The sequence below is a fragment of the Silene latifolia genome, chromosome 6 (genome assembly GCF_048544455.1).
Source record: "Silene latifolia isolate original U9 population chromosome 6, ASM4854445v1, whole genome shotgun sequence".
Classification (NCBI taxonomy): domain Eukaryota; kingdom Viridiplantae; phylum Streptophyta; class Magnoliopsida; order Caryophyllales; family Caryophyllaceae; genus Silene; species Silene latifolia.
The window spans coordinates 28,306,092-28,378,180 of NC_133531.1; the positions used below are offsets into that span (position 1 = coordinate 28,306,092).

General features: G+C 37.9%; 2 protein-coding genes and 1 pseudogene across 2 annotated transcripts; 1 reads left to right on the forward strand and 2 right to left on the reverse strand.

Moving 5' to 3' along the window:
* Positions 1–25,038: 25,038 nt before the first annotated feature.
* On the reverse strand, positions 25,039–28,426 carry LOC141587921 (uncharacterized; annotated as a pseudogene).
* A 27,379-nt stretch (positions 28,427–55,805) lies between these two features.
* LOC141586611 (uncharacterized) lies at positions 55,806–64,709 on the forward strand. The gene is made up of 7 exons (XM_074407901.1): positions 55,806–56,411; positions 60,712–60,762; positions 61,292–61,414; positions 62,323–62,564; positions 62,880–62,916; positions 63,749–63,806; positions 64,108–64,709. Exons 1-7 carry the CDS (start codon positions 56,268–56,270, stop codon positions 64,185–64,187), a joined length of 735 nt encoding a protein of 244 aa, XP_074264002.1. The 5' UTR covers positions 55,806–56,267; the 3' UTR covers positions 64,188–64,709.
* A 2,024-nt stretch (positions 64,710–66,733) lies between these two features.
* LOC141586612 (putative xyloglucan glycosyltransferase 12) lies at positions 66,734–71,275 on the reverse strand. The gene is made up of 5 exons (XM_074407902.1): positions 69,843–71,275; positions 69,060–69,368; positions 68,415–68,705; positions 68,122–68,235; positions 66,734–67,977 (listed from the first exon to the last, which is right to left on the reverse strand). The coding sequence occupies exons 1-5, from the start codon at positions 70,497–70,499 to the stop codon at positions 67,372–67,374; spliced, it is 1,977 nt and encodes a 658-aa protein (XP_074264003.1). The 5' UTR covers positions 70,500–71,275; the 3' UTR covers positions 66,734–67,371.
* Between the last annotated feature and the right edge of the window lie 814 nt (positions 71,276–72,089).

Below are 72,089 nucleotides of genomic sequence, written 5' to 3' on the forward strand. Positions count from 1 at the left end.
GAAGCTTCTCAATACCGTGTACCATTGGCGACACCACGATAAACAAGGCTTTGTGTGATCTAGGAGCAAGCGTGAGTGTTATGCCGTATTCGGTTAGTAAAAGGCTAGGGATGGGAGAGCTTAAATATACCAACATCACACTCCAAATGGCCGATAGATCGACAAAGACACCGTTAGGGATATGGGAAGATGTTCCCGTGAGAGTTGGGAAATTTTTCATCCCGGTGGACTTTGTCATCGTTGACATGGAAGAAGACTCCAATATTCCGATTATTCTCGGTAGACCTTTCTTGCACACCGCGGGTGCGGTGATAGATGTGAAGCACGGAGAGCTTACTCTAGAAGTGGGAGACGAGAGCATAACTTTCAATCTTGACAAGACCATGAGAGCTCCCCGTTTGCATGAACCATGCTTTATGGTTGATCACTATAGCCGGAAGGATGATAGGAACAAGTCGGAATTTTAATGGAAAAATAAAGTTGATGAAGCACCATTCAATGAGGAAGGAAATAACAACAAAGAAAGCTTGAAAAGCTCACCCATGACAAGTGAAGAGGATGGCCTCATTTGCCAAAACAAGAAAGAAGGAGAGTTGTCTCTATCAACTCAAGAAATTTTTAATGATCAAGTAGACGAAGTTTGCGGTCTTTGGGATGATGAGTTCGAAGGGATATTCAGTCCCTATATTGGTAATGTTATGAACCAAGACCGTCATGGAGAACAACAAGTGCAAAGACCTATTGAGGATCTTTATCATGATAATGAACAAGCTTTTGACTACTTCTTCAAGGTGTTGAGTAACATCAACAACACCTTGAACATGCCCCCTTGACATCTCACATTGGATGAGAGTTTGGTGGAGTCCTCCCTAAACCACCATTTGTAAATATTCTAACTCCCTAACTTGCATTTCAATTTTTACATTCCATTTTGTCATTCTTGGATTTATATTTTTGTGCCTTGATCAAGATATTCATCATTTTTTAGAGAAGCGGGGGAGGGACTTATGATTTTATTGATGTGTAGTGCTTTGACTTAGTGTGGGGATAGCAATTGCCTAGGCTATTCATGCCTTTGTAGTGCCCCCACAATGAAGAACACGAGAATTGAAGAATGAAAATGATATGGGTTATGCAGTACCCACGGATGGACCTGAATCCGTGTGGACAGGGAGGAATCCGAGCGTCTCATAAGGGAATCCGCTCGTCTAGTAGATTCCGAGCATCCTATGTTAGAATCCGCTCGTCTGGCAGAGCTGTGAAATTCAAAAAAATGGTCTGTCACAGATTCCGAGCGTCCCACTGAAGAATCTGCTCGTCTGATATAAGACGCTCGTCTTTCAGAGAAGACGGTCGTCTTTCTGCTGTTGGATTTTAAAGAATCACCCTGTAACAGAATCCGAGCGTCTTTCAAGGAATCCGCTCGTCCCACATTGAGGAATTAGCTCGTCTTTGCATAAAGACGCTCGTCCTGTAGCGTCATTTCCTGAAGCAAATCATGCAGAATTCGAGCGTCCCTGTCCTGAATCCGCTCATCCCTGCTGCTATTTCAAAATTAACGGGTCTCTCTAAACCCTCTTTCCCTCATTCATTTTCATCTCCTCTACATTCAAACACTACCCAAAACCCAAAAACCCCATAAAACCCTCATCCTCTACATCAACAAAACCAAATTTCCTCAACCAAACTCAACAAAATCAAATCCAAACTTCCTCATAAGAAGAATTAATCAGTCCTTTTGCAACAACAATTGATTCAAACACCAAAATCTTCAACCTTTGAGTCGATTTTTAAGATACAAAGCAACATTCTTTCATCTTAAATCGATTTGGGCATAACTAAAAATTGGAGATTTCAATCTCTCTTTGGTGTAATCAACAATGGCAAGAACTAAAGGAGGTAACAAGGCACCCCCAAAGAAGACACTTTCAAAAAGGCAACAACTTCTTCAAGAAAAACAATTGTCAAAGGCATTGGTAGTCCATGAGGCAAGGTTAGAGGTTCAACAAGGTCCCCCTATGGAAGCTACAACATCAACAACTCCGGTCATTGAGCAATTATCTAATTATCCGGAGGTAATTTTCACTTCCGACTCTCATAGGGATAAATTTGTTCTCTTTTCTAAGAAGACCATTATGCCTACAAAATTTATTTGTGAAGATGCCTTGACAAAGTTGGGTGTTCTTGAGCAAACCAAAACCTTCTTTGAGGCTATGGGATTGGGTAAATTGTTTACCATGAAAGAATTGACATACCCCTCCCTCACATTGTAATTTTTGAGTTCCTTGAAAGTTACAAGGGTGGAAACTAGAACCCACATCGAGTTTCGTCTTGCAAATGTGAATAGACGCATCACTTTTGGTGGATTGAGTAAGATCTTAGGCCTTAGTGATACCCCGTACTATGAAAAGATCCCCGAAAAGTATGACCCCACTCCTTTTTAGGAGGCAATTTCCGGATAGAAATTTGTGCGTTTTCATGATTGTCTTGCTCTATTTGTCCACCATCCGGGCATTAGAGTGTGGCATAAGGTCATAGGGAATACTTTGATAGCAAGAAATGGCACTAATCATCTTACCAAGCTCGATTTTGTTCTTCTTGAGTCGGCCTTGAATATAGGAAGGGAATACACTAAGCCATATAATGCTCTAAGACTTTTGGTTGAAAGATGGCTTAATGTCGATTGTGGTAAAGAGGGCACCGCTTTTATTGTAAATGGAGGACTAGTTACCTATTTGGCCAAGCACTTTGACCCAAACTTCAACAAAGACAACACTTATGTGGCGGTCAAAGGAGGTCATCTCATTGATATGGACACCATGATTCACAAGTTTACATGGGTCAAGCATGATTCTCTTGACACCAAATATGGGTGGTTAACCAAAGAAGCTAGATCTTTCACTTCGCCTTCAAATATTTGCCGATTGAGTGTTCACCGGCCAAACTACCTTCTTCCACTCTCCGAGGAGACCGAGTACATTATTCAACAACAAAGAGGCGAGATTGATGAGCCCTCCTCCTCCATTGTCACACCACCCTACCCATTTGAATATCAAGAGTTCAAACCCAAGGATGTCGAGGTAGGAAATGATTACATAACTCTACTCATGAGGGAAATGCACAAGCAAGATTACAATGATAGAGTGGATGCTTACAAGGCCCAATATACGCCCCTCCTACATCTAGCTAGGCAAGGACTTCTTGATCCATCATGTCCTTTGCCTAGTTGGGCGGATAGGGAAGTTTTCTTTCCTAGCACCTCTAGTGGTGGAATACCGGGTGGAGAGGAGATTGTTGATGAGGGTGTTGATGAAGAAGGTGAAGAACAAGAGGTTCAAGAAGAGGTTCAAGAAGAGGTTCAAGAAGAAGAAGCTCAAGATGAGGAAGAAGAAAGTGAGGAAGAGCAAGGAAGCGAAAGTGGGAGTGGAGATGATTCCACTTATATGGAGGAAGATGATGATAATGATGATATGATGGAGGATTAGAAAACCTTGGAGGCTCCTACACTCTTTCACCCCTCTTATGGTTTATCTACTTCTTTTGTTTTCTTTACTTTATTTTGATCATTTGTTGTGGAGTCCTAGCAACATGGAGGACTAGCATCTTGACTTCATTAAGGTGCTCTTTTTATTGTTCCCATTTGTAAAATCCAAAATGACAATTTGTAGTTTCATGCATTGCATTCCGTTTGCATGAACTACCCCGAAATTCAAGACGTTAGAAATAATGTCTATTTTGGTTTGGGGAAGTCCATGCATATGCATCGGGAGGTAATCTAAATTACGCTCTCCGCCATAACAAAAACCCACGCATCATGTAGTGTAGCTTAGTATAGTTTGCATTTAGTTTAGAAACCATGCATCATGCTTGCATAATTTCCTATCGTATTGGCCATTGAGGACAATGCCCATACTAGTGTGGGGATGGGAAATTCTAACTTGACTTTTATTCAAAAATCCAAAAAAATCCGAAAATTTCGAAAAAATCCATAAAAATTGAAAAATCAAAAAATCAAAAACATGTTCATTTCCTTTTTAGTGTAGTCTTGTATATATTGCTTGTATATATTGTGTTTGTTCATCCTTGTTCACATTGATTGACTACGCCACATCTGAGACATGAGGATATTGAAGACCGCATGGTATGATCTTTCCAATCTCCTTTTTCCTCTTTATGTTAATGACTATGTGGCTTTATTTTGATTGATGCGGTATAAACAATGTGAATTTAGGATTGCATTTAGATTATTTGGCATATTAGTTGGTAGAAGCATATGCATTAGGATGTATAAATGTTAGTTGCATCATGGCATGTAGTTTGCATGTTAGATAAATTTTGTGAAACCGTCTACTTGGGAAGCTTGACAAGCGTATATAGGCCCTAGTAGATGCTTTTTCTTCTTAAGACTTTGCTTGTTAGAATACTTGTAAAACACCCTAGGATGTGTCATGCTAGTATCCTTTGACCCATGGATTAAGGCCTAGTCAAGAGTACCTTGTGGTCTGATAACTCCTTGGCTACCGTTTATTCCAAGGTGACCCTTGAAACCATGCAACCATCATTCATCCATGTTCTACCATACATTTTTGCCATCAAAGGGAATGGGCACAAAAAGAAATTATTCAAATTTGAGTTCAAGAAATGAAAACAAAAGAAAAAGTTTGCAAATTGCATCAAAAAGAAAAGAGGAGTAACAAAAATAAACTCCTATGCTTCAAATATAAGGCACCCTCACTACATATGGGGTGACTTTGAAAATGTTCAAAAGAAAATGCAAAAAGTTGTCAAGTATTGAAATGCCAAAAATCAAAAGAAATGGCAAGAAATTTTTCTCAAATGTTATATGCCACAAGAAATTGGGGGGAAAAACAACAACAAAGCAAACTCCTAGAGTGAAACTCAAATACTATCGATCCCTTTATCCATCGTATCCACTTTTGTGCATGGTAGAGAGAGGACGACCCTTCTTCTTGTCTAGGCAAGAGGGGGAATTCCGCGATCCTCCAGTGTTTCTAACACCATAGGGAGTCTATTCTTGACAAAAGCATTTAACGATTGAGGACAAAGGTACCCTAGCTTGACACAACTTGGAGGTGATTTATTGGTATCCTTCTAGGCTTAGTAGTTTGAAGAAATTGCATCTATGAAGGAGTGTGTACCCTTGAATTGCTTCCCTTGTAGATAATTTCCGCCAGTTAGATGAGGAAAGTGGCTATTCTTTTGTAGATGCATCCATTACTTGATTTTGTGTGGTTTAATGTTTGGATGTGTCGCCATTTTGGCAAGACCCACCTTGCCTTGCAAGAAGGCATCCTACCTCATGGTTGTCTTGTTGTGAGTTGAATTGGCGGAGTGAGACCCGCTAATTGTCTCATATCGGCTATGCTATTAGGTTAGTTTGAATAACGGTCATAGTTTTTGTCACCTCTTTACTCGGGACGAGCAAAGGTTCGGTTTGGGAATATTTGATGTGACCATTATTTGAGCATATTTAGTCCCCGAATTAGCCTCGTTCCCATGCTTTTTAGTGCATAATTGGGTCATTTACTATCTTTAGTCATTTATTTTGCATATTCTTTGAGGTTTTGTTTCCTTGGTAGGAGAGGAGTGCAAACCTTGCATTTTCATGGCAAAATAGATCTAAATTGATCGAATCTAATGACCAAGCATCAAAGAGAAGACAAGACTAGAAGGCCTTTGTACATATTACAGTAGATGGGCAATGATGAAGAAATCCTTGCATCCCCGACTAAATCCCGGAGGATTATTGGAAGAAGAAAAGAAGAAAAGAAAGCTGTGACACAATCCGCCCGTCCAACTAGGCAAGACGCCCGTCCAACATGTGAGGAATCCGAGCGTCTTTGCCAGAGGGACGCCCGTCCAACAACGCCACAATCCGCCCGTCCAGCCTATCAATCCGCTCGTCCAGCCACCATGAAATCCGCCCGTCCCGACACCTTGGATGCTCGGATTCTCTTACAGGCCCACACGACATGTTCTTCTCTCCATGAAAGATGCGCATATTTATGAAAGACCGGTAAAAAGGAGACCGGCATCTCTTTTGAGAGGAGCGATTCCTGAAGGACTTAATCGTCATTTAAGCCCTTAGTAAACCCTAATTTGTGTACCTAATCCCCACTATAAATACCCCATTAGTCTAATTAGATAATCATGTTCTTCTTATCAATCTTTAGTGTAGTTTATATCATTCTAATCTCTTCTTAATCTTGTAATCAACTTCTAATCAAGTATTAATACAAATCTCATTTCCTTAATTTCTCTTTTGTTCATCTTTTATTTTGGGTAATTGAAGATCATTTGGGTTATTATTGGGAGATTGACAACCTTCCAATCAATCATCAAGTACTTCTATTATTCTTTGCTTTATTTTGGAATCATTAGTAGGTATAATTCTCTTAATCCCTTTTTAATTATTGTTAATCATCTTCATTTATTCATCATGTTTTGCTTTGTTAATGTGATTGACAACCTTGTTAACATGTCAAACTTGATAATGAGTGAGTAGTTTCCTTAACTAGGGTTAATGGGTAATTAGGGGAAACCAATATGGGGGATGATTCATGCTTAATCTAATATGTTTTCATAGTTTATTTGCTTGCTTGTTGGGATCTCAACTTATGCACATGTTATGTTTGATGAAATGCGAGCCTATAAATCCTTGCATTTTTTTTACCCATCACTTACCTTTTCAATGAGACTTGTAAGACATAAACCAACTCGAGTCTCATTAGACCATGCATATAGTTGAGTAGGGAGGATTAAGTCGACTTGTAGGTGTTGTACAATCTAATCGAGCCCCGAGAGTTTCTCAATTTCATGTACCGTTGGTGACCAAAAGGTGGATAGTGCTTTGTGTGACTTAGGGGCAAATGTGAGCGTCATACCACTTGCCCTTTTGAAGAGGTTAAATGTTATAAGCCTAACCCGCACTTCCATTACAATCAAACTCGTCGACGGGACAATCAAATCTCCGATTGGGATTCTCAAGGATATCATGGTACAAATTGGCAAGCTTTCAATTCCTACCGATTTTGTTGTGTTGGACATCCCTATAGGAAGACGGTCTCGTGTCATTCTTGGTAGGCCATTCTTGACCACGGGAGAAGCTAGCATAGATGTCAAAGAAGGACGATTGTCATTCAAAGTCTGGAAGGAAAAAGTTGAATTCAAGCTACCACATGCTTCAAAGAAAACCGTGATTCAAAACATGTTTGCCATGGAAACATTAGAACTCCATGAGAATGAAGATGAGGACATGGAACTCTTAATTGCTTGTGAGGCGAAAGTTGATAATGAGTCCCCGGCTAAGTTCCTTGAAGAAGAAGTGAATGCTAAAGATAAGTGTAGGGAAGAGAGCAAGACTTGGGAAATGGAAGTCGATGAATTTGAACTTGCCATACTTGGCGAGTTGAGGAGCAGTGAGAAAAACTATGATGTTCATGGTTTTGACACAAGCTTGGAAGAAATCGAAAATCTTCTCTTGGGAAATGGTTCTATCCATATGGAGGATCAAGAAAAGAAGGACAAAAATGACAACATCATGAACCTTAACGTTGAGATGCTTGATGACCTCCTAGCCCAAGAGACTCCAAAGAAGATTGATGCAATGATGATGATTGATGATGACAAAAGTGAGAGGGAGTTGGACCTCGGGGTTGGAGATACTCACCCCGACATCCTCCCTCCCGGGCTTGGTCCATGCACCGATTCTTCTCCAAAGAAAGTGCCCGAACCCGACAAGAAGAAACAAAAAAGATGGAGGAAGAGATCGAAAGTAAGGAGGGTATGTGACCCTAGTGTTGACAAAGACAAGAAGAAGCTTGAGGAAGAGGTGGACCGAAAATGGCAAGAGGTTCAACATGTCATGTGTAGGTTACATGATGTGATGACAAGGGTGAAAGGCTCTTGTTTTGTTGGTAGTGAAGATGATGTAAGGTTGGTGGATCTCGGGATGTTGATCCCGGTTGATTAAAGCCTTCTTGATGAAGAGGTTTGGTGGAGTTACTTAAGAACCACCGCATTGTATATATTCTCCTTCTCTTTAATTAAGTCTTTACCGCATTTTGCATTTAGTGACATGATCTGAATAGGAGTTAATCTAAATTAGCTCTCTTTGCATTCATATAGTATAGTTGCATCATATTTCAATTCCGCATATAGAATAGATCATGCATTACATACCTATTTGAAAATCACAAAAAACTGAAAAAATTGAAAAATTTCAAAAATATGTATTTACTTTTCGAATATCCTTCACATTTATCTCCATCAAGAATAATGTAAATAAATAAGTGTGGGGAGGACATTCTCATATTTTAAAAAATACAAAAACATGTTATTTATTTTCAAATATTTTAAAATCCAAAAATATGTTCTTTTAATTTCCTATTCTCTTCCTATACTTTGTTCCATTGAGGACAATGTAAATTTGAAGTATGAGGAGAGAAATATCCACCTTGTGAATATTTGTTTATATTTGTATATATTTACTTGTTAATTTGATGAAAAATATATAAAAAATGCCTAAAAATTGAAAAATTCCAAAAAAATCCAAAACTATTGCATTGTTTATATTATATATATATTGCATTTGTTCTAACCTTTTTGATAGACAACACATGTGAGCATCGGAGAAGTCGCTTGGTTAAATTCTTCCAATTCTTTCTCCTTTATCCTTCCTTTTCTTTTTGTATATATTAGCATGGAGGAGGACGGGATTTTTGATGTGGGTGTTCCTTTTGGGAACCGTTTTGGATAGGCTTGTGTTGTTGGTGTGTTGTTAGGGATAGAACTTGTATGCATTTATATTATACATGTATCTATGTGTTCACTCTTGCATTCACATAGCTTATTCATATGATTAGTTGCATTTCATACACGTTGCATCTTGTTTGTAAATAGTTGCATGGAGGGTTAAAATGTGGAGGGTATATGTCGTTAATGATGATAATTGTTTTGCCCGTGTCACTTCCCTCTTGATAGCTCGTGCCACTTGATGACACATGGTTAGGGTTTTTGCTTGCAAAAACCCGGAAGTCTATGATAAGTAATAAATTAGGGTCGTTTTACCCATGCTTATATCTTATATTTGACTCGATTTTGTGCGATTTAATTGTCTAATAGCTCATTTTAGTATCTAATTAGCTTAATTAGAATAATTAATAATAATTGTCATATTTCGAGAATAGGTACTTGTTTTGTTATATTACATTTTGTAGGAAAACAAAGTCAAGTTGGGACGCAATAAAAGAAAATGAAGTCATGTGAATCGGGTCAAGACAATTCAAGTAGCCGAGTTCAATTCAAAGCCAAGTCAAAAGAATCAGATCAATGAAGACTCCTCCATCTCCAGTTCTAATCCCCTACTGCTGCATCGTCATTCGAGCACCATCACTATTCCTTACATCTCCTTCATCAAACTGTGAACCCAGTTCACCATTGTTGAGCCCCGGATACGCGTGCTCCCAGTTCGAACTACCTGCTACACTCACGTGACCTCAACCCCTATACTTCATTCTCCATTTTATCTTTTATATCTACTTAGACTAGACCCCTCCTACTTGGGTGACCCCGACACCCTAGTCTTTTTTTCTCATTGTATTTACCTTGCTTGTTTACTTACTTGTTCATTTACTTCATGTTCTTAGCTTAGACTTTTAGCATAGATAATCATTTCAATCTTATTGACCGACTAGACTTAAATAAAGACCGAGACTTATAAACCATTTCTAACACATCATCGTTGTGGATCGACCTCCTTACCCTACTACATTCATTAGTTTGGTATTGATATTATAAATATTGTTTGCATATCGAGGAGTACGACAAACTTCGGTATCAAAAATGGCGCCGTTGCCGGGGATGGTGCATAGTTAGATATAAGTCTTAGTCTAAGTTTTGGGCCTAGTCATTTTATTGCTTTTCAAAACACAAAAAAAAAAAAAAAAAAAAAAAACATGTTGTTTATTCATTACTTGCATCTTTAGTTGGTAGTTATTAGTTACTTGCATTTATAGTATTTCATTTCATTTAATAATGTCTTCATACATGATTTTTGGCGATTATAATAGACCCGATCCTATGATTTCTTATTCTCCCATTAACATTGGAGTTTTTAATGGCCATGATTTTGATATTGATCCGGAGTTTATTATGTCAATTAGTCGGGAAGCTTTTCATGGACTTGAGAGTGAGGATGTGGTTGGACATCTTAGCACTTTTGATCATTTATGTGGTCTTGTGAGAAGGGAGGGAGTGCCCAATGAAATCATAAAGCTTCTTCTTTTTCCATTTTGCCTTAAGGATGAAGCTAGAAAATGGTTGTACTCGCACCCTTTAAATACCTTCTTTTCTTGGAATGATTTAGATCAAGCCTTTCTTTACAAATATTTCCCACCTTCTAAGACCTTCAAGTTTAGGCATGACATTCTTACATTTCAACAAGGTGAGTTTGAGGGTTTTAGTGAGTCTTGGGAGAGGTTCAAAGAGCTTTTGAGTGCTTGTCCCCATCATGGAATCCCTTCTTGGCTAACCACCTTGACCTTCTTTCAAAACTTGCTTCCTTATAATAGAGAGTTGATCATTATAGCTTCTAGACGAAAATTTGATGATTTGAATGTTAAAGAAGCTTATGACTTGATTGAAAGAATGGCTAGAGCCGATGAGGATTGGGGATTTGATAGAGCGATACCTAGGAGTGGTCCACAAGCTAGAGGCAACCCGAATATACATTCTTTACATGATGATTTGACTAAGAACGTTGACTTGTTGCTTCTTGATGATGTGCTTATTGTTCAATCCCAACATGTTCCCTTCGTTCCTATGAATATGTGTAGTGTGGATGATTTTTTATCAACTTGTGGATCATGTGGTGGAGTAGGACATACTCTTCAAGTTTGCCCTTCATATGCTTATTCCCCGCCCTCTTTTAATTGGAATGTAATGAATGATGTCAATGTTATGTCACCATCTAATGAACACTTGTCATATTATCCTTCTTCTCCAATCTCACCTCTTAAAAACCAACTCACACCTCAAAATGTGACTTTTAAGATATCAAGTAATGGTTGTGAGTTGGATTTTATAAGGTTTGATGTTGATTGTGGTTTGCATGACTCGAGTTGTTCTCTTGTTGAGAGCGGTTTGAATGACATTTATTTGATTGAGTTAGAGCATGTGATGTTTGATGAAAATCTTGAGAATGTGACTTGTGTTGATGATAGTGTCATGGGAAAGAGCTCTCATGAGGAATATGAGGTTATTGACGAACCTTATGATGAGGAGTGTCTAAGTATAACTTGAAATTCTCATGAGGTGAATTGGAATGAGAATTGTGTTCTTGAGGAAATTGAATTACGCACCCCTTGCCTTGATGATGTTTGTATTCCTAACTTGGACATTATTGTTGATAACCTTGATGAAGAATGGGATGTTGTTAATGATTTTGAAGAGCCAATTTTTGAGAAATTTGAGGTTTTCCATTATGTTGAGGATGAACCACTTACCTCCATTGATTGTGTTGACCTTATTTCTCTTACCCCTTCATTTGAACTCGTGGTTATTGATGAGGATTGTGATAATCCTAGTGTAGAGGTTGCCTTGACTTTTGGTTTGTCACTTGATAGTGGTTTGATGGAGAGTCTTATGGGTGGAGACATGGACATCACCCTTAAGGAAAGTTTAAAAGGGAAGAGTGATGTTTTGAGTGGTTTTAGGAGTTTTAATCCTCTTTTTGTGAATTTGTAATCAAGTGACAAATCTTTGTGTGATAATGAGATATTTATTGTTCACTTCTTACCTCACAAGCCTCTCACTAGTCGGATTCTTATCTCTTGGTTTTATGAATGGTCTTGTTCGGTTGTTAAGATGCATTATGACCACTTTTTAAAGATTGGTCTAGTACATTTGACAAGTTAATGAGATCTTTGATGGGATTTTTAAATGATTCACTTACTTGATATGTTTTGAGTGTATATTCCTATGCCTTGTTTGTGTGTTTGCCTTGTTGTTTCAAGTGTGTAGGTACTACATTTGTGAACTCCAAGAAACCAACAAGAAGGTGATGAGTTGAAGTAGAAGAATCAAAGATCACGTCCTTTTGTAATGATCAAAGATCGAGCTTGAAACGGTGATATTCTTCACTCTCACTTTCTCTTTTTGCCTTCTCTTGTGTCTAGACATTGAGGACAGTGTCAAATTTAAGTGTGGGGAGGATTATTTATTCTTGTTGATGGATGGAGTTGTTGTTGGATTGTGGATTGATATTGGTGGTGTTGGTCTCTTGTGGACATTTATTGTGTAGTTGGAGTGTTGGTAGCTTTATTTGGTGGTGTCCTGTTATTTTGGGATATGTGTTGTTGTGTATATATTACATATCTTATCTTAGCATTATCATGTTAACATTAATCTTGTTTTATGTTACCTACATATATATTTGAAAATGCCTAAAAATTAGAATATTTGAAAATTTTGAAAAACCTTTGAATAATACCTAATTTGGAGACTTGACAAGCATGTATAGGCCGTTGTAGTCATGTAGATACTCTTTTTGCTAAGCACTTTGCCTATTAAGATACACTCGAGACACCCTTTGTTGTGTAATTTTAGTGTTGTTTCGGTCCGTTTCCTAAGGCCTAGTCGAGGGCGTGCATTTGACCACTTTGTTCACCCCCGTGATGTGACAATTCCTTGGTGATCGGGTTCCTAGGTGACCTTTAAGACTATGCAACCGTCCTACTATACTTGTGTGCCATCTACATCATCTTACCAAAGGGAATGGGCGAATACAATTGTGAAAGTTGAGTTCAAAGTGCCAATGAAAGCCAAAAGTTTGCAATTTTGTCAAGTTATCCAAATTTTTGGCTTAGGAGTGCAAATGAGACTTCTATACTCTTCTAGAGTACCCTCATTACATACGGGGTCATTCTCAATGTCGCTTCGGCGAGGATTTGTATATTGTCGGTTCTGCCGTATTCCTTTTCCAAAGACCAAATCCGTGCCTAATGTCAAATGTTATCAAATGGGGGGAAAATAACCTAAGCAAACCAATGAAATGAGAACTCCAAACCTATATGTTTCCTATCCTACACCGGTGGTTTATCCTTTTGTTGCATGGTTGAGGAGGGACAACCCTTCCTTTCACTTAGGTGGAAGGCGGAATTCCAAGCCTATAGTGTCTTCTAACATCACGGGGTTCCACTCTCCATCCCGCCTTATCACCCATGACAAAGCAACTTAGTAGATGTTGAACTAAACACACTAATTTTACACAACTAGGAGGTGACTCGTTTCTATAGTCCTAGATTTAGTTCTTTGTAAAACTAGTGACTACATCGGAATTCATGTGCTTAGATTGTTTTCTTGTTATTGATTTCTCGCCTTGATGAGGGAGGTGACGTATTTTGATTAGAAGTGACCATTTGCTTGTTATCGTGCTTAATGTATGGTTATTTCGAAATTTTGTAGCAAGAACTCACTTGCCTTGCAATAGGACACTCTACCTCATGAGTGTCAAATTGCGAGTTGAAAGGGCTACGGGTGTAGCTAAACCCGACTCGGATTTTACAATAAAGCATTTTCATTATTTGCTTATTTTTACATTAAGGGTCTTAGATTTAGTGTAATGAGCTTACTCGAGGACGAGTAAGATTTAAGTGTGGGGAGGTTTGATAAGTAATAAGTTAGGGTCATTTTACCCATGCTTATATCTTATATTTGACTCGATTTTGTGCGATTTAATTGTCTAATAGTCATTTTAGTATCTAATTAGCTTAATTAGAATAATTAATAATAATTGTCATATTTCGAGAATAGGTACTTGTTTTGATATATTACATTTTGTAGGAAAACAAAGTCAAGTCGGGACGCAATAAAAGAAAATGAAGTCATGTGAATCGGGTCAAGACAATTCAAGTAGCCGAGTTCAATTCAAAGCCAAGTCAAAAGAATCAGATCCATGAAGACTCCTCCATCTCCAGTTCTAATCCCTTGCTCCTGCATCGTCATTCGAGCACCATCACTATTCCTTACATCTTCTTCATCAAACTGTGAACCCAGTTCACCATTGTTGAGCCCCGGATTCGCGTGCTCCCAGTTCGAACTACCTGCTACACTCACGTGACCTCAACCCCTAGACTTCATTCTCCATTTTATCTTTTATATCTACTTAGACTAGACCCCGACACCCTAATCTTTTTTTCTCATTGTGTTTACCTTGCTTGTTTACTTACTTATTCATTTACTTCAAGTTCTTAGCTTAAACTTTTAACATAGATAATCATTTCAATCTTATTGACCGACTAGACTAAAATAAAGACCGAGACTTATAAACCATTTCTAACACACCATCTCTGTGGATCGACCTCCTTATCCTACTACATTCATTAGTTTGGTATTGAGATTATAAATATTGTTTGCATATCGAGGAGTACGACAAACTTCGGTATCAGTCTAGCTTAACAACCAAGTTGCGACCACCTTGTGAGACCGTGTTAGATCTGATACTTCACCTAAGACCGACATAGCTACTCAAATGTGAGGTTAGAGCCTCCTTATGGCCGGTCCATCAAACCGGTCCCGTTAGGTATTTGTGAGTAGTTCTCCTTGTGTGGTATGTCATGTCAAAACGCATAAGTATGGTGCTCATTCCTTACCGTAGAAGTGTCGATGTGCATGTTGAGACAATTTTGTTCAAATAAAGTAGCCTCTCATAGCCAAATAAGCTTATTTTTCACCCATTTGATCATCTTTCCCTTTTGTTTACCCAATTTGTGCCTAAACCTTGTCATTTCATTTGCCAATAAAATAACTACATTCTATAAACATCTCACCTTTGTTGAGTATTTCGTCTTTATAGTTGTTTTGAGGAGTATAATTGGGTAGGAAATTTGATTTTTATTCAGGTAAACAGTCCGAAATATCACAAAAGTGAAATGAAGCTTGATGATTGACCAATTTTTGCATATTTAAGAGGTTTACAAAAAAAAGAAGAAAAGAAAAAAAATGAAGAAGAAAAACAAATAGAAAAAGAGAAAAATGAAATGAAAAACAAAAAGAAAAGAATGTATATTTTGTGTCAAATAAAGGGTTGGTAATTTGCAAATCGAGTCTTGCTTTGTAAAGGATTAAATAAATTTTGGAAATGGCAATCTTTGCCATATTTTGTGAAAGAATTCATTTGTGGGTAGAGTTTAGTGGATTTGTTAGATGTGACGACTACTTAACTGATAGCCTCACATGTCTTAAAACGGTGCTTGCACCAACCCCTTTTCACCGAACCTAAACCCCGTTACAACCCGGTTGTCTCTCTTATATGTGCATCATTTTGGCATCTCTCTTGCGGATATTGGATGGAATACCATATTAGAATGCGGGCATGCTTCGCAAGTCGAGTTAGGAGAGTGATTTTGGTTACTTTTTGTCACAAAAATCACCCGGTTCTTCAATGAGCGTCTAGTGAAACCGTGAAAGTCGGTCTTGTGTCTCCTTTAGTCAAGGGTTTGATATGGAGTCGAATCTTGTGCTTGTCGTGTCATTCTTGGGAGTATAGCGACGTACTTCCCCTTTCCCGCCTAGAATTTGTTTTTTAGGCACCCCATGTTGTCAATATAGGCTACTTGAGCTAAAGCTAGGGGACCGGCACCTTGGTAAGACCTTGAGACGACATCCTCCACTAATGACTTTCTTTATTCGATTTTTGAAAGAAAAACGACCGCTTAGATGAGGAAAGCGGTTTGACTTTTTGTGATGCATCTTATATGTTGGATTCATGCTTAAATGTTGGATGTGTCAAAAAATTTCGCAAGCCCCCACTTGCCTTTCAACGGAGCACATACCTCATTGTGTTTCATTGTGAGTTGAAGGGACGGAGAAGGCCCGTTAATTGTCTTTCATCGGATTTTAGTAGTTTATCTAGTCCTTTTATATTAAGGGTCTTAATTTAGTTTAATGAGCTTACTCGAGGACGAGTAAGGTTTAAGTGTGGGGATATTTTATGAGTAGTATTTTAGTCAATTTTTACCCCTAATTTATACCTTACTAGTTTTCTTGTCCGTGCGTTGCACGGATATTAAAATAATGTTTGATAAATTTCACAATAAAATGGAATATAGACATATAGTACATCGTTCATGTCTAAGATTTTATTTATGCCGCATGACCAACAAATAATTCCCGTTAACATAATATTGACATAAGAATAAAAGAGTGTTTTTTTTAGGAAAATAAAACCAATATGAAGTTTATATATATGATACTTGGACTGATAGTTTTTAGACTTTGTTCATTAACACCTGTTTGTTTTTCAATTGGTCAAGGAAAACAATAAATATCTACTCTGCATAATCAACTCAATGATGCAACAAATCTCCTTCTTTCTAATAACAACCATAATTTAATCATTGCTGGATCAAATTATAATTATGTAAAAACATTTAGAAATAGTTAGAATGTTATGTCTCCCGGTCAAACTATAGAAGTACGTTTGAATATGAACCAAATCCCGACACAATACTACATGGCTAGGGCTGCTTATGACCCCCCACCCTTTCTCTCTCTCTCTCTCTCTCTCTCTCTCTCTCTCTCTCTCTCTCTCTCTCTCTCTCTCTCTCTCTCTCTCTCTATAGTAATAGTCTTGGCCCCCATCTTCTCATTTGAAACAAAATCTTTCACGCAGGCCCCTATTTTTCTTCCCTATTCACACACATGATCTAAAACAATCTCATGCCTTGAAAGATTGATCTTTGTCTCCGAAACTTATCTCAAATTTATCCAACCAAGTGAAAAACTAAACCCCTACTTCTAGAAAAATCCACCATACAATGGAAACTAACCCTTGCTCTCGACAATGTTACTTTTTTAGGAAAATAAAACCAATATGAAGTTTATATATATGATACTTGGGACTGAGGGTTTTTAGATTTTGTTCATTAATACCTGTTTGTTTTTCAATTGGTCAAGGAAAACAATAATATCTACTTTGCATAATCAACTCAATGATGCAACAAATCTCCTTCTTTCGAATAGCAACCATAATTTAATCATTGTTGGATCAAATTATAATTATGTAATAACATTTAGAGGTAGTTAGAATGTTATGTATCCCGATCAAACTATAAAAGTACGTTTGAATGTGAACCAAATTCCGACACAATACTACATGACTAGGGCTGCTTATGACCTCTCTCTCTCTCTCTCTCTCTCTCTCTCTCTCTCTCTCTCTCTCTCTCTCTCTCTCTCTCTCTCTCTCTCTATATATATATATATATATATATATATATATATATATATATATATATATATATATATATATATATATATATATATATATATATATATATATATATATATAGAGAGAGAGAGAGAGAGAGAGAGAGAGAGAGAGAGAGAGAGCAAAGTTCTTCTAAGTCCCTTTTTTTTTGAGTCCATAAGTCCCTCCCACAACCCTTGGATCATGCATGGTGGAAGGTTGAGATTGAAAGCAAAAAACACACTTAACACTAATGAATTCACTTCTCTCTCTAGTTTTAATAATACATTCACTAATTCATTATCATACACAATTAACACCATATTTTGTCTTATACTTCAAAGTTTATGAAAATTTTGTTAACATTTTTCCTGTTTCGGTTTTTTTCGTGAAATTTTTTTTCGAGACAAGTTTTCGACTGTTTCGTTTTTTTCGTTTTTTTTTTTCGAGACAAGTGTAATTTTACGAGTGTAATTCTAACAGCAAAAAGTGTAATTTTAAGAAATATTTTCGAGAATTTAGCGTTTTACAAGTTTAACTTCAATCTTTTCCGAGTGATTTTAACGAATAATATTTTGAATTTTTGTCATTTTATCACAAGTTATTGTAATTTAGCATTTTACGAGTGTTATTTTAATGACAAAAAGTGTTATTTTAGTCCAGGTAAGGGTAATTTCAGTCCAATGAGATTGTTATTTTTAGTCAAGGAGAATGTAATTTTAGTCCAGAAAAGTGTAATTTTAGTCCAGAAAAGTATAATTTCAGTCCACAGTCCATAGTCCATTGAGAGTGTAACATTAGTCCAATGAGAATATGAGAATATGACCAAGTCCATTAAGAGTGTAATATTAGTCCAATAGAGGTAAATGTAATTCTAACAGAAAAAAGTGTAATTCTAACAACAAAAAGTGTAATTCTAACAGAAAAAAGTGTAATTTTAATGAAGAAAAGTGTAATTCTAACAGAAAAAAGTGTAATTCTAACAACAAAAAGTGTAATCTTAACAGAAAAAAGTGTAATTTTAATGAAGAAAAGTGTAATTCTAACAGAAAAAAGTGTAATTTTAATGAAAAAAAGTGTAATTCTAACAACAACAAAAAGTGTAATTTTTGCAGAAAAAGTGTAATTTTAGCCGAAAAAAGTGTTATTCTAGCAGAAAAAAGTATAATTTTAATAGAAAAAAGTGTAATTTTAACAGAAAAAAGTGTAATTTTAATGAAGAAAAGTGTAATTTTAACAGAAAAAAGTGTAATTCTAACAACAAAAAGTATAATTTTAGGAGAAAAAGTGTAATTTTAACCGAAAAATGTATAATTTTAAGCTAAAAAAGTGTAGTTCTAACAACAAAAAGTGTAATTTTAATGGAGGAAATGTAACTTTAATAGAGAAAATAAAGGAAAAAGTATAATTTTAATATAGAAAAGTGTAATTTTAATAGATCTCATATCAACCACTATTCTCACAACGTAAATCTGAAAAAAAACATAAGATAAACAACATAATTTTAAATACCAAATCTGAAAAAAAAACCAACAATAACTCCGACTATTTTTTAACCAAAAAAAGAGATAACAAGACGATTTAAAAAAAAAAATAACAAAAACGGAACTAGATATGAATCAAAAAAACACCCACAACAATGAAAAGGGTAACTTTCATAAAAAAAACTTTACTAGAAGTTAAAAATCCACAAACAAGACGTATATAACATTAAAATCAACAAATTATATGATAGATCTAAGACTAGAATAAAAAGATATCATAAAATATAAACAAGATCTACAAAAATATAAACAAGATCTAAAAAAAATTCAAAAAAAAAAAAAAGAAAAAAAGAAAAATGACGAAAAGCATAACTGAAACCAAGACTCATTGTCGACACGTTTTTTTTATTTAGAAACACCAACAGCCGCTTTTTTTATTTAGAAACACCAAGACTCATTGTGGAATCGTTTTTTTTATTTAGAAAAGAAAAATATAAACAAGATCTAGTCCCTCCTCCCTCATCCTCGCGCGTCACCACCGTCTATTAGTAGATCTAGGCTAATTTTTTTTTTTTAAAATTGGAAAAGCCGGCGGCTGGTGTTCGTTGTTGGTGTTCGTTGTTGTTGGTGGTGGCGACATTGGAGGAGGCTATTGGCGGTGGTGGGAGGAGCAGATGTGGTGGCGAAGGCGTTGTTGTTGTTGGTGGTTGTGGTCTTTGGTGAGCGTGAGGGTGAGAGATGTGGTGGCGAAGGGATGTCGCCGTGGTGGGTGAATGGGGGTGGTGGCTGTCGGAGGTAGATTTTTGGGGATTTTTGTTTGTTTTTTTGGGATTGAGTCGGGCTCAGTGGTGGATCTGGTGGGTGTGGGTGGTGGTGGGTCGTTGGGTTGTGAGTATGTGGTGTCGGTGGGGGATGATGGTTGTAACAACAAATTTTGTATAGCTATAACTGAAATACAAAACAAGGAAACAAAATGAGTTTTTATTAATATCAGAAAAGTTCGTGTACAAATCTCTAATAATCCTTTGATTCTAAACAAATAGGGTACACGTGTAGAGGGTGTATGCACTCTACGCGCGACGTTGACTTGTATTCTTGAGAGGGTCGAACGACTTGAGTCTCTCTTGAATGTTTGAATGTTTGAACATTCGAGCTTGAATGTTTGAATATTCGAGTTTGAATGTTTGAGTTTTCTCACAGCGCACGAATTTGTTGTGCTTGTTGACTGCTTACGTTGAATTTCACGAGATTTCCAGAGAGAATTCCAGAGCTTTTCTTTTCTTCAAGTTTTTCTATCCCTTTGAAATGAATAAACTTGGGGTATTTATAGAGAAAAAGCTGGGCTTTTCCTCGGGTTTGGTCACAGGCCCATTTCTCGGCCCATTCGCAATTTTAGCCCAATTTGACTTCTGTTTGGACCCGAATAACTCAGAATGACCCAAATTTGATTTAAAAGGGACAAAAATAATAATTAAATTGAGTAATATATTTATTATTAACCCAAATTAATTAACTTCTGTATTTTCGACATTTAAATAAAATTTTAATGCCTACAAATTGCCCCCTCGAGACTTTGTCATGCCCACTTTTGAAGTGTTTTAGCGTGGCGGGGTCTCGACACATTCTTTTGGTTTGACTTGGAAGTCGACGGCTATCCATCATGTTGCATCGATAGCATTTTTTTTTTTTTTCAGCCATCCTGTCATTATCTGACTTGGCGGATAGCATTTGAATTTTTCGTCACCTTGGTCATTTTGTAACCTTGACGAATTGCACTTAAATTTATGTCACCCTGGTCATTTTGTAACCTTGACGGATGATACTTTTTATGTCACACTACTAATTAAATAGTCAATACTTCATGGGTAAGCAATTTTGATCAAGTATATAATTATTTTTTTTTTTTACCGAATTGAGCAAGTTGTAAATTCTTGAAGACAACAATTGTTTTTTTTTTTTGGGCTCTTGGAAAAGGTGAGGCAACAATTGTTTTTTTTTTTTTTTATTCATAAATCTCTTTGTTGGGCAAGCATTTTCATATCACATTTCACTGGCTCTTGGCAAAGGTCAGGCGGTATAGATCTTCTTGTTGGGCAAGCACTTCTTTTTTTTTTTTTTTTTTTTTTTGAACACAGGAAATCATCAATTCACTGATGAGTGCACAACACAATGGACTTTATAGCACAAAAAGTTTAAAGTTTACATAGTGGAGCCGAAAGTATCATGTCTGCCCAACTTTCTCATTTCTTTTGCAGCACCTTTTCATCATTTTTTTAATGTTACCCTCTCATTATGACTTGACATTGATGCTTTTTAGCTGTAAGCCAATTGTCGTACTCTGCTTTCTATTTTATTGGTTCCTTTTAGCAATAAGTCTTGCTTGTGACGGGTCGGATCTTGCGACGGGTATTTTATGAGTGGAAATGGGTAGAGGGAACAAGGTAGGCACCCACCCCATGTGCTCCTTCTCTCACCCCCTATGTTTTTTTGTGAGACAATATGATACCCGTCTCTTGTTTGTGACGGATACCCTCCGTCACAAATAAGAATTTGTGTCCTTTTAGAGGTGGAGACCGCGTGATTTCCTTGTGGGGCCAGCATTTCAAATTTTTTTTTAAAATCTTAAATGTTACCAAGGGGAAGGCGTGCTTTCCTTGTCGGTAGGCATTTCATTATTTTTTAATCATAAACTCTATTTATATATACTCCTCAAGCCATGCATATTCGATAGTATTCTCAGATGCCTTCTTTGAAGCTAAACAAAGATGATCATATTTCTCTTCAAGCTCTTAGGCTTTTTTGTTGCAACAGTCACGTACCCTTTTTAATGTCCTTTTTATTAATCACTTCTAAATTTAGCTCTTGTTTTGTTCTCAAATTTGATGATGATTGTCTTGTTTCAAAATTGAACTTGATGGTAATTATGTTTCTTGTTCTTTTTCTTGATGAAGATGCCGACTTGTGCAGGGGGAAGCTCAATTTTGATAGCATGTGGTCTACCTTGGTTTTGACTTCTTAATTTACTTCCTTTACTATCATCTCAATCTTTTTCATTTGCCAACTTTGTGTATCTCGTACAGTAGCTTTGCAATAGCTTTGTCACTGAGCTTTATCAAACAAGAGGTTAACAATGTTTGATGGGTGCAAGTTTGAAAGAGAGGCATGGGCAAAATGGCGACCCAATTTCCGGTTCAAGATCTTCAATAATCAAATTTTTCGAGACAAGATATATGGAGTGCGTGATATGGCCATATGAGTATTAATGATTAAAATACTTCATACATCACCCTCCACTGCGAAAGTTTTGGCTATTTTTGTTTGAAAATCACCGTCGCTGTTTTTTTTTTTTTTTTTTTTTTTTTTTTTTTTTTTGACGTCTTACCATTGCTTTTTTCAGGGTCGTCATGGTATCCTTCAAGGAGCTTTGCAACAAAGATCTTACCTACCTTGTCATAGTCGACAATGAAAAAGATGATGCAAATTCCGGAACCCGCTTTGTTACTCGCCAATCCTTGCGCTCTTCCAAAGGTGAAGCTAGTGTGGTCAACAAACATTGTTTCGATCCTGAAATGTCATCAAAGTTCGATATTGCCAAGTCGGATGTGACAGCCCGTTTTCTTCTAAAGAGCACCTTCAAGACAATGGCCGACGAATATTCCACCTATCTCTTACTTGGACGGAGAATAATTGCCGGATCAATGAAGTGGGGCTCTAACAACTTGAAGACTTACGGAGAGTCAAGACATACTGCTGGATATTGGGAGTGGACCGAAGATGTGCTTGCTCGCTTAGGTGATATCCTTGAAATCTCTTCCATCAGCTCGGCGATCAACGCATCATTGTACTCATATGACAAACATGTGCCAGTAATGCGCGCTTTCTTTGAAGCTTGGTGCCCTACCGCAAACACCCTTCATACCAGAGAAGGAGAACTGTTCATTTCTTTGTGGGAGAATTCGAGACTTTCTGGATGACACATTTTGGTTTCTCATCAAGCAACGCACTTGTCTTGTCAGACGCAAGAGGATTTTAAGCCACTCCTGGTTGGGTCGTTTAAGTTCTTTTCCAAGTTATGAAGCAAGCTACATGTCGCGTTGGCCACTGAAGCATTTGAGGCATCCCGGGTGGATCATTTCAAGACTTGACCGTGGATCGATTGGATACTTCAACTGACTCCAAGGATTGCGAGAAATTTTTAAAGTTGGAGCATAAGTTCGATTCTCCTCCAAGTTATCAAGAAGCAAGCAATGGACCGTCCCAACGATGATTGGAGAGTTTGATGTATTCCCTGCGAGTTATTTCGATTTCTTATTGGAGACATCATGCAAAGAATGAACTTGCCCATGGACCGTTGAAGACCGTGAGAGATGTCAAGGAATCCAAGGTAGATGCCAAGAATGTAGCTGGCCTGTTGACCGGGAGAGATGTTGAGGAATTCGAGGCGGAACACTTCGATACTCGCTAGACCAGTCTATCGCATGAGGCATTCAACCTACTCCCATCAACCCGTCACGCGAGAGATTTGTTTAAAGGACTTTGCAAGGCTCTCTATGTCCATGTGGAAGGAGTGCGATGAGCCATATGAAGCAGTGCTTGGAGGATTTGGACATGAACGATGTTCCTTGAAGCTTGCTTGATCGAGAATCATGGATAACTGAAGGATCACCGTCAACTACTCATGGTCTACACTTGTTCGATGGATGGCAAGACATTTGGAGATCTAGAAGATACGAGAACATCTTTTTTCCTTAAGGCAAAATTCGCCAATGATCAAGATTGTCCTTGTCCTTAAAGATCGATCGATTTGAAGTTTATTTAGCCGTGCACAGTTTAAGCTCTTGCGGGCCAGGAGCGATTTGAGAGGTTCGAAATTTTGGTGTGGCTGCACTTGAACAAAATATTTGTTCAAACTGCCTACGTACTCACAAGCTGACGATGGTGACAACTTGTAAGATCAAGCCAACGTAGTTCGTGAAAGGGATTTTTTGTTTGGGGATGTGGCTGCACCTAAGTAAATGACTTACTCAAGTTGCCTACGTACTCGCAAAGTACCCAAGTACTCTACAAGATCAAGCCTACGTAGTTCATGGAAGGATTTTGTTCTTTTTTTTTTTTTTTTTTTTTTTTTTTTTTTTTTTTTTTTTTTTTTTGTTTTTTTTTTTTTTTTTTTTTTTTTTGGTTTGTTTGTTTTTGGTTTGTTTGTTTTTTTTTTCTTTTTTTTTTTTGAGTTTTATTTTGGTATGCAGTTTAGCCTCATACTTAGGAGCTTATGCAGTTTAGCCTCTTGCTTAGGAGTAGTAGCGCTTCAAGAATTTTCCGTTGATCGGTCCTACATGAACACCGTCTTCATCAACAATCTTATAAGCACCATTGGTGTATACCTCTTGCACGACATATGGCCCATCCCACTTAGAAGTGAACTTGCCTTTAGGTTTGTGAGAAGTAATGATCGGCCTTCTTCAGCCGAGCACCAAGTCTCCGCTGAAAAGATCGAGGGCGCACCTTTTTGTTGAATGCGCGTGACAACCGTGCTTGATAACACTGTAACTTTTGTTGTGCTTGCAACCTTTTCTCGTCTAAAGCTTCCAACTCTTCCAAGCGCAGCTTGTCATTGTCATCACTTGTAAGTTCTTCATGAATGGCAACTCTTAAAGATTGAATTTGAACTTCTAACGGCAGCACGGCTTCAACTCCATACACCAACGCATACGGGGTTGCTTGAGTAGGTGTCTTGTATGTAGTACGATAGGCCCACAATGCCTCACCGATTCTCTCATGCCAATCACGCTTTGACTTCGCCACCACTTTTCTCAACAAATTGCATAGCGTCTTATTAAAAGCTTCACTAAGCCATTTTTAGGAGCATTGTACATGGAAGACTTGTATTGTTTAAATTTAAACTTTTCAGCAAGACTTCTCATCAACTTGTTAAAGAATGGCTTGCCATTATCAGTTATGATGCGTTGTGGTACACCATACCGAAAGATGATTTGAGTGCGAATGAATTCAACAACAGTTTCCTTTTTTACTTCACGTACACTGACAACTTCTGCCCACTTTGAGAAATAATCATTGCGGCGAGGATATATTCATGCCCATTTGATGCTTTTGGAGCGATGGGTCCTACAACATCTAGTCCCCACATTTCGAAGGGCCATGATGAAATGGTAGGATGCAAGGGTTCTGGAGGTTGGTGTATGAAATTTGCATTAAACTGACAAGCATCACACTTCTTCGCAAAGTCCATGCAATCTTGCACCATGGTTGGCCAATAGTACCCCATTCTTTTCACATGATCATGAAGCTTTGGACCGGATTGGTGAGCGCCACAAACACCCGAATGAGCTTCGTACATGGTTTTGAAGCTTGATTTCGCCAAGACATCTTAGCCATTGCCGAGGAACGATCGTCGTAAAGTGTTCCCTTATAATATATGAACCTTGGAGCACGACGACGAATCTCTACCTTATGTCTAGGGTCATCAGGAAGCTTTTGATGTTCCAATAAATCGATGATAGGTTGTCGCCAATCATCATTATCGACTTGGTAGACACTAATCATGTTAGATGACTCTGCAATTTCTCCTCCTTCTAGCGGCGGTTCTAGCGGCGGTACTACCCAACGGTTGCAAACTGGAATTGTCGTGACTTCCTCTGCCCCCAGTGCCAAAGTGGCTGCAAGATTAGCAAGCGCGTCAGCCAACTTATTGGCATTCCTAGGCACATGTCCAATGTGAACACAATCCAACTTGTTAAGTAACCGGATTGCATATTGATGGTAGGGAATGAGATCATCTTTCTTCACTTCGAATTCATCAAGGACTTGGTTCACTACCAACAAAGAATCCCCGTAGATGTCTAAATCTTTGACCCCTATTTCAATCGCCATTTGAAGTCCTAAGATTAAAGCTTGATACTCTGCCACATTGTTTGAGCACAGTTCAGTGAGCACAAAGGAGTAAGGCAACACATGACCTTCGGGAGACAAGAATACAACACCAGCTCCGGCTCCATCACGTCTTGCTGCACCATCAAAATACATTTGCCATGGCGGAAGTACATCCACATAGAATATCTCTTCTCCAGGAAGATCATCTTGAAGTTCCCATTTCGCGGGGACTGGATGATCAGCAAGGAAGTCAGCTAAAGCTTGCCCTTTGATGGCTTTTTGAGGCACGTGGACCAAGTCATACTGTTTGAGTAGAACTGCCCACTTTGCTAGACGACCGGACAAGACTGGCCTTGAGAGTATATACTTGATAGGATCATCCTTTGAAATTACATGGACGGTATGTGCCTGCATGTAGTGCCTTAGTTTTTGAATTGCGAAGACCAAAGCCAAGCATATTTTCTCGATTTGAGAGTAATTCAGTTCAGCTCCCACCAAAGTTCGACTTAGGTAATAAAGAGCCCTCTCCTTCTTATCTTCATTCTCTTGAGCACATAATGCCCCCAGTGAACGTTCTTGTGCAGCGATGTAGAGGATAAAAGGCCTTCCCGGAACTGGTGCCCCCAACACTGGTGCAGATGACAAGTACTTTTTGATACTTTCAAAGGCATTATGACATTTGTCATCCCATTGGAATATAGCATCCTTTTTCATAAGATGACTGAATGGCTGGCAGCGTCCCGCGAGGTTAGAGATGAATCTGCGAATATAAGCCAAGCGACCTTGTAGACCACGAAGCTCCTTCAAATTTTTAGGCTCGGCATTTCTGAATTGCCTTGATCTTTGATTGATCAACTTCAATTCCTCTATGTCGTACCACGAATCCTAAGAATTTCCCCAAAGTAACTCCAAAGGCACATTTGAGCGGATTCATCTTGAGTTGACATTTTCGCAGTCTTTCAAAGAGGCATACGAAGGTCGTTGATATGGTCTTCTCTTTTCTTGGACTTAACCACAACATCATCAACATAGCATTCAATTTTTTTGTGCAACATGTCATCAAATATCCTTTGCATAGCACGTTGGTATGTTGCTCCTGCATTCTTGAGACCAAATGGCATAACTTTGTAGCAAAAGATCCCTTTCGGAGTACGAAACGCAGTGGCCTCTTGATCCTCAGGTGCCATAAGAATTTGATTATATCCTGCCGTGCAATCCATGAAGGAAAGAGCTTCATGTCCAGTCGTTGCATCAATCATAAGCTCCGTGACTGGCAAAGGAAAATCGTCTTTTGGACAAGCATTATTGAGATCCCGAAAATCCACACATACGCGTAACTGGCCATTTTTCTTTCTTACTGGCACAATGTTAGCAATCCATGTTGGGTATGTTACCTCTCGAATGAAACCAGCTTCAATGAGTTTGTTGACTTCTTTCTCAATCTCAGGAATCAAGTCTGACCTAAAACGTCGTTGAGGTTGCTTCTTAGGACTTACACTCTTCTTAATCGCCAAACGATGCATTGCAACTTTAGGACTTAATCCTGGCATTTCTTTGTAACTCCAAGCGAAGACGTCCTTGTACTCAGTTAAGAGCTTGAAGTATTCATCCTCCTCCTTCTCTGTAAGAAGAGCACTAGTATATATTGGTCGAGGGTCCTCCGAAGTACCTAAGTTGAGTTCCTTTAAGTCATCGACGGTTGATTGCCCCCCGTCCTCTAGCAATGCTGGAGCTTCATCGCCTTCAATCTCTTCACTAGCATCGGGACTTCCTCTACGGTGATGTGACAAGATGTCATTATTTTATCTTCCAATTCTTCTTTGTTGCTTGCACTCGGTGTTGTTGAGGCTTCACCAAGTCGTGACTTCCGCTTTTCTTGGAAAGATGATGACTTCTTTTGATTTGTAAGGACCACAACGTGCCTTTTTACCTTGAGGGGTTGCGCTTGCACTATGTCTACTACTTCTATGCGCTTCATTTCGGAAGGGACAACACTTCGAGATCATTACTAACTTTCACCTCTTCTTTGTTGCTTGCCGAGGCTTGATGTGATTGCTTATGATCTTCAATCCCTTTGGGGTCTTTTAAGCGATCAAACACCGAACGAGATGAAACTCCCAAATGTTTGAGTACTGAACGTTTCTTCTTCAAATGTGATGAGGTACTTTGGTGACAAGCACAAGTGGCATTATTTTGAACACCCAATCTCTTGAAGATAGAAAAGCGATTTCTTAAAGGTATTTCTTGTTGTGACAAACTATGCCCCCCTAATCTATCGAACACGGAAAGAGCCACTCTTGTTGCGGTGGTGGTCGAATCGATCGAAGACAGAGAGTGTTGGCGATGTTGTCTCATTTGTACTTTCATCTTCGTCATTTCTTGGTGTGATGCACTTTCGAGAGGATAATGCATCTAATTTTCTTTGAGCACCAATCTTTATAGGCGAAGGAGATTCATAGCCTAAACCAACCTTGGAAGCATCGAAGCTCCCCTCTTCCTTAAAAAGCTTCTTTTGAGTTTCGTTCAAGCCATAAGGCTCAACACTGATAATTTTGCCCAATGGAGTGGGATTTTCAAAGTCATATCCAGCTTTAGCCAACAACTTATATGCATTGGAGTTGAACACGCCCTTTTCTTGACCCTGGGACGATTTGCTTGATGATGGGATGAACCCTGTAGGAGTGTATCTTATAACTTGTTTTTCAACCGTGCTAGGCAGAGGGGTGATAAGCTTCACCATCCACTCTTGCTTGACTACATTGTTGGACTTAGCTTTCTCTTTGGTCATTGTTTTTGAGCTTTGATATTCTGCAAAAGGACTTTCACCTTCCTTGCGTCGTGACTTCGGAATGTACCGAAGCACCGAGTCGCATTCTTTTGTGGATCTTCTTTCTTAGCTTCCTCAACATGTTTGACTTTTTCGTTGCTCTTCGATTGGCTACTTTGGCCCACTTCCATTTTAGCATCGTTACTAGAAGTATTTGGAGAGTTCACAACTTCTTTTTCTTTGCCTCTCGTCCCAGTTGATGAAATAGTGGATGGTAAGAATTCACTTGAAGTGCCACTTTCCTCGAAGAACTTTGCATCCGCGAAGAATGAATCGACCTTAGAAAAAGGCTTGACATCACCATTGATCCTTCTTTCACCTCCACGATAATATTTTAGACATTGATGGAGAGTTGAAGCAACTACACCATTCTATGCTTCCGGGGACGACCTAACAATAACTTGAACGAGGTCTTTGCATCAATAACATGAAATAAGGTGTCAGAAGATAAATCCTCCATGCTAAGATTCACACGAATTATGCCAACAGCACGCTCGCCATTCAGGTTGAAGCCATGAATTATTGTTCGACTACTGGATAACTCATCCATCGTAATGCCTAACTCAACCATGGTTGCCTTCGGCATGAGATTTACACCGCACCCTCCATCGATTAAGATACGGTTCACCCTCTTGCCTCTTATATAGCCTGACACATACAAAGGCCTATTGTGGAGCTTTGATCCAAGCAACAAATCTTCATCAGAGAATGATAAGGCGGTGTTGCAAGATACACATTTATTTTCTCGCTCTGCAGGCTCCCCTGCGTCTTTTACCTTTTCTTCGTATAACTCTGGATTCTGAAGAGCCTGGATAACTTGTTGACGCATCTCCTTAGGAAGGTGAAAAATTTGCTTCCATCCCATGCGCTTTGGAAGAGCATCAAGAACGGTCAGCACTTTGGTGTCTTTGGATTGACTTGAGTGTTCGAACAACGCGGGATCTGAAACACCAACTTTTTGTTTATCTCCTTTATTTTCATCAAGAACTACAAAGATTGTGAGAACTTTGTTGAAATAACCTTTTGGGAAAAACTCCTCCGAATGACAGGAGTTGGTGGTTGTTGTTCTAACAAATCAGCTGGAAGGTCATGTGATTTGATCACCTTCTTTAATCTCTTTTTACCTTTGGAACAATGTGATCCCCTCCTCTTAGTTTGTTTTCTCTTTCGTGGTGGAGGTTGTTGATTTTGTGATTTTACTTGCTTCCTTGGCTTCTTTCGCATCACCAATGTCCAACCTTCATTATCATCATCGTTGATGGCCTCCATGGTTGCTGATCGCACCTTCGTTATCTTCGTGGTAGTGATATTGACTTTTGCACTCGAAAAGCTACGGGTTCAAGACTTCCAAATTGAAGCACACATATTTCTTCTTGCTTATGAGGGACTATCACATTCGAAACCTCCATGGTTGGCCCTTCAAGTCCTTCAATCATCACGCTGGTGTGATTTGTTGTCACAGTGTCATCAAGATCCAAGATGATTTTCCCATCTTTTGCTAGTTGCATAATCTTTTCTTTGAGGGTTATGCACTTCTCAAGGGGATGACTAACTAAACGATGATAACGACAATAGTTTGGATCCGCCGTCTTGTTTGCTTGGTCGGGCGCTTTGATTCGCAACTGGATGACCCTCTTTTCCAACAGATCATCGAGCATGCCTGAAAGATCTGAGTCAGGGAATGGATACTTCTTGTTCTGCAAGTCCTTTAGTGTTGGTTTATCACGCTTGAAGTCCTTGGTGTATGTCTCCTTCTTAGGCTTTGCAGAGATTTTGTGGTGTGTCACTTTGGTGGTAATCTGTCATAGATTCCTTGGATGAGCCTTTAGAACCCTTGTCGGTTTTCTTGAACTCTTTCTTCTCGCCCGGCTTAGAGGAAGATGAGTTCGTCTTCTTTCGAGCATTGATTGTTATCTCCATATCATGAGCACGTGTTGCCAAGTCTTGGAAGCTCTTTGGTTTATTCCCATTCAAGATGTATAGAAGGTCCCACTTCATTCCATTGATGCACATCTCAACTGCTGAAGTCTCGCTCAAACGATCCTTGCATTCCAGACTTAGTGCGCGCCAACGATTGATGTATTCCACAACAGCTTCATCTTCCCATTGGGTTGTTTTGGTTAGCTCACTCATGCCCACTATGCGCCTTGTACTGTAGAACCTATTCATGAACTCGTTCTCCATTTGGTCCCAGCTGTCGATCGACTCAGAACCTAAATCCGTATACCAATCGAAAGCTATGCCCTTGAGGGAACGAACAAACTGCTTCACTAACAAGTCTCCATCTGTCCCGGCATTATTGCATGTCTCCACAAAGTGAGCAATGTGTTGTTTGGGGTTACCTTTTCCATCGAACTGTTGGAACTTGGGGGGTTGATATCTAGCAGGCATGCGTAAGACATCGATTCTCTTTGTGTAGGGCTTCACATATCGAAGACTGCTAGAGGAACCTTCACCTAACTGGCTCTTGATTGTGTTGGCTATCAAGTCTTGCGCGATTTCTTCTCGGTGTAGGCACTAAGATCATTTTTAGGGGGCTTCTCACCATCCTTCTTATCATCTTCTTCTTCCTCCTCTTCAGTGTCATGATGGCTTGAGTTGTCCTTGTTACGAAGCTCTTCCATTTCCTTTTGAAGCTCTTCAATCCTCTTATTCTTCTCTTCATTTTCTTGCATCATCTTCTCGAGGAGCTTGTTCACATTCTCCATTTGTTCTTCGAGACTAGAGCCACCAACCACCATGACTGATTCGAAGATAGGGGTTGAAGCTTCCTCCTTCTTCTTTGGCGTTGCTTTCTTCACTTTGCGAGGGGATGAATCACCACTAGCCTTGAACTCCTTACTCTCCTTTTGTGGAGATGAAGCCTTGTTGATTATAGCAGTTGCAGCAGCAGCAATGGATGCAATTGAGTACTTACGAGGCCTTTTAGGAACATGAGCGGTGCGCAAGCTTTCAGTAGCAGCATTGATAGCAGCCTTCTTTGCCATTCTTCTTGTAGAAACACCAATTGAGGGCATGCTTGATGAAGGTGCAACACTAGGAGATCCTTTGAGGATTGATGCATAAGTTCTTGAAGGTGTGCTTGATGTGTTGGAAGACATCCTTGTTCTTGATGTAAACTTGTTATAGAGATGAGAGGTAGAGGTTTTCACGTCGGGTTCACCAAATTTGTAACAACAAATTTTGTATAGCTATAACTGAAATACAAAACAAGGAAACAAAATGAGTTTTTATTAATATCAGAAAAGTTCGTGTACAAATCTCTAATAATCCTTTGATTCTAAACAAATAGGGTACACGTGTAGAGGGTGTATGCACTCTACGCGCGACGTTGACTTGTATTCTTGAGAGGGTCGAACGACTTGAGTCTCTCTTGAATGTTTGAATGTTTGAACATTCGAGCTTGAATGTTTGAATATTCGAAGTTTGAATGTTTGAGTTTTCTTGCGCAGGCGGCACGAATTTGTTGTGCTTGTTGACTGCTTACGTTGAATTTCACGAGATTTCCAGAGAGAATTCCAGAGCTTTTCTTTTCTTCAAGTTTTTCTATCCCTTTGAAATGAATAAACTTGGGGTATTTATAGAGAAAAAGCTGGGCTTTTCCTCGGGTTTGGTCACAGGCCCATTTCTCGGCCCATTCGCAATTTTAGCCCAATTTGACTTCTGTTTGGACCCGAATAACTCAGAATGACCCAAATTTGATTTAAAAGGGACAAAAATAATAATTAAATTGAGTAATATATTTATTATTAACCCAAATTAATTAACTTCTGTATTTTCGACATTTAAATAAAATTTTAATGCCTACAATGGTGTCTGTGGGTTTGTTGTCGGGTGGTGGCAGGCGGGGGTGGGGGTGTCGGGTGGTGGCAGTGAAGAGCAGAGAGGAGGGGAAGATGAAGATGGTGGGTGGTAGGTTTTTTATTTTGGGAGGTTTTGATTTATTTGGTTTTTGTTTGGTTTTGATTTATTTGGGTTTAGAGAGATGAGAGTATTGAAATTGTGTGAGATGAGAGAGAAATGGTGAGTGGAAAAGTGTATATATGTTAGATTAGTGGTTAATTAGGATATGTTGTTAATTAATTAGTATAGTAGAGAGAGTGGTAAATTAGCTCATTAATCTCCTTTTTTTTGTTTCAATCACAACCCTCCATCTCCCTCATCCAATGGCTCTAAAGAGAACTTAGGGACTCAAATGTAAGAGGTGGACTCTCTTGATCTTTACACTATATATATATATATATATATATATATATATATATATATATATATATATATATATATATATATATATATATATATATATATATATATATATAGAGAGAGAGAGAGAGAGAGAGAGAGAGAGAGAGAGAGAGCAAAGTTCTCCTAAGTCCTTCATATCTTTTGAGTCCCTAAGTCTTCATATGGGCCTTTGGATGAAGGAGATGGAGGGAGGAGATTGCATCTCAATGGAGGGCTAGGAATGAATCTATCTAATTTCCCTCCCTAATCATTCCTAAACACTTCCTAATTCTAATCCTCTCTTTTTACCCACTCCCTCTTCCCCTCACTAATCATTCAATTTCATACATTTCATTTCCTCTCATTCTCTCTCAATAACAAAACCAAACAAAAAAACCAAACAAAAAAAACCCAAACAAAATCAAAATAAAATCCCCTCATCCCCTCACTCACCACAAACCCACCCGACACCCACCATCAACCCTCCTTCCTCCGGTGACCCAACCCACCGCAGCCCCTCCTTCCTCCGGCACCGTTCCCTTCCCCTTCCCCGCCACTGACCTCGCACCACCACCCACCAGCCGACACCACCTCCACATAGCCAACCACATTACACCCGACACCACCCACGACCACCAACCAACCCTACTGGCCACCACCACCAACTCCACGCCATTACCACTATTCCAACACGACACCCACAACCGCACCTCACTCCGCCACCACAACACCGCACAACCCCACCCGCCACTGCCACCCTTACCCTTCCCTCCGCCAACAGCCCACATCCACACCCATAACCTCAAACTATCAGATCTGGTCCGAGGCTTAACTCTGGTAATCTTGCAATTAAACTCTTGTGTATTATATTCCTTTGCCGACGGTTTTAAACGATTAGCGATTGCTAATTTGGCTTCCTAAAATATACACAGTGCTCTTGCTTTTTAGAGTGAGTGTGTTAAAGAAGAATTGAGAGGAAAGCTTCTATATTAGTCAAAGATGCCTACTAATTTGCAAAGCACATTTCTGGAATTATTAAAATACGTACTATTGTTCTTTGTTTATCATCTTAATACCACGTGATAGTAGTGAGGTGACGTGGTGGTGTCTGTGTTGGTGGTCTACATGTTTTTTCCCCCTCTCAATCAGATCTACATGTTTTGTGTTTTTATTTTTTTATTTTTTTATTAAACCATTATTTTTCCATTTTTAGTGTAAGTTTTTTTCATATTTTCAGATCTAGTAAAATTTGTTGGTTTTTAGATCTGTTATTTTTTAAAAAAAAAAAAATTATTGGGTTGTGGTGGATGTTATTGTTTTTTTTTCTCCTTCATATATCTCCTTCTAAATTTTTCCTTCAAACATTCAAGGTACACTTTTTTTTATTAAAATTACACTTATCATCATTAAAGTTACACTTTTTCCTGTTACAATTATACTTTTTTTTGGTTAAAATTACACTTTTTTGGTTAAAATAACACTTCTTTCTGTTATAATTACACTTTTTCCTGTTAAAATTACACTTTTTTCTATTACAATTACACTTATATCTGTTACAATTACACTTTTTTCTGTTAAAATTACACTTTTTTGTTGTTAAAATTACACTTTTTTTGGTTAAAATTACACTTTTTTTGTTAAAATTACACCTTTTTTTTTACAATTACACTTTTTCTGTTAAAATTACACTTTTTTCTGTTAAAATTACACTTTTTGTTGTTAAAATTACACTTTTTTTGGTTAAAATTACACTTTTTTTTTATTAAAATTTCACTTTTTCCTGTTAAAATTACACTTTTTTCTGTTAAAATTACACTTATTTCTGTTAAAATTACTCTCTCAATGACTAAAGTTACATTCTTTGCCTAAAGTTAGACAGACTAATTTGGACTATTTGAACAATTTGGACTGACTAATTTGGACAAACTAATTTGGATAATTTGGACTAACTAATTTGGACAATTTGGACTAACTAATGGAGTTATTTAGGACTAAATTTGGACTAAAATACAATATTTACAATTAAATTTGAGCTAAAATTATACAATTTTGGACTGAAAATACAAAATTTGGACTAAAAATACACTATTTACGACTAAATTTGGACTAAAAATACAATTGTGGACTGAAAATACACTATTTACGAATAAATTTGAATTTGTTTGAACTAATACAACACTATTTACGACTAAATTTAGAGTAAAAATACACAATTTGGACTAAAGTTACCCAATTCATTTGTTTTGAGTCATTGAGATTGTGCAATTTCAATCATTGTCCACTAAAGTGTAACTTTAGTACATTGATAGTGTATATCTTTTATCGTTTTATGAGTGTAATTTTAGTCCAAAAAAGTGTAATTTTAGTCCAAAAATGTGTAACTTTAATCCAAAAATGTATAACTTTAGTCTATCAAAGGGGTAATTTTGGTCCACGGAAGTGTAATTTTAGTCCATAAAAGTGTAATTTTAATCCAAATTGTATAACTTTAGTCCAAATTTGTGTATCTTTAGTCCAAATTGTGTAAGTTACAATTTACAAATAACTCCATTAGTTAGTCCAAATTGTGTAATTTTAGTCCAAATTTGTGTAACTTCAGTCCAAATTGTTCTACTTTAGTCCAAAAGCGTACTTTAGTCATTGAGAGGGTAACCTTAGTAGAGATAAGTGTAACTTTAATAATAGAGATAAATGTAACTTTAATGAAGACAAGTGTAATTTTAACAGAAAAAAGTGTAATTTTAACGGGAAAAAGTGTAATTTTAACCGGAAAAAAAGTGTAATTTTAACGAAAAAAAGTGAAATTTTAACGTTAAAAAGTGTAATTTTAACAGAAAAAAGTGTAATTTTAACGTTAAAAATGTAATTTTAACAGAAAAAATCGTGATTTAAACCGAAAAAAAGTGTAATTTTAACGGAAAAAAGTGTAATTTTAACGGACAAAAGTGTAATTTTAACCGAAAAAGTGTAATTTTAACCGAACAAGTAAGTTTAATAGATCCTAAATCACACAATACCAAGACAAAATTTAAAATACGAAATTTGGCAAATATATATAACAAGACGGATATTAACAAAGTGATATCAACAAGAAAAAAGTAAAAAATGAGATTTCATAACTAATAGATTTAGTACTAAAATCACACTATAATTTGTAAGAATGTCAATAACCGGAAAAAAAAATACCAAAACATCAAAATTGAAAAAAAAAAAAACAAAACGGAAATGAAAAAAAACGGGTCAATGAAAATTGATCTATTTTAGTAGATCTAAGATTAAAATTAAAAAAACTCACAAATTTAAAACAATATTATATAGCAAGACGATATAAGGAGAAAAAACCAACAAAAAAAATAAAAAGAACACCCAAACATCAAGTTTAAAAAAAAAAAATGACGTGGCGGCGGTGGTGGTGGTGGCGGCGGCGGTGGCGGTTGGCGACTGTGGTGGTTTCCGGTTGGTGGTGGTAGGTGGATGGTGAATGAGGAAAAGATGAGTAAATGATTTATTTGGATTTTTTGGGTTTTTTATTTGTTTGGTTTTTTGGGTTTTTTTTTCTTGGTTTTTTTGGAGAGAATATGGAGAAGTAAGATATAGAGAGAGAATGAGGAGATGTGATAATGAGTTGGTGAATGAAAGATGAGGAGGATTAATGTAGTTAATGAGAAAATTAGAGGAAGATGGCAAAATTAGAGCATTAACCTTAATTTTTTTTGTTCTCATCTTAGCCCTTCATTTCCAAGATCCAATGGCCCATAATGGGACTTATGGACTCACATGTAAGAGGAGGACTCACTTGATCTTATTACTATATATATATAGTCTTGGCCCCCATATTCTCATTTGAAACAAAATCTTTCACGCATGCCCCTATTTTTCTTCCCTATTCACACACATGATCTAAAACAATCTCATCCCTTGAAAGATTGATCCTTGTATCCGAAACTTATCTCAAATTTATCCAACCAAGTGAAAAACTAAACCCCTACTTCTAGAAAAATCTACCATCCAATGGAAACTAACCCTTGCTCTCGACAATGTTGTTTTTTTAGGAAAATAAAACCAATATGAAGTTTATATATATGATACTTGGGACTGAGAGTTTTTAGATTTTGTTCATTAATACCTGTTTGTTTTTCAATTGGTCAAGGAAAACAATAATACCTACTTTGCATAATCAACTCAATGATGCAACAAATCTCCTTCTATAAAATAACAACCATAATTTAATCATTGTTGGGTCAAATGGTAGTTACGTAAAAATATTTACAGGTAGTTAAATGTTATATCTCTCGGTCAAACTATAGATGTACCTTTGAATGTGAACCAAATTCCAACGCAATACTACATGGTCATGGCTTATGACACCCCCTATAACAATAGTCTTGCCCCCCATCTTCTCATTTGAAACAAAATCCTTCACGCAGATTCCTATTTTTCTTCCCTATTTACACACATGATCTAAAACAATCTCATCCCTTGAAAGATCGATCCTTGTCTACGAAACTTTCTTTCAAATTTATCCAACCAAGTGAAAAACTAAACCCCTGCTTCTAGAAAAATCCACAATCCAATGGAAACTAACCCTTGCTCTCGACAATGTTGTTAGAATTAAAATTTTACTTTAATTTGGATTGATGGAGTCAAGATTAAGTTTATCAGTATGATCTTTTGAGGTTTCTTGTTATTATTCATGTTACCTATATGTTTTGATGCAAGCGATATTTTGCTGATAAATAACCTTATTTATTATCACTATCCTCGTTAAACTCATCACCCTCCACAAATGCACCCTCCCTCCACCCCACTAATTTACCCGCAAAATAAAACATCAGCCACTATGATTAGTTCTTACTACTCTAAACAACCTCCAATCCACTACCACTATCACTACCTTTCTGCCACGTTTTACATCTAAGAAGTCATAAATCACATTCACCTCCATGAAACACCAATCTTTACTCTAGATGATATGGATCCCCGTCTCCCTTATTGAAGACAATTTATTTCTCCTTCAGCAAAGAAAAGTTTAAGATGCAATCTTCCCTCTTATCTCTCTCTCTCTTTCTCTTCCTAGTCTTTTTCTCGTCCACACCCCTACCTCCGTTCCAGATACTCAAACAAAGTGTTTGGGTATTATGTTTGTAAACTGAATAAGTTTGAATATTATATATATATATATATATATATATATATATACACGAACTTTGCTATTTATTTCATTTTGCATAAATAAATCTTACTACCTCCATCTCATTTTTATTGTCCTTTTTTATTCAAATTTTATTATCTCATAATTATTATCCCCTTTCTAGATCTAGTAAGGAAAAACTTTAGTCAACCAACTCGTCGCAATCAACCTCATTCCCACTCAAAACAACCTTTATCCCACTACTTAATCCATTCGGTTCACACACAAAAACAGACTAAAATGCAAAGCTTTCATCTCTCTCTTGAAAAGTCCATCTAACTAACAAAAAACTAACCGCTACTTCCTGAACTTCATCATTTTTACATCCCGTAAAGATTAAGTTGAACATGAGAAAAAAAATGCAGAAACTTAGGTTTTGTTTGATAACGACAGATTGAACATTTTTTTGTAGCATTTTGAGAGTTTTTACACTATTTAAATAACAAATGTGCTATCTGAGTGTTGATCATCGACATATTAAAATAGTAGATTGTGGTGTAATTTCCCGGTTTACAATATGACCTTTCATTAGTATATTATAAGAAAATAAAAATTGAATTTTTTTTATCTCTGAGGAAATTAAAGATCAAATTTTATCTTTATCATATTTATAATTAATATTCTTCACTTAAAATATATAAATTTAAGCAAGTTCAAATAAGTTAGCTAAAAGTTATAAATCACAAATTGCACGAAGCAGTATAATCATTTTTTTATTAATATGAAATAAATGTCATAAACTTTATGAGAATATTAATGCGGGAGAGAACTATAGAAGAGTTGGCAAGTACGTGACCCCCTTTTAGGTTTAATTTTTTTTCATTTTTTTTATATTTTTGCCTAAAGGTGGTTAAAGCATCGTATTATGCATGACGAATATGTCTCACCCTTCCCCAATTCATATCTCTCCCTAAATTATAGTGATGATGTGCTCAATTTACACCAAAAAGAAAAAATTATAGCATCAACAATAATTAGTTTGCTCCATATAATTGAATAGTACCGTTTTTTATGCATGTAAATTTGTCAGAAGAAAAGCTTGAGAGAGACGGCCTTCACTATGTTAGGGAAAAACTACTCTTACCCTTTTATGTGTTTTTCATGACTTTTTTTTAATGTATCTAATTTACCTTCAAGCCTCATTCAAATCTATTTTATTACTCGTGGTACCATTTTTACTTTAAATTGTAAAACAATCGCACAATAAAGTTTTTCAAAACAATTTACTCATTTGTCATAATATGATAAATTATCAATATAAAGTTGAAGTGTATTGTGAGAGAAATAACTTTAAAATTAGTAGGAGAAATACTTATGACATTTGAAAAATAAATTTCGTATTATGTATAATTAAATATGACATTAGCAATAACAAAAGACGTAGGGGGCATATTTCAGCTTTCATTTTACTCTTTACATGAGTAAATTCCATGTAGTACGTATTATGGCTGCACATTTGTCACAACCCAGTTCAGCCTAAGGCCTTTTAGCCTCATAATACCTCATTTTTGTAATCGTAAGTTGTTATAAAATTGATATTATAAATATATCAAAGGTTTGTTTTCCTTCTAATTTAATAAAAAAGTGAACAAATACTAATGAATAATTTTTTAATATTAATAAATTGTAGATAATTAATTTATTTCCTGCTTCTAATAATAAAATTGTAAAATAATTAATTAATTCTCATTTCTAATAGGAAAATCATACTCCTAATTATAATAGAAAATTTTTAAATAGTTATTATCTCCTAATTCTAATAGTATAATTAGGAAAAAAAAGCCTTAATAAATTGTTAATTTATTTCCTATTCCTAATAGGAAAATTGTAAATTAATTAATTAATTCTCATTTCTAATAGGAAAATTATATTCCTAATTATAATAGAAAAATTGTAAGCAATTAATTATCTCCTAATTCTAATTCTGATAGTATAATTAGAAACAAAAAAGCCTCCTTTAGTTATATATATTGATTCCAACTCGATTTTGCGTGCTTGAATGATTAAAAAGCTCATTTTACTAGCTAATTAATAATAACTAGTTTAGATCCCGCGCAATAATTACGCAAATTTATAAAGTTACTAATATAGACCACGTGCAATATATGCACGATATTTATAGAGTTTTACTTTTTAGCGTATTATTTATAGAATTTAAATTGATAATTCACTTATTTTTCATGTTTCTCCTTAATGTATTTTGATTAGAAAAATAAATAAAAAATTAAATCGTAAGAAGTAATAACATGAGTATTTTTTTTTAATCTTTTTTTTATCGAGAAATTAATGATATTAATTTACAAATATTTAGTAATAACTTATTTTTTAGCTGCAAATTTTTATCATAAAAAGTCAAAGAATTTTAACAAATATTTACTAATACCATATTTTTTAACCGCAACTTGTTATCATAAAAAGTCAATAAATTTTTATCTATAAGTTTTTTACAAAAAGAATTTCCTTATCCTAAAAAGATCGGAGATAAATTTGTGCAGAATGTGAAATATTAAATATTATAAATATTTAAATACAAAAGATTATATACATTTATAACTTATCATCTCCACACCTATAGTGCTAAAAATACCAAACACTATTCTAGGAAATATGTTTTAGGTGGGAAAAATTGGAGTTTCGCCTATTCATTTAGTAAATAGGGGATTAGTCTTTTTAGCTAGACTTGATAAGTAGTCGGTTGTTAGTATAATGTTAGTATTACTATTATTTTATTAATATAATTTGTAGTCGAGACGGGATAATAAGGCGGAGACTCGAGCTTGAAACGGAAGACCAAAGCAAGCCAAGAAGGGATAGAAGCTAGCAAGGCATGAAAGAAGGAAGATGAGGCCTAAGAGGGTTATGAGCCTATCAAGAGGGTTATGAGCCGGTCAAAGAGGGTTCTGAGCCAGTCCAAAAGGGTTCTGAGCCGGTCCAAGAGGGTTCTGAGCCGGTCCACCGGCCGGTACCCCTCCCAAGGCCAAATCCAAGGAAAAATGGAAGAAAACATCAGATGGTTATGAGCCGGTACAAGACAGGCGGCCGGTCCACCGGCCTAGAACCACTGCTAATCAAGATTCAAGCTAAAATTTAAATAAAACTTCCAGATGGTTCTGAGCCGGTCCAAGACATGCGACCGGTCCACCGGCTCAGACCCCTTCTTCCGCATCTTTTGTCTTCCTCTTCTTTTTTTTACCTAATTATTAGAACATTATATATACTCCGTCATATTTTATATTTAGACACATACTCCTAGACCTAGAATTTATTATGCACTTTAATTAATCATTCCTTAATCAAGTTGTAATTTTTCTTTAATTAGACTTTAACTACCCCTCAAATTAGTGTTGAGCTACTTCTAGTCTTAGTTCATTGCGTTGTATCTTGAAGATTAGAAGAAAATTCTTCTTCATATTTAATCCAAGACTCTTACTTTCCTTTTAGTTGGTATAATTCTCATCATTTTTTTTTACATTTACTTCATTAGTTTACATTTATTGTCTTACTTGTTTGTTATTCATTCAAAGTAGTAATCTTTATCATGTTTACCATGTTTGCTTGTGTGTTGTCGCAATTTGTTGTTGGTTTTTCCACCATAAGAATGTGTGAGTAGACTACCATAGAGCTTAGGGGGATCTTGGGTTGTCAATAAGTGTGAATTTGGGTTATTAACATATAGATTTAGGTGGTTTGTTGGTCTTCACTTTCATGCACATGATGTGTTTATAGGAATGCTTGAATGAAAGTTTGAACATTTTCCTCACATGTTTGGCTTATCTTGGTGCCCTTTGCTATTGGATGATCTACCTTTGTGCTTAGGCTATTAGAAGGTCTATGTGTTATGTGTGTGATGAGTTTATCTCAACAAAATGAAAATTTGTTGATGAACTTAAGGTGACCTAGAAATTGGGCATAAACCCTTGGCCATAGTTATCACCCATATCATGTTTTAACCTTGTTTCATACTCTATTACCCAAGTGAATCCAAAGGCTCTAGTTTTCCCCATCTTTGATCAATTTATCTATGTCTTAACTTATTTTCATGTCTAGTTTGCATATTAGTTAAGAATAAATCAACCTCTTCCTTTGTTTGACTAAACTAAAGACTTAAACAAGACAAGTATATAACCCCTGCCATCCTTGTGGTTCGACTCCGATTTATACTACTTAAATTGGGTTACTCTATAAATGTTTTTTGATTCGGAAATGACGACAAAATCCGGTCATCAAAATGGCGTCGTTGCCGGGGAGCACCCCACGGCGATAAAAAGGAGCACCCCACGGCGATAAGTAAGAATTGTCATCATTTCCTACTATCAAATTAATTTATAAACTCCGATAAAAAGGGTAGTATATATCGGGTATCGAACACGAGGATGGTGTGGATTTCTATTCAATTTGATCTAGGTCTATTTTAATCGAATAAAGGAGGATTTTAAGTTTATGTAACTAATTTAAGCAACTAAAGCGACGACAAAGCTAAGGTGTAGACGATTTTATTAAAGCTAGGGTACTCGGGTTCCCCTAAGTGGGTGAAGGTAAACAAAAGGTAAATAACCGGGTATGGGTAGAGGTTAACTTTGGTAAGAGGTCCAATATCTTGGTCTTACTTTTATCAAGTATCAAATCTCAACTTAATCAAGCTATCAAAACACCCTACAACTTTCATTTATAGAGCATTTAAGCAAATAATGAAGAAAGGTGAGAGCTTTCACTCACACAATTGTGCAAACACCTTGTGTGCATGAATAAGTAAGCTAACAATCCTACCCAAAACCCAATTATTGATTACCCAAGTTATACCATTAATTTCTACTTAGGGTCCCCCTAAACCCTAGGGGGTCACTACTCACTAATCATGCTTAAGCAAATGTAAACAATTGATGAGAAGCAAGTAAACATGGTGATAAACATGATAACAAATTGAAACAACAACAAAGATGTAACAAGAAATGTAAACTATTGAAAACAATTGATAAACATACTTAACAAGAGAATAAATTGTACCAACAAAAAAGAAAGGTTAAGTCTTGTATTAATAATGGAAGAAATCTTTCAAACTTCTTCAATTACAACCCAAATACTCAAGAGTAAACTAATGAAACTAAGTAGATCAATATTAATTAAGTAGATAATTAAGATTTGATTAAGGAAAGATTAATACTTAACTTAGGAATTTTGCATAAAACTAGAGAGAATTCTAGATCTAGGGTAATGTGTCGAATGAAATTAGGAGAGGGGTATTTATAACTTACAACAATTTAGGTAAAAAATTACAAGAAAAATGAAGTGCGAAAATAGGAGTCTGGGTCGATCAACCGGCCGCCGATCCAGGACCGGCTGGAAAGCCCCTGTATTTTCTTGTCCAAAATTAAATAGCAGCTACGTCGGGCCGGGTGACCGGCCGCCGGCCTTGGACCGGCTCCTGGAAGGGCTCTCAGCCGGTGGACCGACTGTCGGCCGACCGGCCAGGAGTCCTTATCCGATTTCCTTCAATCTTCGTCCCCATGCTTGTTCCGTGAGGTCCTTTGCTAGCTCCTTTAGTCCTTTCGGCTCAAAACCTGCAAGGAGAGACATAAAACTCGTAGGGCGGGACTAAGGTTGTAAAATGCAAGCTAAAGAGGTCAAAACCGTCTAGATTAGGGACAAAATGCATAGGGAAGAAGGGGGAAAGAGGTACAAAATAGACACACATCAAACATCCCAACACTTAACTCTTACTCGTCGTCGAGTAAGTGACCTAAACAGTATCACGACCCCTTTTAACACTAACCATTTTGCACACTTTATTCATAATAGCCGAATCGGGTTTAGCTTCACCCGGAGCCCTTTCAACTCGCAATTTGACATTTTATGAAGAGAAATGCCCTATTGTAAGGCAAGTGAGGTCTCGCAACAAAATTTTGATCCAGAATGGTGCTTAACTACCAAATAGAGCATGAAAATGAACCATTAAAAATGCATATACACTTGCCTCATTCAAGTGGGATTTCTTCAAAAACGGGACAAGGAGGGTCAATAGTGGAGGATGCTGACTCAAGGTCTTACCGGGTTGTCAACTCCCTAAATCTAGCTCAACTAACAAATATAGACAACACGGATACCTAAGAAACAAATTCCAGGTGGGAAAGTGGGAGTACGTAGCTATACTCCCAAGGTTGATACGACAAAGTCAAGATTCGACTCCATATCAAGCCTTTGACCAAAAAGGTACCTAAGTTCGACCCTCACAGGTTTCACTAGTCACTGAAATGAAATAACGGGGTGATTTTTGTGACAAAAAGTAACCAAAATCACTCTTCGTATCTCGACTTGCGAAGTATGCCCGCAATCTAATATGGTACCCTATCCAATAACCGCAAGAGAAAACGTCAAATGATGCACATGCACGAGACAACCAGGTTGTAATGGGGCTCGGGTTTGGAAAAAGGGGATCGGTGCAAGCACCGTTTTATGACATGTGAGGTTATCGATTGAGTAGTCATCACATCTAACCAAATCAATAAAACTCTACCATGCAAATGAATTCTTCTCCAAAACTTGGCAAGGATTGCCATTTCCAAAAATTAGTCAACACTTTCAAAAACAACATTCATTTTGCAAATTACTAACCCTTTATTCGACACAAAAATTGCACATTCTTTTCTTTTTCTTTTTCACTTCATTTTTCTCTTTTTCTACTTGTTTTTTATTTTCTTCATTTCTTCTTTATTTTCCTTCACTTGTAACCTCCTCAACAAATGCAAAAGTTGGCCAAGAATTAGGCCTCATTTCTCTTTGTAACATTTATGACCGCTCACCTCAAATGAAATAAAATCTCCTACCCATTTATACTCCTCAAAACAATCACAAAGACGAACTACTCAACAAGGGTGAGATGGTTGTGGAATGTAGTTATTTCGTTGGCAAATGAAATGACAAGGTTAGGCTCAAAATGGGTGAACAAAAGGGAAGCTTGATCAAATGGGTGCAAAATATGCTTATTTGGCTATGAGAGGCTACTTTATTTGAAGAATATTGTCTCAACATGCACATCGACACTTCCACGGTAAGGAATGAGCACCACACTTATGCGTATAGACATAACATACCACGTAAGGAGGACTACTCTCAAGACCTAATCGGGACCGGTTTGATGGACCGACCATAAGGAGGCTGTATCCTCACATTTTAGTAGTTATATCCAACCTAGGTCGGGTCTTAGGCCTAATACGGTCTCACAAGGTGGCCGAAACTTGATTGTTAAGCTAGACTCCCGGGTTTTGCAAGCAAAACCCTAACATGTGTCATCAAGAGGGAGAAGACACGGGTAAAACAAATTATCATCATTGTCAACATATCCCCTCCACATTCTAGACCCTCAATGCAAATATTTACAAACAAGATGTGAAGTGTATGAATGCAAGCTACTCATATTGACAAACTACAGGGATGCAAGCGTGAACAAGTATATATATATATATATATATATATATATATATATATATATATATATATATATATATATATATATATATATATATATATATATATATATATATATATATATATATATAAGGAGCACAATCGCATACTACCATCCTTCTTCTTGACGAACAAAACAGGAGCACCCCACGGCGAAGCACTCGGTCGGATAAAACCCTTATCGATCATCTCCTCAAGTTGCTTCTTAACCTCTTGTAACTCAGCTTGTGCCATACGATATGGAGCCTTCGAAATGGGACCAGTTCCAAGCAACAACTCAATCGAAAACTCTACATCTCGCTCAGGAGGAATACCAGGTAGATCCTCAGGAAAGACATCGGGAAACTTCTTAACCACAGGGATATCTTCCTACTTCGGCTCAGCTGAAACATCTCGAACACTGCACAGATAGATCTGATGACCCTTTTTACCCATGTTAACCAACTTCAAAGCAGAAACCCACTTAACAGAAGGTGTAACCCTAACACCCTGATAAGAAACCCTCGAACTTGTAGGACTCTTAAGCACAATCTTCTGATCACGGCACTGAAATCTAGCATCGTAACGAGCTAACCAATCCATGCCCAAAATCACATCAAACTCTCCTAGTTTGAATTGGACAAGATCGGCTGGAAGGATCGCCCCCGCAATACTGACAAGTACATCCTTGAAGGGAACGGAGCAAGAAACAATCTCACCCGTAGGAAGGGATATAGAGGTATCAACAGATGATGAAGAAGTGAGTCCAGCACGGATGAAAAAGGATTCGGATACGAAAGACATCGACGCACCCGTATCAAAAAGAACAAAAGCAGATAAAGAGTGAACGAGAAAGGTACCCGTAACCACATCTGGATTAGCATATGCCTCAGCACGACTCATAACGAACACTCGACTAGTCTTCGGAGCGTCAACCTTCGGCGCTTTCGCCTTTTGTTTCTGGGGACAATCAACAGACTTGTGTCCCGATGCCTTGCAAGTGTAACAAGTAAGCGGAGCACCAGTAGCACATGTCGTACCCGGGTGGTACGCCTTTCCCCACTTATAGCAAAACCAATCCTTCTTAGCTTGACCTTGATCACTTGGCGTGTACGGACGAGCCTCATACTTCTGTTTCTTCTGTGAAGTACTGGGAGCAACATAAGGCCTCTTCACAAACTTACTCTTCACACTCTCCTCAGCCTCGGTAGCAAGAATTGAATCATAGATACTAAGAGCATGATCGTAAGCCTGCTGGAAAGAAGTCGAAGGAATACCAGACATAGTAGTCCGGACCTTAGGAGCCAGATTTTTCTCATAACGACGAGTCCTCGACAACTCGTCCATAGCAACAGAAGTAACGAATCGTGACAGCTTCACGAACTTGTTGGTGTACTCCTCTACGATCATGGAACCTTGCTGCAAACGAAGGAACTCCTGCTCCTTATGCCAGCATATCTCCTCTGGGTAAAACCTCTTCTTGAGAGCCTCAGTGAAGACAGTCGAACCATACCCTGGCTGAACCTCCAGACCAGTTCTAGCAAGAGCCCACCAGTTGTCGGCCTCATCCTTCAGATAATAGGTGGCAATATCCACCTTCTGATCCTCATGACACCCAGTAGCGAGGAACAACTTCTCGATCTCTCGAATCCAAGCTTCCAAAGCATTAGGATCATTAGCACCATCATAAGTAAGGGAACGGTGATGAGCAAAGCAATCAAACACAGTCTGTTGCGGATGGTTGTTGTTGTTGTTGTTGTTGTTGTTGTTGTTGTTGTTGTTGTTGTTGTTGTTGTTGTTGTTGTTGAGGTGATTAGTGAAACCTTAGGCCATAGATGCCAAGGCGGCCTCAAGTCTCCTGATGCGATCAACATCGGTCCCACCATTCGCGTTACGCACCATCTGCAAGAACGAAATCTCGTTATAAGTGGTAGAACCTAAGTACTACTCCAAACAACTACTCATACACTCTACAAACATAAGAAAACCAACAAATCCTATTGTTTCTACCCCATTTACTCTCACTCATTAACTAGGTCATTTATTTTAGTCATCAACTAAGCGAGAGTTGGGAGCGTGTTCGCTCTGATATCAACTGTAACAACCCGGATTATAAAATAAAGGAAAAACGTACTATAAAATAAATATCAGAGTATAATACTGATAAAAGAGTCAAGGTGGCGGAAACACCAAGCCAAAATCCGGATCGATACTAAAAACGAAAGCCAAACTAATACATTATTCAAAGGTTCTCAAAACATAAAGCAAAGTCCTAATTCATTATTCATCTCGCCGCACAGTACTTCCCCAACAAGATATCATCCAAACAAAGAAACCATCCGAATAACTCCGAGAATGGGGGTCGACAATCAGTCGGGAGTAACTAGATGCACTCCCAGTCATGTTTACAATAATTGAATATAACCAACAATCAATAACAATTGGAATGCAAAACTAGTAAACATGTGAGACCATCTATACTCATGAAGACTCAACACCAACTTACCATCAAACCAGGACATATTAGGACAACCACCTAATTAATAACTCCAAATTAAATCACATGAGACGACACATGACAACAACCCATGTTACGACACCATGTAGAAATTTAGGACAATCAAACTCAAAGCAACCACAGCCAAACCAAACAACCCTCAGAGCGTATAACGAACTGCCTCTGACTAATGGAGTGTATAACGAACTGCCTCCAACCACTAGAGCGTATAACGAACTGCCTCTAGCTACAAACACAGTGTATAGAATGAACGCTGTTAGAGCATATAACGAACTGTCTCTAACCACTAGAGCGTATAACGAATTGCCTCTAGATATGGAGCGTATAACGAGCTGCCTCCATAGTCGGTATGGACCGTATAACGCATCCACTGTGGATCGTATGACGAACTGCATCCACACTATGTGTAGCGTATAACCACTGCTTACATGCCTAAGACCTGGCCAGACCTCTTGGTGAAACACAGAGCGTATAACGAACTGCCTCTGCTGCCCCTCTCCCCCCCCCTCCCGACCATAGACCATAAGAATCCCAGAAGGGTAGCGTTTGTTCATTCTGATAATATATAACCGATACTATCGTCATCTATACAACCAATCAACAGTGCACAAAATAACCTACTGTACCAACAATGCATGAACAACATCACGACTCAACTTATAGAATAGTGTAACCGACTGTACTACTTATCATATGAATAGAGTAACCAAAGACATAAGCAAACTCAATGTTATACTACAACTGGGTATAACTCTACATATGAAACAAATACTAAATGATCAATGTTATAGTAACCTTAACCATAACATGAACTCTAAACGTGAGGTTATATTAGCCTCGACTATAACTTCAATAAATACCTTTGAAGTTATAGTAACCTCAACCATAACCTTGACCTGAAACTCAAAGTTATACTAGTTCCAAACATAACCTTGAGCCATAATCTCAGGGTTACGTTAGTCTCACCTATAACCTTAACTCGTACTTCAATGTTATAGTAGCTTCAGCTATAACCTTGAATCATACTTCCAAAGTTATACCTTAAACAGCCGTAACTTGAATAACAACCCAAAGTTGTACTAACTTTAGCTATAACACTTGAATCATCATCAAGGTTATACTAGCTTTAGTTATAACTTTGGAGAGCACTCTTGGCCGCCTATCATGCCGCCTTTAGGGTTCATTCGTAAACCCTAATTGCGCTCGTGACACCTATATTTAACGCATAAGCAACATATGATACGTAATTAATACATTAAAACATATACAAACATGGAAAAACATAATTAACATGATAATAAACAATCAAACATGTACCACTTATACAAAACAATCATTAAATCATATTAATTACATCAATTGGCATAAACACAATTAAAAGAGAAACACCTAGTTACCTTTTTAGCAAATAAATCAAAAGATCGTCCTCAACGATGTAAACGTCCTCTCCAGGAGCAACTTCCACGCCTTCATTGTCGTTTCACACATGCCAAAGAAGAACGAATCTAATAAATATACTTACTATATAAATATATTAAATAAACGTGTAAACTACGAAACTTACGACGAAGATTGATAGATCCAAGGAATATGATCGATCTAGGCACAAAGAACGATGAAGAACGAAGGAAAAAAGAAGGGCAGCATGAAACCCTAGGCGAGATCTCGCGCGGCACCAAGGGAGAGAAAAAGAGAGGAGAGAAAACTAGGTTTAGGGTTTTGTGAGAATTATGATAAAAGAAAAGCAAGAGTTTGGTTTCCCTTCTTATTTATAGAAGAAGCTCATGGGTTTAAACCATACTTAGGCCCAAAACTTAACCCATCCACTCTATATACAGGTGAGACCCAAGACAAGAGCGGGTCGTCAACCGTTTAGAACCAAACGAGCCAAAAAGACAAGAGACGGATATTTTCCCGAAAAATAAAATATGAAATATGGGAAAATAAAATTAAAGAAATATATTACGAAAATTAGGGGTGCTACACACGTCGTCCAGTGGCAAATTTTCAATCAAATCTGCATCAGCTCTTATTAAAACTGTTGATGCACCGCCTGAAACGAATCCAGTACAATGGCATGTCATATGGAAGCTCCCAGTTCAGCAAAGGGTCCGAATGTTTATTTGGATTGCGGCCCATGGTCGTCTTATGACTAATTATAATCGGGTTAGACGAGGTATGCATGATGACCCTATTTGTCCTAGATGTAATGAAGAGGACGAGAAATCGATCATCTTTTGCGCTTTTGCCCTTTTTCGACGGAATTATGGGACCACCTTGGCGAACATGCCGTATCCGACTCTTTTTATACTATGCCGGGATGTCTAATAATGCGTCTAACGGTCTTCCTTTCGCTTTTAATAATTTGTCAATGAAATTTGCTATAACATGTTGGTGGATATGGCGTTGGCGAAATAACGTTGCTTTTGGAAGGTCAGACGAAAACCCGATTGATCCACCTCGGTTTCTGAGGATTCAATTCGAGACTACAAAGTCAGCTTTCGACCCTTTCTCTATTTTTATCCTTATCCCAGGTACGGTACATGAAGAGCGTTTTATACGTTGGAATGCTCCTCCTCACGGCTGGATTCTACTAAATACAAACGGTGCGTCTAAAGAGAATCCAGGCCTGACGGGTTGTGGTGGAATTTTCAGGGATGAGACGGGGAATTTCGTGAGTGCTTATATGTTCTCTTGTGGTATATGCTCTTCGATGAGAGCAGAAATGCGGGCTTTGGTCCAGCACGGATGAAAAAGGATTCGGATACGAAAGACATCGACGCACCCGTATCAAAAAGAACAAAAGCAGATAAAGAGTGAACGAGAAAGGTACCCGTAACCACATCTGGATTAGCATCTGCCTCAGCACGACTCATAACGAACACTCGACTAGTCTTCGGAGCGTCAACCTTCGGCGCTTCCGCCTTTGGTTTCTGGGGACAATCAACAGACTTGTGTCCCGATGCCTTGGAAGTGTAACAAGTAAGCGGAGCACCAGTAGCACATGTCGTACCCGGGTGGTACGCCTTTCCCCACTTATAGCAAAACCAATACTTCTTAGCTTGACCTTGATCACTTGGCGTGTACGGACGAGCCTCATACTTCTGTTTCTTCTGTGAAGTACTGGGAGCAACATAAGGCCTCTTCACAAACTTACTCTTCACACTCTCCTCAGCCTCGGTAGCAAGAACTGAATCATAGATACTAAGAGCATGATCGTAAGCCTGCTGGAAAGAAGTCGAAGGAATACCAGACATAGTAGTCCGGACCTTAGGAGCCATATTTTTCTCATAACGACGAGTCCTCGACAACTCGTCCATAGCAACAGAAGTAACGAATCGTGACAGCTTCACGAACTTGTTGGTGTACTCCTCTACGATCATGGAACCTTGCTGCAAACGAAGGAACTCCTGCTCCTTATGCCAGCATATCTCCTCTGGGTAAAACCTCTTCTTGAGAGCCTCAGTGAAGACAGTCGAACCATACCCTGGCTGAACCTCCAGACCAGTTCTAGCAAGAGCCCACCAGTTGTCGGCCTCATCCTTCAGATAATAGGTGGCAATATCCACCTTCTGATCCTCATGACACCCAGTAGCGAGGAACAACTTCTCGATCTCTCGAATCCAAGCTTCCAAAGCATTAGGATCATTAGCACCATCATAAGTAAGGGAACGGTGATGAGCAAAGCAATCAAACACAGTCTGTTGCGGATGGTTGTTGTTGTTGTTGTTGTTGTTGTTGTTGTTGTTGTTGTTGTTGTTGTTGTTGTTGAGGTGATTAGTGAAACCTTAGGCCATAGATGCCAAGGCGGTCTCAAGTCTCCTGATGCGATCAACATCGGTCTCACCATTCGCGTTACGCACCATCTGCAAGAACGAAATCTCGTTATAAGTGGTAGAACCTAAGTACTACTCCAAACAACTACTCATACACTCTACAAACATAAGAAAACCAACAAATCCTATTGTTTCTACCCCATTTACTCTCACTCATTAACTAGGTCATTTATTTTAGTCATCAACTAAGCGAGAGTTGGGAGCGTGTTCGCTCTGATATCAACTGTAACAACCCGGATTATAAAATAAAGGAAAAACGTACTATAAAATAAATATCAGAGTATAATACTGATAAAAGAGTCAAGGTGGCGGAAACACCAAGCCAAAATCCGGATCGATACTAAAACCGAAAGCCAAACTAATACATTATTCAAAGGTTCTCAAAACATAAAGCAAAGTCCTAATTCATTATTCATCTCGCCGCACAGTACTTCCCCAACAAGATATCATCCAAACAGCAAACCATCTGAATAACCTGAGAATGGGGGTCGACAATCAGTCGGGAGTAACTAGATGCACTCCCAGTCATGTTTACAATAATTGAATATAACCAACAATCAATAACAATTGGAATGCAAAACTAGTAAACATGTGAGACCATCTATACTCATGAAGACTCAACACCAACTTACCATCAAACCAGGACATATTAGGACAACCACCTAATTAATAACTCCAAATTAAATCACATGAGACGACACATGACAACAACCCATGTTACGACACCATGTAGAAATTTAGGACAATCAAACTCAAAGCAACCACGACCAAACCAAACAACCCTCGAGCGTATAACGAATCGCCTCGACTAATGGAGTGTATAACGAATCGCTCCAACCACTAGAGCGTATAACGAATCGCCTCTAGCTACAAACACGGTGTATAGAATGAACATTTTTGTTAGAGCATATAACGAATGTCTCTAACCACTAGAGCGTATAACGAATTGCCTCTAGATATGGAGCGTATAACGAGTCGCTCCATAGTCGGTATGGACCGTATAACGCATCCACTGTGGATCGTATGACGAACTGCATCCACACTATGTGTAGCGTATAACCACTGCTTACATGCCTAAGACCTGGCCAGACCTCTTGGTGAAACACAGAGCGTATAACGAACTGCCTCTGCTGCCCCTCTCCCCCCCCCTCCCGACCATAGACCATAAGAATCCCAGAAGGGTAGCGTTTGTTCATTCCGATAGTATATAACCGATACTATCGTCATCTATACAACCAATCAACAGTGCACAAAATAACCTACTGTACCAACAATGCATGAACAACATCACGACTCAACTTATAGAATAGTGTAACCGACTGTACTACTTATCATATGAATAGAGTAACCAAAGACATAAGCAAACTCAATGTTATACTACAACTGGGTATAACTCTACATATGAAACAAATACTAAATGATCAATGTTATAGTAACCTTAACCATAACATGAACTCTAAACGTGAGGTTATATTAGCCTCGACTATAACTTCAATAAATACCTTTGAAGTTATAGTAACCTCAACCATAACCTTGACCTGAAACTCAAAGTTATACTAGTTCCAACCATAACCTTGAGCCATAATCTCAGAGTTACGTAAGTCTCAGCTATAACCTTAACTCGTACTTCAATGTTATAGTAGCTTCAGCTATAACCTTGAATCATACTTCCAAAGTTATACCTTAAACAGCCGTAACTTGAATAACAACCCAAAGTTGTACTAACTTTAGCTATAACACTTGAATCATCATCAAGGTTATACTAGCTTTAGTTATAACTTTGGAGAGCACTCTTGGCCGCCTATCATGCCGCCTTTAGGGTTCATTCGTAAACCCTAATTGCGCTCGTGACACCTATATTTAACGCATAAGCAACATATGATACGTAATTAATACATTAAAACATATACAAACATGGAAAAACATAATTAACATGATAATAAACAATCAAACATGTACCACTTATACAAAACAATCATTAAATCATATTAATTACATCAATTGGCATAAACACAATTAAAAGAGAAACACCTAGTTACCTTTTTAGCAAATAAATCAAAAGATCGTCCTCAACGATGTAAACGTCCTCTCCAGGAGCAACTTCCACGCCTTCATTGTCGTTTCACACGTGCCAAAGAAGAACGAATCTAATAAATATACTTACTATATAAATATATTAAATAAACGTGTAAACTACGAAACTTACGACGAAGATTGATAGATCCAAGGAATATGATCGATCTAGGCACGAAGAACGATGAAGAACGAAGGAAAAAATAAGGGCAGCATGAAACCCTAGGCGAGATCTCGCGCGGCACCAAGGGAGAGAAAAAGAGAGGAGAGAAAACTAGGTTTAGGGTTTTGTGAGAATTATGATAAAAGAAAAGCAAGAGTTTGGTTTCCCTTCTTATTTATAGAAGAAGCTCATGGGTTTAAACCATACTTAGGCCCAAAACTCAACCCATCCACTCTATATACACGTGAGACCCAAGACAAGAGCGGGTCGTCAACCGTTTAGAACCAAACGAGCCAAAAAGACAAGAGACGGATATTTTCCCGAAAAATAAAATATGAAATATGGGAAAATAAAATTAAAGAAATATATTACGAAAATTAGGGGTGCTACACACGTCGTCCAGTGGCAAATTTTCAATCAAATCTGCATCAGCTCTTATTAAAACCGTTGATGCACCGCCTGAAACGAATCCAGTACAATGGCATGTCATATGGAAGCTCCCAGTTCAGCAAAGGGTCCGAATGTTTATTTGGATTGCGGCCCATGGTCGTCTTATGACTAATTATAATCGGGTTAGACGAGGTATGCATGATGACCCTATTTGTCCTAGATGTAACGAAGAGGACGAGAAATCGATCATCTTTTGCGCTTTTGCTATTTTTCGACGGAATTATGGGACCACCTTGGCGAACATGCCGTATCTGACTCTTTTTATACTATGCCGGGATGTCTAATAATGCGTCCAACGGTCTTCCTCTCGCTTCTAATAATTGGTCAATGAAATTTGCTATAACATGTTGGTGGATATGGCGTTGGCGAAATAACGTTGCTTTTGGAAGGTCAGACGAAAACCCGATTGATCCACCTCGGTTTCTGAGGATTCAATTCGAGACTACAAAGTCAGCTTTCGACCCTTTCTCTATTTTTATCCTTATCCCAGGTACGGTACATGAAGAGCGTTTTATACGTTGGAATGCTCCTCCTCACGGCTGGATTCTACTAAATACAAACGGTGCGTCTAAAGGGAATCCAGGTCCGACGGGTTGTGGTGGAATTTTCAGGGATGAGACGGGGAATTTCGTGAGTGCTTATATGTTCTCTTGTGGTATATGCTCTTCGATGAGAGCAGAAATGCGGGCTTTGGTCGTCGGTCTAAAGGAAGCAAGACAACTTGGTTTTCGCAAGATTCTTGTTCATATGGATAACTCATCGTGTGTGGACTTTATTCATCGTCAACAATTGCTAAGTAGTAGCCTTCGTCCTTTGGTACAACGATGTTTCGAACTTATAAACTTGGAGAGCTGGACGGTTAAACTTGAACATGTTTTTCGAGAAGCTAATCGAGCAGCGGATTGGATGGCTAATGCAAGGATTACTTCTGAATCGACCACAACTTTCTTTGACATTCCCCCAGATGCCATTCGTAAGATTCTTCGTGAAGATGTACTTGGGGTAGCTATTCCCCGTTTAGTTGCTATTTAGTTTCCGTAATGTAATGGGGCTTTGCCCCTCTTTAGCACCCAAAAAAAATCTCTTTTGTGAGTAGACCTGGTAAACGGGTCGATCAAGTCGGGTCAATTTCAGGTTTGCTGGCTTCGGGCCGGGTTATTTAAGGTTTGAAATATTTTCGGGTCCACTGTTATCGAGTTATTCATGAATAGTAATCTGTTTTCAACAATAAATATTCGGGTCGAGTTATAGTGGGTAAGATAATTTCGGATGGTCAAATTCAGGTGTCGAGTCGGCTGATTGCCTGATTTGGGTCGAGTCAGACAGTCAATTTTGTCAAGGTTATCTAAACCTGTGACAAAAGTCAAAAGTGACCCACCCCAATACCCAAACTCAAGATCCGAACTTGTAATCCTTTATGCTCCTTCTTCATATCCATTGATTCCATTCCTAATATAAAACAGTTTATAACTTTATACAACACTTGTTGAATTGTAATCCTTAATACTCCTACTTCATATCGACTGTGCTTTTCGGGTTTTCTCGCTCTGTATATTAGTTTCCTGTTATCTTTTCTTAATTCAAATTCCGAGAGAAAAAATTAGGGTTCTATATACTTTCTATTCATTTTGTATAAGCAGTGGAAGATTCAGGTTTGCGGTGGCAGACGCGGCGGCAAACGTTTTTCCGGCGACACATTTTATTATTACTCCTCTCAATTAATAATATAAAATATATAATATAAAATATTCGGATAGCGGTGGACATAGAAATTTGGGGGCGAAGTCAAAAGAAAAAAAATTGAAGTGATAAGAGTAAAGATTATGCGATTAGGGTTTCCGATTCTATTCCAATCAACTAGCTGGAATTAATCGAATTGAAAGGAATTGAAATTGACATGCTCAACAATGGCGGACCGTGATGAATCTCGGAAGACGAGGGCGAAAACACCATGGATGTCGCCCAATTCTCCTCATGAAGAAAACGAGGGCAAGAAATTATGGGGCATTGTTATTTTCAGCTTCATTGGTGCTGCTGCCACCACTATGGCTGTATGTTTCTGCTTTTTTTTAATTGATTGTCGGCCTTTTTTATGATTTCAATTGATTAGTTTTTGTTCGCAGTTGGTTGAGTTTTAGAGCTCTTGTTAGCTGTTATTCGATTGTTTGAGTTGGGTTGTAGTTGTTTTAGCATGGTTTAATTTTTAGTTGATATGATTAATTAATATTCTGTGAAATAGAGTAGTTAGTGTTGGTGCAAAACGAAGTAGTAACAATGTAAAAGATGATAAATAACCGGATTCGTGGTGACGTGGTAAGAGAGTTAGTGCCTTTAAAACTATTTCGGTACGACCGTGGTGGCGATCAGCAATTACCGCCTACCGGTAGTTCCCAAGGTTTTACACTACTGCACTCACGCACGCCCACTCAAGACTACTGGAACGATTTTAGAAACTTTACCCAGAAAACATTTAGAGAAGAAAAGAGAAGAGAGTGTTCATGATGTTTTCTGGAGTGAAGAGAGTTACTCTATTTATAGAAAAAATAGAGCAACAACGGAGCCAAAAACTGCTCCACAATAACAGCAGTCAAGGCGTGATTAGTGGAGCATTAACAACTCCTTAATTGCTGCCACTAACAGTCTTATTTGACCTGTTACAAACCTCAACCAACACTGAATGTGGACAGCCCACTTCACACACAAGCCCAAAAAGATACCCCACCCAAACCCGAATAGTGTCTATAATGCAAAAAAAACGACACATTCGAATCAGGCACGCTGCAGTTAGACTACTCCTCGATAAAGTAGTTATTACTTTGGACTATGTGAAGTCCGCCTCGATAAAGGAGTTATTACTTTGGACTATGTGAAGTTCACAAGTAACCTAGCTGATCCCCTTACAAAGGGGTTGGTTAGAAGAATAGTCGTTGAACGTCGAGGGGGATGGGACTTAAGTCCTTAAGTCAAGAGTGACTTGGTCTAAAGGTTCTATTCCTATAATCCTATGGCGTTGTATGATTCATAACCTTAAATGGTGGTGCTTTTGAGACGCACTTGATGAATTATACACCAGGTTGGGCATATGTCCTTAATGGCTTGCGTGAGAAGTGTTATTGAGAAGCACTTGAGCCACCTACGTAGGTGTGATGATCATAAGACTATGAGAAGTCTTGTGAACACATCTATTAGTACCAAGGTAAGCGCAAGACTCTAAAAGCGCGCGTTGCACTTTGAAATCGCGGAACGATCTAAATCTGAAGGTATGATATGTGTTGTGGGGGTATCGACCGAAGCTCAGTTAGGAATTCAAATCGCAAGATATTCTCTCGCTGTAAGTAAGTTGTTTCCTCATTTCACCAAAGTGTTAATTCAAATCGAAAGATATTGATAGTTTGATACCTAAGTATCGAATCCTTCCTTTACCCTTCTCAATTTTTCTTTCTTTCTTCGCCATCTGTGGGGGATTGTTGGAAGTGATGGCTTTGAAATAGCCAAATAAACCAATTTTTGGTTTCTTCCTTGTCCCACATCAGTGGGTTACTCCCTCCTTTTCTTGTTTATATTGACTTGTGTACTTCACTAGTCAGTTGTGTGGACCAAGGAGGCTTTTGTTGGGACTGTTGGGCTTTTGGGTTTGGGTCCAAACACACGCGCGCATGCGCCGGCCCGCCAGGCTTGAGCTCGGGCTCGGGTTTGGGTAGAGCACCTGTGGTGCGGGCCAAAGGCCCTCTTTTAATCTTTTTGGGTTTGTGTGAAGTGAGCTCTCCGCATTCAGTGTAAATGGTTTTGGTTGAGCAGTCAGTAGTGCAGCAATTAAGGAGCTCTTAATGCTCCACTAATCACGCCTTAACTGTTGTTATTGTGGAGCAGTTTTTGGCTCCGTTGTTGCTCTATTTTTTCTATAAATAGAGCAACTCTCTTCACTCCAGAATACATCATCAACACTCTCTTCTCTTTTCTTCTCTAAATGTTTTCTGGGTAAAGTTTCTAAAATCGCGGTAGTGCAAAACCTTGGGGGACTACCGCTAATTGTTGATCGCCATCACAGTCGTACCGAAATAGTTTTCAAGGCAGTGGCTCTCTTACCACGTCACTACGAATCCGGTTATTTCTCATCTTTTACATTGTTACTACTTCGTTTTGCACCAACAGTTAGTTATAGTTTTGTTGTTTAGAGAAATGAAAGGTGGAAACTTGTGATTAGTGTTGTTATGCTTTGGAAGATTGATCTAGCAAACTTATGAATTTAGGTTACACGGTCTACTGTTCGCTGTACAATGCCTATTTATATAGTGCACGAAGCTTGGAGGGTTATTTCGGGCGTCTTAAATGGATGCTCGTAAGAGTTTGATGTTGTTGATACTTTAAAAGGTTGAGGTTGTAAGACTAGCTATTGGAGGATTGGACTTGGCTTTGTGAATGGCAGAGTTGGCTGATTAGATTTGTAATTTTGTTCGAAATTGGAATTTTTTTGTCGATAAGACAATAAGTTGATGTTTGGGTTTCATTCAGTAGAATGGAGAGCATAAAAACTGCCAGCTGAGTATACTTGGGCTTGATATGTACGGAGTAGATATTAAGAGGAGCGTGAATAATACTTGGACAAGTCAGGATAAGGATCGTATGTTCTCTACCTGATTTATTGCACGGCAGAATGGGTTGGTATGCTTATTGGACATAAATCCTTGTGAATCCCTCCGTGTTTCAATGGTCTTCCTACAATCCTACCTCCTTTTTGCATCTTGTTTAAGGTGTGTATATTAGATGGAAAGAAACGGTACAAATGATTTAAATGATTTATAACACTAACCCTAATTTGCTTAACCGATAATCTCAAGTCTCCTCATCCCTCACATACCACCCCATCTTCATCCCTCACCCCCATTTTCCACCTTACACCACCAGAGAGACCACCCTACTCCACCATTAACAGTAGATGGCATGGCAACACTTATGAGACGCAGGGGGTTGAAAAGATCGTTTCTTTTGGGAGGTCGTCAGAGTGGTGGAGGAAGATTACGGCTGCCAGACCAGGTTAAGGAGGAAGTATACAAAAAATCAGGAGGAGTTTGTGTCACAGTTGTGGTCGTGGCAGTCTAGGTCGTGATTAAGGAGGTCAACAAGGGTAGAGACGCGTGAAAGGACGTTGACAGAGGAGAAACTGTTGTTTGGCGGGGGAGATCTAAAAGGAAGTGTGGCGGGGGAGATCTAAAAGGAAGTGGTGGTCTGTCGTCGTGAAGGAGGAGGTAGTGCGTTGTTGCGGAGATTGGGGTTGAAGAGGTTGTGGAAAAGGGAGAGGTTTTCGAGGTGGTGGAGGTCGTCATGTCTGCTAGGGCTCTGGATTGGGGGTCATATGGTTGGGTAGTGTACGGGAAGGAGTGTAGGTTGTATGTAGGTAGGAGAGAAGGTTGTAGGCGGAGAGTAGAGTGGTTGATTATGATGTGTGGAAGGGGTGGTTATTAGGTGAGAAGAGGGATTTTGCTAAATAGTATAATTATAAATAAGGGTATTTATATGGCCTAATAAACTAATCTAGGAGATTTTTATTAATAAATGGCATTTTTGGTAATCATCCAATGTTCTATAGTAAATGTTGCAAACATATTTGCGTAGTAAGGAAAGAAAAGAAATGAGTTCATAGGCAACGTCAGAAAAAGAAAAGTTGGAGAAACATCGCAGGACATATCAGGAGTAATTGTGAGGAGTTTTAAGCTTCTTTTATTGTTGTTGGAGGCTTAGAAGAGTTGGAGCATATTCGAAGAAGGTGGATGGGTAAGTGGGGATGTCATTAAGGTCTTGTGTGTGAGCAATTTCTGGAGGTAAGATAAAGGCGGAGAAAAGTGCGACAAAAGGAAGAGTTACTTTCATTCTATACTGAATTATAAGTCATTTACGTTATTTAGATTTGATATTAGCGAAATTTCGTTTCTTTTGTAACTTAAGTTTTATGATTACCTATTTTGTCTTTTTAAATTGATTTACTTTGTTTCTTTCTTTTGTATTCTTAGGCTCTGGCTGATAATTTGTATTGTCTGATCGGAAAATTTTTTGAGGGATGATTTTAAAGTGGACCTGCAATGAAGTAATTTTTATCCATTAATTTGTTGCACTAAGGTTCGCTTGGGAGGGACGTACTTTGGTACTTGTTACCGGAGTAATAGATCTTGAAACAAGAAAAAATAAGAGGAGATTGGTGAGTGGTGGTTGTGGAGGGCCCATTTGTAGAATTGTAGATATTACATTACTTAGGGGGGAGGGTCCATTTGGAAGACATATTCGACCTTAATGATTTTAGCTTGGATTCTATCTCAATGTTAGTTTAACCTTCTGAAATAATTGTTGGTATGACAGATTTGCCAGTTAAGACAGTTTGGACGGACACTTGACTGGTTTTCGGTTCAGGTAAACATATCCTGCTATTTTTTCATTTATAATCCGGCTAATGTAATTGAGATATTTAAGGAGCTCAACCTATCAGTTTCCTGAGTAGAAGGGCTCATTCTGCTTATGTCTCTTTATCAGTGTGGATCAGTTGTCATGCTCATATTCAAGTTACTGTGCTCTTGGTTTTTATTGTATTTTATCTGTAGTCTGTTTATCTTGGGGGGATGATTGACACAAAACTCAATTTGTTCAGCACAATACGTATTGGTGGTTGCGAAACTTATCGAGTGTAAATTTACTTGAAATTTAAATTATGTGCTTGGAATTGAGAGTGGTCTATCTCTACTATTGGCTGCTGCAATATAGTCTTTTATGTTTAATGTAGGATAATATCTGTATTCTCCATGTGATTTTTATTGATAATTATTTGTGAATTGTTTCGCTTGTTCGGACTTCAATAGTTCAATATATTTTCTACGTTTTTCTATTTGCGCATTAATGTAGAAATTTGCCATTGCGATGACTAATTAATCCATTACTTCTCAAGTTGTCCAAGATGCAGTCAGGAAAAGGAGGAACTCGTTCTTTTAGATCATCCTTTCAAGAGGAAGCACGAAGAAAGTATAGACAGAGGATGCAAGAGGAACATGAAGAAGAGATGGAGAGAGTGGTAAGATGTTTTGATATATAGATATGCCTGTGTGTAATAAGTCTCACGTATATTATGTTCTTGATCTGATGTTGAATATATGAGTGAAATGGCCTTCTAGAAATGGAGATGAGTTCATGCATTTTCTGTGGTGCACTGGTACTATTATCTGGAGAGGTTATTTATCTCTCTTACAAAAACAATGCCTTTATGTATAATTTTCTTTTTTCCTTTTGTACCTTTGAAATTTCCTGTGGTCCTTCGTGGAGAACAGCTTCTTTGTTAATCTGCTTTTACGAATAATGAAAGGGAAGCAGAAAGAACAAGAAGAAACTCGTTGTCACTTTGTTATTTAGCAAGTAGTTACTGCATATTATGAACTTCTGTCCCCTTCAAATTTCCTACCTTTAAAACCTACCCCATATACCCCTTATATTAACCTAAACTATAAATGTGCTAGGTGTAACTTTAGTGCGCCTGGATTGGCTAAATATTCGTTTTGTTGCGGATCGAACATCAATTACCTTATTGGAGCTTTAGGTGTGGTTATAAGAATGGGCTGCCGCACCTTTTAAGCTAGCTTTTGGGTTTCAGTTTTTCCAAAACCTATGCCAGAGTGTCGTACTTGGGATGGATTTTCTTACTTATTTGTGAACTCATGGCAGGTGCTTTCTTAGGTGTTTGGATACTGATAATTGTTGGGGAATATATTGCAAAGAAAGTCTCAATCCTAATTGTGGCTCTTTAATTTCCATTTTGCATATGTTCTGTTACCCCTTTCTTGCTATATTGCTCATATTTGCTCAAGGTCTTGGTTTTTGTCTTTTCAGTTGTTTTAAGTGGGAAGCCTGAATTTTCTTAATCTTCTAGGTAGTGTGTTACTATAGTAGGCCTGATTAGTAATTTATCTTGTTCTTTAAAATTCTCAGGAACGCATTCGTCGTATGCAAAGTGTTTTTAATAGAGAGAGAAACAAGTTTCAAAGAGGCTATGAGAGTTGGAAGGAAAATGGGCCTAGTGGTGGTCCATATCATCAAAATGCCCAGCGAGATGACTGGTATTGGACGTCTGATTCATCCTTCAGAGATCGAAAGACGAATTACAGACAGACACCTCAGCATTCTGGAAATTATTCATTATCTCGCCATTATGCAGTTTTAGGTCTTGAAAGGTAATTATATATATTCTATATAGGAACCAACTCATTGCCTGTGTAGACAACATATCATCAGTATTAGTGGTAGATGCCACACCTTTGCAATCGGTATGCCATGCATATATAGTGGTCATATGTTTAACTTCTTATCTTGAGTTATGTGAACTACTAGTTACTGTCGGTGCTATTTATTTTTCCCACTTGAGAGAATGTACTGATTTAGTATTCTAGTTTTCTGCTATGCATCAATTTATTTCATGTGTGCACTCAAAGTGGATGCTTGTGGTTAGTATATATTAAATTGAAATGATGTTTTCTTCTTATCTGCAGGTCACGTGTGAAACCATATACAGATGAAGAAATTAAGGTTATTTTCTTACTTTTACTGTTACACTGCCGTCTCCTCGCGAGTATAACTGTTCCCTATTACGAGTGATGTGTGTGCAAAAAAGTATTATGCTCTTGTCGTTTGCTTAAGCTTTTGTTTCCTCGTTTCTAATACATTTAACGCACATGTTCGACTGTTTTGTGCGTAAGCAAGCCAGGGAAACCCAGAGAAATAGAACAATATAACTAGTATAAATTCATGTTCCCTCCATGTTCGTGGAAGACTTCTTTGGTTCTTCCTGCTTTCTTTGTGAAAAAAAGAATAATTTTAAAGTCTTCGAACATAACCTCTTTTTCTTGAACAATTTTAACACAGTAAGAATACTTGTCAATGGAGAGGTCTGGCAATTACTTCAGTTCAATTAGTTGAGTTGGTTTTGGTTCCAGTTTTAGATGTTTTGATCCTGGCCTGGCAAATGCTTTTATTTCATGTGACATCTCCACTTTCACTGCTTCTTGAAATGTTGTTTCGTAGCAGATACGGGTGAATAATCCTGAGTAGGCCTATTCTTGACCCAAAAATGTCGGCCCTTACCATTTTGGTTCCAATTGTTCAAGGGTTTTGCCATTTGTTCTTAGATAAATTTGTGTTATTTATCATTTTGTCATTTAGGGACTTGGGATTAATTGGATAACTTTCATCAGTTTTAACAAAATTCCGACCAAGTACAGGTCAACATTATGCTAGAGTCTAATTTAGGCATGGGATCGGCTCTTTTAGTATGTCTGATAGTCGAAATGTCTTGCGTTTTCTATATTGGTTGATCATCTATGATTTATGTAAGCTTATCATATCCGCTTCTGCCTCGCAGACTGCTTTCAGGGCAAAGGCGCTGGAGTACCACCCTGATCAGAATCAGGATAATAAAGGTTAGAATTTCTTGACAATTGGTTTGTTTTTCTTAGACATCCTCCCTCCGTCCCGTTTCAAACACAATGTCAACTGTGATTAGTTGTCAAGCCTCAATTTCTTTTTAGAATGATGTCATATGAAAATCTTTTTTCTTTAAATCAAGTATCAAACTATGCAAGCTATGCATGTATTCAGAGAAATCAATGGCCAAAGAGTTACCTTGACTACTGATACCAAATGGTTAAAAAATTTATGGAGGTATGTAATGTGCTGAATTGTTTTCTTTTGACGATATCCGACGCATGGATCTTGTTACAGTGGTTGCTGAAGCCAAATTCAAAGAGGTAATGGTGTCATATGAAGCTATAAAATCGGAAAGGAAGAACCTAAAGCAGTAGACTGCGAATGACATATGAGTCTGCATTCGGTAATTCTTCTTCACTTTAAGTCATCTTGAAGAGGCCGAAATTCCAGGTATTCCTGTTCCTGTACTAAATGTTTTGGCCGGCGTTCCAAAGCAAGCGTTAGTGAAATTATAAAGTTGACTGAGCTATGACGGTCGGCCGATTATATTTATACGTGTATCTTTTTTTACGCAAAAGTCACTTAATTTTGTCTTGCCATTTTTGGGGATGTAAATAGAATAATTCCTGTTATGTTGATTACCATTAGCTCGTAATCATTCCGGCAGATGAACTGTATAAATGTATACGTAGCTGACCTAGTTCTTGTGTCGTGGTGAATATCTATTTGGGGGGAAATTTATCCGTCATCGACTCATCGTTAAGGATATTGCATGACATGACATGCTGGCAGTGAGACTGATGGAGCGAGATTGTCAAAAGACATGTCAATTTGACATTGTTAATTGTAATTCAACTTTAATCATAATAAGAGTAATCAACATTATAGTGGGTATTTTGATACGGAGTATAATTAGTATGAGGTTGTCTAACTAAAACTGAAGCTCGAGTATGTTTGGTTTGAGGTATTTTTTAGTTTTTTTACCAATAATAATCCAAGATTTAATGATTATGTTTGTTGCCAAAAAAAATTGATTTGTGTTTGAAATATTCCCCTTTTTTTTTTCTAACAAAAATTCATCCGTTTGCTTTTATGCCTTGATAAACGTCAAAAGTACTACTGAAACTGATTTGACTGGAATTGAGCCAAAATGTCGGCAATACAACTAGAGCTGGCAAGTCTGACCCGACCCGAAACGAGCAAATCAGTCCCGAGAATATTGCAACCCAAAACCGAAAGCGACCCGACCCGACCCGACCCGATGATGACCGTAACCCGACATGACCCGATGACCAGTGACCCGAAACCGATCCGGCCTGACCCGATGACGATCCGTAACCCGACATGACCATATGACCAGTGACCCGAACCCGACCCAGACCCGAGCCGACCCGATATTGACCCGATCCGATACTGATCCGATTAAATTGATAAATAGACAATTATTAAGCTTAATATTGATCAAAATGAAAGTGATTTTGTAATTAGATTGTTATGTTTGACTTAATAATGAAGTAATTAAACCAAATAATGCATAAAAACTAAATTTAATGGTCAAAAATTAAAGTAATGTGATAAGGTAACCGGACCCGATAATGACCCGACTCAAACCCGACCCGACCCGATACATCATTTGACGCGGAATGACCCGACCCAAACCTGACTCGATCCGATACATCATTTGACCCGAAATGACCCGACCTGTTAATGACCCGACCCGACCCGACCCGAAAGGGCTAGCTGACTCGATATGACCCGAGTCCCGAACCCAATATGACCCGACTTGATTCGACCCAAACCCAAACCCGACCCGACTGACCCGATTGCCACCTCTAAATACAACCCAATCTATCTCTACCCAAACTAAAAACAAATATGGAATATTCCATAGGAATATAGGATGCATGGTATCTCTATCCGAAATCAAAATGATCTAGTGGAGTCGTAATTTGATAGGGAGTGATCACGATTGGTGACTTGTCGATTGTCAATGTACTAAGTACTCGTAGTTATTAATGATCTAATTGAGCTCATTTAATCAAAATCCATATGAATATATTTGAACTGTCTCAAGTTTAAAACGGAGATAGGGTTCTTAAATAAAAATTTGCGAATAATTATAGCATGAGTAAAATTAACAAACTTATTAATGATAACTTTAAGAGTAAGATTAAACTATCATTTATAATTGAATGATACAATAAAATGTGTGTATCCATAACTCAGCCTGAAACCTTATCGGACTTGTTACATACAAACTTGACTCAATTTACATCTTACACGGTTACACCGCAAAATCGTATGGGGATCCATGAGGAGAAAAGAGTGGCCTTCATTTTATTACAGGTAAAAATGTAAAATGTTGATCGAATCCAATAACTGTCCACAATACTGACGGAATTGAGTAGATTCCGAGATCTAGTTATCCTCCAGAAAAGCAGGTAATTTAACCAAAATAAATAAATGATGTAGCGCCAAAACCGTGACATTTCTATAAAAAGTCAAGATAGAGAGATGGTGTGGCATAGTGGATAAGTACTCCATTATTATTATTAAACAAGGCAGGTGAAATAAAACATTGGGGGTAGTTTGGAGCTAACCTCAAATTGCGGACGCATTCTCACATGTTGATTCTTACGTGTCCTTTGTAAATCATCACACAACTTACTAACCCTAAAAATATTGCACTGTTTACAGCTGGAACACCGAATACAACCATGAACCAATTTGAGAACAGCTAAACTCCTTACACCAACATGGTACATGGTACATAGTACTTCCTTCTAAATATGGAGTATCATCGTCACGATTGAGTAATCGATATTTAAAAGGTTGATTTACCGCCTTTTGAAGAGGTATTGGCTTGACTCGTAGATTGACAAGTGTCAAACTGCCAAGTCCGATTAAAACATTCGGAAACTGACCAGGAGATGAAAGACGGGGTAATCTGTTAATAAGATTAAGAGTTCGGAAGATTCGAACTACTTCTACTTTGCAACTGGAATTACATGTACATGTGCATTCATACCTACCAGAACCATAATCATCCGTAAAAAAGAATGGTTTCAATCCCAAAGAACCATAAAAAGGAATGAAAAAACGAAATAAATTACACTACTATTACTATGTAGGACGGTAGGGGTAGTTCGGTAGTACCTCTAGTTCATGATTTTGTAATCATCCCTTAAAACCGCTCAGCTTTGAATCGCAAGATTCTATCTTCAACTTGGAGGGCGAACAAGTACCAGAAACCCTAGGGCAGAGGAAATACAGCAATCCTTCTCTTTCCCCCTTAATTTCTCAGAGCCACGAGACTGGTTACATTCTCGTCTACAAAACCTCTCCCTTGTACAAAATTTTACAGCTGTATATTTCTTATGTTAATCAGGCCCTTCATTCTGGCATCATGTCGTGCGTCCAACATTCTCACGATATTCCAGCACTTCATTTTAGACTGAAAACATGATTTTCCCCAAATACTATGTCCAACATCCAACATTGTGTAGCGCCAACATTTATAGCCATGGCGGAATAACACAAGTATATCTTCTTCCATGATTAATTAACCTGTTCACCAATCAGATCAAGACCAACTAGCAAGAATGAAATCCCCTGAAAAAGCAAGAAGTAGAAGTGAATGCCCTGAGCCGAAAGAAGACTCCTCGCTGCTGCTGTCAATAACAGGAATGCAAGTGATAGTTCCTTCATGTATATCCTATTGTGCTTCTTCTTCTTTTTAATCTTGGGACGATTTTGCCCGATTGTAGGTTCTGAGAAGCCTCTTTGGTGTAGTGGTTCTTTGTCGGTTAAACTAACGAGGTCTCCCTCAGATGAGCGGCCTGATTTTTTCGTGACAACCCACTCATAGGCACTACCCAGTTGGAATAACCCGGAAATCATGGCATTAAACTTGGTGACTGACATTGTATTCTCAAAAAGAAGATAAGGAACAATGAATGGGAAAGATTTTGGGGCCGGAAGGATGTTGAGTAAGGACATAGCAGCCGGAATGTAGCAGACAACCCAAGCAGGCAGCTGTGCCTCAGGGATGAACATTGTCATGGGAAGGATTATACAGAAGAGAGTGAACGAGTAAAAGGGTAATATCAGTTTCCTCAAAAGGAAGAAAAGAAAGATCATATTAGCCTTCTTCCAAAATCCAATCTGCAAGTTAATAACAGGACAGGGTTCTTGTTAAATTCGTTGGCAAAGTCATTGAGTTGTACACCTCACGAGTCATGACTTGGGTCCGAACCCCATAAGCGTCAAAACTGCGCTTGTAAAAACTGGAGATTGTTTGCAAATTACCTTTGCTTTAATGACATCCGGCAAACAAAGGCGGAATAACTGCATTGGCCCTGAATGCCATCTATGTTGTTGCTTTCTGTAAGCTTCGTAAGATTCCGGTAGTTCACATTGACACTACAAAATCAAGTGGAAATGACCATCAATGTCTACGGTTAGAAAAAGAACTCCAATAATGAGACATTAAAGCCAATAGCTATCAGAAGGGAACCAACAACATTTATTTAGCTAATAAAAGCCAACATAATGGCATCCATCTAATCGGTTAGGAAAGGGATATAGGTTGTGAGCAATACCTCAACATCATTAAGATATACAAATTTCCAGCCTTTAAGATGTGCACGGACCGCAATGTCCATGTCCTCAACAGTGGTTCTCTCTAACCACCCACCAGACTCTTCAAGTGCCTTTATTCTCCACACACCCGCCGTCCCGTTGAACCCAAAGAAGTTGATAAAGATGCCATTTACTTGTTGCTCTACTTCAAAGTGGAATGACAGGTTTATGTATTGCAGCCTCGTTAGCAAGTTCTCGTCTTTGTTCACAAATGACCATCTCGCTTGTACTAACCCCACCTCTTCATTGTCCTGCCCATTTCAATCACATTCACATCAACAAAAATTGTAATAACCTACAAAGTTATAATCAAGTAGAGAGCCACATTCGTACTTACGTTTCTATCAATCTTCTATATGACCTAGACTTCTCCCGAGTGAAACTAATATCATAGGTCTTCAACTACCACTGGTTCCAATCGCTTTATAAAGAAAACCAACCGACACATAACAATAAAGAACATCAACAGTACTCTTTTGGTAAAATTTTAGCTATTCCTAATATTGCATCACTCGTACAATAACACAAAATGCCTCCACTGATACTCTATTAAGTTGCTCAAAAAATATCAAGAGAATTCAACTACTGCAGCATTGATTGATTACCTTGAAATGAACAACGGTCTGCTTGAGAAAATCAGGAGCGGGCTGAAAATCAGCATCGAAAATGGCAACAAACTCATAATCCTTTACGTAGCTACAACTCATAGCAGACTTCAGATTACCAGCTTTGTACCCATGTCTATCAACCCTATGCCGGTAAATAATATTGGCACCTTCCGACTGCCACGTATGCACCTCCTCTTTAATCAACATTTGGGTAGTCGGATCATCCGAGTCATCCAACACCTGAATTAACAACCTATCCTTCGGCCAGTCTAAGTTACACACTGCCCCTATACTCTGCTGATACACCTACATACACCACGCCCAACATTTTAAAAATCACCAACAAAACAACATAACATCATACGACGACACAAATTCTCGAAAAAACCTGTCTCACTCAGTAATTATTCGAGAGAGCAATCTATTTACAAACTAATTTACTCACTAATATACTCAATTGAACCTTACACTAAACTACAAATTACATTTTCGGGGCGAATTAGTTATGCAACAAGTATTACACAAAAATCTAATTTTTTTACGCGAGTCTTATATGAGACGGTATCATGCTAAACTCGAGAAACTAAACAATAAATTCACAATCCTTTGGGGAAGAATTACCAATGCAGAGACTAATTAGCAAAAAGATCATATTTTTTTCACTATAAGCGGCTTCAACTCTACTAGTATACCGTTATACAGTTGTTCTTAATATAAGACGGTCTCATAACAAGCTTATCGTGGGCTAGGGGGGTGAGGGTCAGATGTACGCAGTCTTACCTCGCGCTCATTACACATAGGTATCTGAACAAGCACCATAGGAAAATAACCACCACCTTCTAAATCACCAAACCCGACATTCGCCACCGGCTTAATTTTCCTAACTCGGATCCAAAAACATCCTAAACAGAGAACCAACCGGTCCAACGACTGAACCAAAAACAACACTATACACCCATTCGCCAGCCACTGCAACGGTGGCGCAAGATACTCAACCCGAACCCGAACCCAATTCACATAAACCCAATCAAACACTCCCCGTACCCCCACCCCTCTCAAATACGCCGCCGTTTCAAACACCAACAACACCACCGACATATACAGAACAACCTTAATGAACGTGTTGAACCGAGTCCGAACGAGTCGGTCCCGAGTCGACTCGTCGGAATCGGTTTTACTGGACTCAACTCGCCGTCGTACGGCGGCGGCGACGGAGGAGAGACAACCGGCAGCGCGATTCGCCTTAAGGAGGAGCACCCACGTCAGCTGCTTCGCATTTCTACCCCGCATTTTACGGTTCCACGTCGGCGACGACGGCGGTGATGACGTCATCGCCGGTGATTCGATTTCTGAGATTGACCAGTTAGGGTTCTCCATTTTTACGACCACCGGCGTTCCTCGGTGTTTTTGGCTGTGGTCCCACCACGCCGGCGACATTTTGGTGGGTTTGTGATTTCCACCGCCGTGCTGCAGTGGTTGTTGTGGCGGAGCTCCGGTTATTTAATTTACTAATTATAGAATTTTACTATTTTTTTATAAGGAATAAATTGGAAATATTTATAATAATAAAAATTGATGTAAGAAAATGAGGAATTTTTGGGTGAAAATTTGGAGAGAGGGAAAGTGAGATCGTATTATGGTGGTGTGGTAATATACAGCTCAACACGTTTTAATTTTTGGGTGAAATATTTTTATTTTTTATTTTTATTTTGTAAGTATGATTTAGAGATTAATTATCTTGGAAAACAAAAATGATTAGTGAGTTTTGTGTTGAGTTGGTGTGATTACGATAGATTAATAGATTGGATGATTAATTGATTACGATTGTTTGATTTAATGGAAAGGAAAAAGAAGGAAGGTGTTAAGTTCAGAATTGAAAGGAGGAGAATTTTGTTGTTTCTTGGGGTGTTATTTGAGTTGATTTTAAAATTTATTGAATGTTATTTAACGGAAAATCGATTAAAGGTAGATTATGTAGGAGCGTAGGACGTGTTTATGAGATTTTGAAAAGAAACTTGAAAATTGGATAAAAAAGTGTAAAGGAGATAATGACAATAAAGAAAGAAAAGTTTTGAAATTTGAATGAATGGATTACGTGTTGAAGGAAAGGGAAAAAAATTGATAATGGTGATGTTTAGATGTTGATAGCTAAAGAAAGTGTATTCCTAGGAAAGTCATTTGATTGAAGGGTATGTGGGAATTGATTTGAGATTTGAATTTAAAATTAAGGATTGTAAATTAGAAGATAAAGTTAATTGTTTTGCACGATGGGTAAATAGGGTGATTTAAGGGTGTAAATTTGAAGTTTTTACTCAGATGGTAATAAAGTTAATTCAAGACGTAAAAAATTGAAGAGATTAATTCAAGGGAATTCATCTTGAGGATCAAGGTTTGGGGGTGGAAGCAACATTTGCCCCTTCCCGGGGAAGGATTGGGGCCAAATTAGCGATAAATTTTCAATAATTTATAATGGAAAGGAGGAAGTTATTGTAATTTTGATTTTTACATGGACATTTTTGATGTTGTGAATTGTGATGTTGGTTGTGACAATGTCCTTTTCTTTTACTGAGATTAAGGTTGTATTGTTATCTTGTATAGATAGATCTCACGTGTAAGTTGAACATAATTATTTTTATTTTTCATTTCGTAAAAGTTGTTCTAATTTGTACAAGGCGCCCAACCTTTAAAAAAAATTACTCGTAGTACGTGTAATAAAAGAAAAATCTATAAGGGTCAGAATTGTCTCCACCCTTCTAATACAACACTCAAGGTAAATATTGTTAATTTTTTCCTTTTAGAATTTTGGATGAATTGTGTTGAGATGATGTTGATAGATTTTATCACATTCTCAACAGAAGAAATTTAAATGTCAAGATTAGATAAAGCGAGTGAGTTTTTTACGGCCAATTCTAGATTCATTTGGCATTGTCTAAACCCCATGAACATCAAAATCCCCCTTATCCTTTACAACAAAAAAGATGTTAATCTGTTCCCGAACCTTAAATTGGTAAAGAGAGTAAAAGCAAG

Excerpts from the sequence above, each read along its gene's own strand:
- LOC141586611 (XM_074407901.1), top strand. The coding sequence starts at position 56,268 with ATGGCGGACCGTGATGAATCTCGGAAGACGAGGGCGAAAACACCATGG. Across the intron at positions 60,763-61,291 it reads TTGACTGGTTTTCGGTTCAG|TTGTCCAAGATGCAGTCAGG; the intron begins GTAAACATATCC and ends TTACTTCTCAAG. Across the intron at positions 62,565-62,879 it reads GCAGTTTTAGGTCTTGAAAG|GTCACGTGTGAAACCATATA; the intron begins GTAATTATATAT and ends TCTTATCTGCAG.
- LOC141586612 (XM_074407902.1), bottom strand. The coding sequence starts at position 70,499 with ATGTCGCCGGCGTGGTGGGACCACAGCCAAAAACACCGAGGAACGCCG. Across the intron at positions 69,369-69,842 it reads CTATGTGTAATGAGCGCGAG|GTGTATCAGCAGAGTATAGG; the intron begins GTAAGACTGCGT and ends TGGTGTATGTAG. Across the intron at positions 68,706-69,059 it reads AGACCGTTGTTCATTTCAAG|GACAATGAAGAGGTGGGGTT; the intron begins GTAATCAATCAA and ends TGAAATGGGCAG.